The 71,724-nt window shown below is 34.8% G+C and overlaps 6 protein-coding genes, 2 long non-coding RNA genes and 2 other non-coding genes across 17 annotated transcripts; 7 read left to right on the forward strand and 3 right to left on the reverse strand.

Moving 5' to 3' along the window:
- Positions 1 to 7,469: 7,469 nt before the first annotated feature.
- LOC107940513 (mitogen-activated protein kinase kinase kinase 20-like) lies at positions 7,470 to 8,707 on the reverse strand. The gene has a single exon (XM_016873946.2). The coding sequence runs from the start codon at positions 8,654 to 8,656 to the stop codon at positions 7,649 to 7,651; it is 1,008 nt and encodes a 335-aa protein (XP_016729435.1). The 5' UTR covers positions 8,657 to 8,707; the 3' UTR covers positions 7,470 to 7,648.
- A 7,454-nt stretch (positions 8,708 to 16,161) lies between these two features.
- On the reverse strand, positions 16,162 to 16,323 carry LOC121210373 (U1 spliceosomal RNA). The gene has a single exon (XR_005905486.1). It is a non-coding gene; the product is annotated as a U1 spliceosomal RNA (small nuclear RNA).
- A 1,859-nt stretch (positions 16,324 to 18,182) lies between these two features.
- On the forward strand, positions 18,183 to 21,469 carry LOC107940514 (putative disease resistance protein At3g14460). The gene is made up of 3 exons (XM_016873947.2): positions 18,183 to 18,291; positions 20,136 to 20,799; positions 21,367 to 21,469. Exons 1-3 carry the CDS (start codon positions 18,183 to 18,185, stop codon positions 21,467 to 21,469), a joined length of 876 nt encoding a protein of 291 aa, XP_016729436.2.
- A 1,915-nt stretch (positions 21,470 to 23,384) lies between these two features.
- Positions 23,385 to 30,805, forward strand: LOC107940515 (putative disease resistance RPP13-like protein 1). The gene is made up of 2 exons (XM_041082218.1): positions 23,385 to 27,931; positions 30,802 to 30,805. The coding sequence occupies exons 1-2, from the start codon at positions 23,769 to 23,771 to the stop codon at positions 30,803 to 30,805; spliced, it is 4,167 nt and encodes a 1,388-aa protein (XP_040938152.1). The 5' UTR covers positions 23,385 to 23,768.
- Positions 30,806 to 32,552: 1,747 nt separating this feature from the next.
- Positions 32,553 to 34,346, forward strand: LOC107940521 (uncharacterized). Its single transcript, XR_001695460.2, has 3 exons — positions 32,553 to 32,906; positions 33,034 to 33,469; positions 33,591 to 34,346. It is a non-coding gene; the product is annotated as an uncharacterized lncRNA (long non-coding RNA).
- TRNAV-UAC (transfer RNA valine (anticodon UAC)) lies at positions 34,038 to 34,110 on the forward strand. Its single transcript has one exon. It is a non-coding gene; the product is annotated as a tRNA-Val (tRNA).
- A 4,366-nt stretch (positions 34,347 to 38,712) lies between the features above and the next one.
- On the forward strand, positions 38,713 to 40,148 carry LOC107940526 (uncharacterized). Its single transcript, XR_005904617.1, has 2 exons — positions 38,713 to 39,219; positions 39,314 to 40,148. It is a non-coding gene; the product is annotated as an uncharacterized lncRNA (long non-coding RNA).
- On the reverse strand, positions 38,851 to 44,925 carry LOC107940524 (vacuolar protein sorting-associated protein 36). 8 transcript variants are annotated; one of them, XR_005904616.1, is made up of 12 exons: positions 44,853 to 44,925; positions 44,699 to 44,735; positions 43,444 to 44,198; positions 42,891 to 43,094; positions 42,366 to 42,459; positions 41,407 to 41,464; positions 41,235 to 41,304; positions 40,568 to 40,703; positions 40,409 to 40,493; positions 40,217 to 40,306; positions 39,891 to 39,943; positions 38,851 to 39,754 (listed from the first exon to the last, which is right to left on the reverse strand). XR_005904616.1 is itself a non-coding variant. In XM_041080230.1 (11 exons), exons 1-11 carry the CDS (start codon positions 44,853 to 44,855, stop codon positions 39,723 to 39,725), a joined length of 1,542 nt encoding a protein of 513 aa, XP_040936164.1. In that variant the 5' UTR covers positions 44,856 to 44,925; the 3' UTR covers positions 38,851 to 39,722. The 8 variants fall into 8 exon arrangements, 5 of the variants coding, with proteins under 5 accessions (XP_040936164.1, XP_016729452.1, XP_016729451.1 ...); XR_005904615.1 differs by having other exon boundaries at positions 38,851 to 39,760; XR_005904614.1 differs by having other exon boundaries at positions 38,851 to 39,943.
- Positions 44,926 to 51,029: 6,104 nt separating this feature from the next.
- Positions 51,030 to 52,838, forward strand: LOC107940516 (putative disease resistance RPP13-like protein 1). Its single transcript, XM_041080233.1, has one exon. It carries the CDS (start codon positions 51,048 to 51,050, stop codon positions 52,836 to 52,838), a length of 1,791 nt encoding a protein of 596 aa, XP_040936167.1. The 5' UTR covers positions 51,030 to 51,047.
- Positions 52,839 to 53,025: 187 nt separating this feature from the next.
- Positions 53,026 to 55,338, forward strand: LOC107940506 (putative disease resistance protein RGA3). Its single transcript, XM_041082219.1, has 3 exons — positions 53,026 to 54,856; positions 55,124 to 55,180; positions 55,250 to 55,338. The coding sequence occupies exons 1-3, from the start codon at positions 53,026 to 53,028 to the stop codon at positions 55,336 to 55,338; spliced, it is 1,977 nt and encodes a 658-aa protein (XP_040938153.1).
- Positions 55,339 to 71,724: the final 16,386 nt, after the last annotated feature.

Here is a 71,724-nt window from a genome sequence, read left to right on the forward strand (position 1 = left end):
CAACCTGTTTCAGTCTCAGCAGCAGTCTTGAACTTCCAAAACACTGAGGCCGCCTCTGATTTCTGTTTTAGGAAGTAAAGCCAGCAATATCTTGAAAAATCATCAATGAACAGTATGAAGTACCTGTTTCCACTTAATGACTCAGTCCTCATAGGGCCACACATATCAGTGTGCACCAGTTGGAGTTTTTCAGAGGCTCTCCAGGCTTGATTCGAGGGAAATGGGAGTCTGGCCTGCTTTCCTAGCTGACACACTTCACACACATCATCATGATCCACTGAGTTGATGAAGTTTTCAGCCAAGTCCTCTCTGACCATTCGAGCCATCGATCTGAAGTTGGCATGTCCCAGTCTTTGATGCCAAAGCTTGGATTCATCTGATGTGACTGTGTAGGCAATGTCTGACTCCCTGGTCCAGTCAACTACAAAGCTCTTATTAGCCATAGGAACTGCCATCAGCTTGGATCCACTTGGATCATTGATTTGGCATTGGTTGTCTTTGAACACAACAGAATAACCTTTCTCCAGCAACTGAGCTATGCTGAGCAAGTTTCTGTCAATTTCAGGCACCAAAAGCACATTTGAAATCATTTTGGCACCTGTGGAGGTGCATATCAGCACATCACCCTTGCCTTCAGCTTGAATAAAATGTCCATTTCCTATCTTGACTTTAGTTCTGCAGCTTCTGTCTAAAGATTTGAAGATTGCAGCATCAGGTGTCATGTGGTTGGTGCATCCACTGTCTAGAAGCCAACCAGATGAGAACCTTTCTTGAGCAGCTGAGCATAACACAGCAAAGACTTGTTCCTCTTGGTCACTGTCCTCCTTAGCTACTCGAGCCTCAACTTTCTTCTGTTGAAACTGACTCTGCCTTGATTTGGCCTTGCTCTTGCAGACTCTCTCAACATGACCCTTCTTTTTACAATGCTGACATACAGCATCTGGATTGAACCAGCATTTTTCTTTTGGATGACCAGCCCTTCTGCAGTGCTTGCAAGTCTGACCCTCTTTTCTTGCAACATCGGTCCTTGGCTTGTCTCTCCAGGCCTTCTTGCCTTTGTAGGCAGTGTTTGTTCTTGCCTGAAAGGCACCTTCTTGATGCTCCTCCAGTCTGCTTGCTCTTCTTTACTCTTGAGCATATAAAGCATTGATCAACTCTGTCAGGGAGATGGTGTACAGGTCCCTTGAGTCCTCGAGAGATGAGATTTTTGCCTCATACCTCTCGGGCAGAGTTGCAATAACCTTCTCCACTATCCTAGCTTCCTTGAGCTGCTCTCCAAGGAGCCTTATGCTGTTAACCACAGCCATAATCCTGTCAGAGTACTGCTTGATAGTTTCTTCTTCCTTCATCTTCAAATTCTCGAAATCTCTCCTTAAGTTCAGCAACTGTTGCTGCCTTGTCCTCTCTATCCCTTGAAACTCCTCTTGCAACTTGTCCCAGGCTTGTTTTGGTGATTCACAGGCCATAATCCTTGTGAAAATCACATCTGACACTGAGTTCTGGATGCAAGACATGGCTTTGTGCCTCTTGGTCCTCTCATCAGCATGCTGCCTGATTTGAGCCACTGTTGGATTGCCTCTAAGTGGCTCTGGTTCAACATCTGAGTTGACTACCTCCCACAGATCGAAAGCTTGTAGGTAGGTCTTCATTTTAACCACCCATATGTGGTAGCCTTCTCCATTGAAGACTTGAGGTGCAGCTGGTGAAAAGCTTGATGAAGCCATGAATTTGTATAACAGATCCCTTAAGAAATAGGCTCTTGATACCAATTGTTGGAGCTAAGTGCAACAAATAGCAAGGTTTAACAAAAAGCTTGCCGAGTAAGAATCGAGACTTGCGGCAGAAACAAAGAAGAAAAATGAAATAAATTTTAAGCAAAGCTAAAATAGAGAGTATATGGATGAAATCTTGATTGAATTCATTCATTTTTTTAAAATGGCATAAAGCCTATTTATACAAGCTTACAACTTGACAACTTAGTTGGAATACAACTAAGTTTCATCATTACATCCACTTAAAATAAATCACCACCTACTACCACTAACAAACTTAGTTGGAATACAACTAAGTTTCATCATTACATCCACTCAAAATAAATCACCACCTACTACCACTAACAAACTTAGTTGGAATACAACTAAGTTTCATCATTACATCCACTTAAAATAAATCACCACCTACTACCACTAACAAACTTAGTTGGAATACAACTAAGTTACATCATTACATCCAAATAATAATAATAATAATAATAATAAAACATGTGATTGCTACATGCTAACCATTGCTTCAATAAATTCATATGCTTAAACTATATGCTGTTTTGCAGCTGAGGATGCGAAGAAAGAGAATGTTCCTTCAGCTTCCGACAGTTAGCTATGAATGGTACTCATATAGAAATCTGCACACTCTAATGGAGGACCTTTTAAGGATGCTACCATTAGTTCCTTGAAAGTTGATGTTTTGGATGAGACATCAAATGGAACCCAAAGTTCCAGAAGCAACAATAAGCTTGTGGATGTTGAAGATGAACTTCAAGTTTAAGATGAGGTAGCTTTAGGTGAAAAGATAGAAGAGATGGGGGCAAGAATCGAGCAACTCGAAGCCGAGCTGAGGGAAGTGACTGCCTTGGAGATTTCTCTTTATTCTGTAATTCTGGAGCAGGTTAGTTCAGCGAATAAAGTGCATACACATGCTTAGCGCCTTTCTAGACTCTATATACATGCTTGCAAGCATTGGAGTGGAGACAAGCAAGCCATGATTACTAAGAATACTGTCTTAGGGCTCATTTTGATTACAAAATCCTGCTGTAATGATGCTTCAAGGTATGTAAACTACAAACAGATTGATAAATTTTGTAATGATGTTAACCTTCTGATGATAGTCTAATTGATAAATTTTTGTTTTCTTGTCACTAAATTACAAAAAAGATAATCAATTTGGTGTTTTTCCCTTGTTCCAGGCTCTTTCTCTGTATATGCAACCTCAGGTTGAGGGTTCATGTTCCTATAAAACATTAGGAAAGTTGTTGGAGCCGGCCTCAGGCAACAAACAACCAGGAAGCTTCTTGATTGATCTACGAAAAATGGCTTTCGAAGATGCTTTTCAACTAACTTTCCTTGTTAGAGCCGGAGCCACGAATGTAGTTGCTTACCAGTTATTACAAGTATGGTATGTAGTTATATATATACACTATATTGGGATGAGCTAATTGATGTATCTTCTTCCGGTAATGGAACAGTGTGTTGCAAGGTTAAATGTAGCAATGTTTTATGCTATTCTTTGGGAGTCGAAGAACAAGATTCCAATTGATCCCATATCCAATTCTATCGTAGATTCTAAGGTTCTCCCGAGTTTCAGCCAGAGATCTTAGCTTCCGATCTGAAGCTCAACTAAAAGATTCTGTATGTATTATTGCCAAAAGAGATCATTGTTGTGAATCTCAATAATTCATGCACTTGTTATATTAAATGGAAAACATTTATATGCAACTCTTAAAGAGGGATGCTTATTTTTGCAGGTTGGAAATTGGTCTAAGATGGCTGACTGATATGTACGAGGCTTTAAAAGAAAACTGACATAACAATCAAGACGATTCCGAAAATCATGAATCCTTCGTTTTTCTTAATGCCCTTAGTGATCTTCTAATGCTTCCAAAGGACGTGCTAATGGACCATTCGATCATAAAGGAGGTTGATAACCTATTAGAACATTACTTATTTGGTCTCTTTGATGACAGAGGAAAGCATATACAAGTGACGAGGAATTGGATTCTCCATTAACATCAACAATTGAGAAATTGTTATTATCTCCAACAATTGTTGCCAAAGGAAGTATGAATGGATAACATAAGCTTGATGGCTATAGCGGTCTCATTGCACCACACAAACTCCTTCGTGAGGTACGGTTAAATCAGTTTGTTAGTGTTGGTTTTTTCTCCCAGCTACAACGCAAGTTGCTGTTGGGTGTGGATCCCACTATGTGGGAAACCCATAATTTCTGTCACATTTTATTGTCTTTTTTTTGGATTTGTCAAGAGCCATTCTTTTTGGCTTTTTACGGGTGGTGTGGGCAGCATTCTTTAGAGAACCAAAAAATCAATTTTAAAGATAGAAAGATTGAAGCTCATCCAGAGAAAAGAGAAGAGAAAAATCAGTTTTTCAAGTTTGGTGCAGCAGTGATAAACTCTTCGATCGAAGGTCCATCCGTGGTTCGATTGAGATGATTTTTGGACAGCAGCTAGACAATAAGGTGTTCTTGACTTTGTACGGTCGGATTTTTCATCCGAGTCTTGTAGCTTCGGAAATACCCGTTTTTCAGCAGCTGCATTTTTGGTGATGTTCTCTCATTTTTCTCTCTTTTGCTAAAGATTACATATTATTGGCCTTGTTGAAGTTGAATGCTTGTTGTAGGCTTGATATTGTGATCTTGTAGTTTAACATTTGATGATAATGGAGCTTTTGATCGGACTCTAAAGTCCCGTGGTTTTTACCCTTGATTTAGAGAGGTTTTCCACGTAAAAATATCAGTGTCTCTATTTATTTTTGTCGTGGTTGCATTAGTTGATTTGTGGTTGATTAAGGTTGCTAAAGAACATATTTTGTGCTATTGTGCTTGCCATAATTTTTGACAGGAGTTATAGGGAGAGAAAGAACACCGGTTGTGCTTTGCTTTGTTTCGGTTGTTCGGTTTCTTCCCAACAGTTGCAACTTGAGGCATAGCTGGCTACTTGATGTGGCTACTATTCTGAAGGTAATTGAAGACCTTTTGATGTGGCTACTTGTGATGAGAAAGTGATTGTTATTTGACAAGCGATGCGCAACTTATTTTAGATAAAATATACGAGATTAAAGAGCACTTTATTTGTTCATATAGGAACTGTTTAATTGAATGCAAAATTGTAAGTAAATAGAATGTGAGACACTTAGTTATATAAGAGCTTGTACTCATTGAAGTATAGTGGATTAACTATTTGGGCAAGGCCCCGATGTAGGAAATTTCCGAACTGTGTGAACAAAGTTTTTGGTGTCCATAGAAGAACTGTTTAATTGAATGCAAAATTGTAAGTAAACTGAACGTGAGACACTTAGTTACATCTAAGCTTTCATGGGAAAGTTTTAGAAGGAGGATGATTCGGTTTAAAATATAAGAGTGAAGTTACTATTTGGTGAGTGTGCAAGACTTATATATCAAAGCTTGTACTCATTGAAGTATAGTGGATTAAACTATCTGGACAAAGCCTCGCAAACGTATGAAGTTTTTGTACTGTGTGAACAAAGTTTTTGGACCATATATCTAGATTTACATATCTTTACCAAACAAAAATAAACAAACTTTAAGAGTCATTGGAACAATAAAATATTAATACTTTCCTCCATTTTTGTATACTCATGCTCAACTTGAAATTCAAGAATTGTATCATTATTTCATGAAATGAAATTACCCAAGATAGAATTCGACAGTAACAAACATGATAAAAGCTTCAAATATCATGTTCTCAGTTCATTTCTTTTATTTTAAGCTTTAACCATGCCATTATTTGGCACTGCAATTGCATGAGATAAAACCCAGCAGTTATTTGAATTTCATTATTAGGTTCAACCATACCATAACCATTACCAGATTTAATTCCATTATTAGGTTCAACCATACCATAAACAATACCAGATTTACAAGCACAATGGTCCAAGTTCATTAAGTAGCCCAAAGCACCTTGAAAGATTGTCTTCACATAAATTCACATAAATTCCACCATGGCTGCTTCATTTTCTTAAATTTTTTGCTTTATGTATTGAAGGATCAATTATGGCGGATAAGATTTTCAATGTATTTAGTAGATATAATAAATACAGAGAATGATTTTGAAAATTTAATCATTTTATAAATTTTACTTAGTTATTGTGTAAGAGTAAATAGAAAAAGTCTAATTACCTTGATATGTATTTCCTCGCATATCTAATAATGCTACAATTGGTCTTTCCTTTCTCTTTTCTTCAAGTAATTCACCTTCAATTTCTGCTAAGCTTTCCCACAACATTACTATTAGCACTAGGGGTTTCATCCTAAAATTATATAAAAAAATATATAATTTGAGCAAAAGTACATAATTACCATAAACTATCTTCTTATATTAGGAAAATATTAATATAAAATGTATACTTGTTGTTCATAATTGTAATTTGACGCCTACCTTTAATGCAAGGTTTGACATCAATAACAAAACCCAATTTATCTATATATAACAAATTGAAATGTTAGTAATTAAATAACAAAATTCATATAAAATCAAATAAACATACCAATGTTTTATTCTTTCGGAGTTTCCATTACTTAATCCACTGAATGATATTGAAGTAATATCTTTTCCAAACTGATGGAGGTTTCTGCTTCTTTTACATTAGTATAATCAATCTTTTGATTATGTGGAAAGTAAACTAAGTTAAATGTCAAGTCCTTTTACTTAGAGAAACACAAAATTATGTTTCTTGGCAAAACAAATCGTGAATGTGCTATTAGTCCTCCAGCCTCCAGGTAATACTGCTGCAGCTGCACCAGATGTTGTCGTAGCTAATATCGATGCAGTTACGCCAACTCCATGGAATCTTAAGGTGCTTAGACTGGGGTCTTCCAAAGCATTCAAATTATTCCCAAGTTTGTTCCCACGTGTTTGAGCGTTGATAATTTACCTTCACTTTTAGTATAAAAATCAGCTCAATCAATAGGCTACCAACCGAACCTGCTTATCGACCCTAGTCAAGCTTCGTAGAAGAAATAAAAAGAAAAAAAAAATCAAACTACAGTTTGCCTATGTTGGCATATGTTATATGCCCAATTTTCATATTTATTGTGCTTAATTAAAATAAATATTCTAGTGAGATGTGACTAATTTTGGGTTTATTATTTCATTTTCAATTAGGAACAAAAGTAAAACCGAAAAATAAAAAAGAGTGGAAAATGGGGACAAAGAATAAAGTTGATGTACAATGATCTATTTTGGATAACTTTTATTTTGGATCATTTCTCCAAGAACCTGTTTGTACATTACTCTTGAAATACACCCTTTATATCATATCAATTGGAAATTAGAAGTAAACTTACAACATATATTACCATTTTTTTTGTTTTGTTGGAATATTTTGGCTGATAATTCATGCAATCTCCTTTTATCAGAAAAATAGAAGAAAAGAAAAGAGTGGTATGAATAAATTGTCATTCCATGTTGGTGTAACTATTTTAATTAGTATTGGGTATAAGCTGCAATTTCAAGAGGAATTCAAATTTATAGTCTATATAAAAGGAATAATATTTCGGTAAGGAAATCATCATACTACAATGAATATTTATGTATATAAACAAATGCTTTGAGCTCGTAGTTGGTAAGTATAATAGAGGGACTCTGCTTCAGTGACAGAATTGGACTCAAATTCTGAAAAAAAATCGATAAAATTTATTGTTTTTGGTTTCTCTCCAACTTATCAGAATCATTGAACTTTTTATTTGCAATGCGAAACATTTGTTTTACCCGAGATATTAGAAGCATGTCCACGGACATTTTACTCTTACAATCCAACTTGACATTTTCCCTTGAAAGTTGAAAACATAACACATGAAGCCATGCTGATTTTCAAATAGAAAGAAATCATAGATACTAGACGCACAAGTATCCCATAGCTTTTCGTTGCTGGTAGGAACTAATCATCCTTCTTGCCCTTTGTTCCTCTAAATTTTTTCTCCTTTCCAACAAGACACTATTAGGAATATTAAAACCAGGTGGTGGTGGAATATTTCGAGACCGTAATACTTTTTTCTGTTGAAAACATGGTAAAGATTGTCGGTCATCCCTGGGAAGCATGTGCTCTGGTAGAAGAAGATAGGGATGACATAGTAGCTTACTAGCATTCCACCTTTTGTTTGGATCAAAAACAAAGCATTCCTTCAAGAAACTCTTCCCTAGTTCCGACATGTCTTCCGGGATGTTGGGTGATTCTCCTCTCAAAAGCTTGTCGTTTAATTTATCTCCATCACAAGTGTTCCATGGCAATCTTCCCGTAATCATTTGAACTACAATGCAGCCCAACGACCATATATCCAATGCACCACTAATTTCTCCGACAATCGATTCAGGAGACATGTAATACTTTGTACCTCGAAACCCAATCCATGTATCTTGTACCCCTTCTCGTTTAGCTAATCCGAAATCTGCAATCTTTAAAGTAGATAAACGAGTACAATGTTGAGGAGGGAAAACCAAAATATTACCTGGTTTTAGATCCGAATGAATGTACCCTTTCTCATGAATGTCCAGAAGCCCTTCGAGTATCATTTGGGTATAGCAATTAACATCCCTTTCTGGGATTTTACCACCATACTTTTTCATCAAGTCTAGCAAGCTCCCTCCTGGAGCATATTCAAGGAATATATTGTAAACCATTCTTTGTTCTCGTTCAACACTTGTGAAACCACCATAGCATTGAATAATATTTGAACAATTAACAAACTTTAGAAGGATTTCCTCTTCCTTACGTAAAAAAAAAGAGTATTCTTCATTAGCAGACTTTAACGCATAAATTTGATTATAAGCTGGAGCTACAGTTTTGACCAAATATACAACTCCATAAGAACCCTTTCCAAGAACCTTGATCTTAAGAACCTCCATTTTTTTTTCTTCACACAAAAAAGAGTTTAGAATATTAGGAGTGATGTAGCTCAATTTATATATATTTTTTTCTTCACACGACCAAGAGCTTAGAATATTATGGGTGAGTAGCTCAATTTATACATATACAAGGAAGCTAATTTTCCCAACTTTATTCGGAAAAGGATTACTTGTTAGAGTACAGTTTTTCAATTCCATTTGAAAAAGAATTCCTTCTCGATTTTTATATTTGTTTAGTGCAGATAATTTTCTTTTTTTTTTTTGTAATTTTAGAGGCAAAGACGATTTAAATTTTTTATTATATTATAATGTAATTAAATTTATGGTAAAATTATGCTTAGGTCTTCTTAAAATTATATTTCCCTAAAAATAAAATTCTGATATTCTCGGTTTCTTGTGCTCTTGCTATCTCAACATCCATCCAAGCCATTACCTTAGAAGGAGAGATGACTACAACTGGTACAATTACAAATAAGAGACCCAATTTAGGGAGGCGGCCACCAGAAAAACAGGGGTCCAATTGGTCGGATCTCCCTTACGATATCATGGAATGTACGAATTGGACATTTACGAAGGAAAGATCGAATCCAGATACGAGCAGATTTCAAGGCTTGGTCTTTTCCTAACCACGGTATTCCCAGCATTCATAAAGAAACCCCCTGGCCATTGACAAATTTCAGTTGGGTTCCAACCAACGACGGCCGTGTAGAGGGTGAGTGCCGGCTGCTCGACCTTCTTTCCCGAGCGTACGTCGTGGAAGATTGGTGCAAGCGATTTGAAAATGATTCGACTGTGTATAGGGTTACATTGGGTTGATGAAAGGAGTTGAATGAGCATGCGTTGTTTATTGGGTGCACATCCTTCTCTGTTCCAGCAATGGGGGAAGCAAGCCAATTAGCAAATAGCAATTCGATATCTCTGGTTGGGAGGAGTTGGGATCTTTATCGCAAATTGGGTTAAGATTAGTCGGGCATCGTTTCATTACAATTACATATTGTCCCCAATTGGTCTCTTTGGAAACAGAGGAGAGGTTGCAACTTGACAAGATTCCAGGTGTTGAATCTCTGGAAATAAGGGACTGTGAGAGGCTCAACAGGCTACCAGAAACCTTACATGCTTTCTCATTCATTACAAGAATAGAACTTGAAAATTATCCAGGCTTGGTTTGTTCTGGAAAGAGGAACTTTCCCCCTGCTTTAGAAGAGAAATTATTGTATTCAAATTTTGCAGGCATTGAAGGCTAAATTGGCGAAAAGTAGTGAAGACCTTCAACTGATCTGCTTCAGCTTTTTAATTTAGTAAAGCGCTTAGTTAACTCACTGCAACAATTTAAACCAATTTTCCCTTTGTTTGAGGTTCACAAAATCAAACTTATAATTGGACGAGTTGTTTGGCTTGAGGTTAGTTTCTTGATGGCTATAATTTGTGATGCTGATGTTACATGACAAGGAGGATTGTAATTGTCTCTTTCAATTCACATCATACGCGTTTTGGACTTCAAAAGAAACTATTGTCAAATGAATTGGATGCCTGTGCCAATTTTTATCGATTCCCTCTGTGTCAAATGAATTGCAAGTACGGTGTGTAGTTATATATACACTATATTGGGATGAGCTAATTGATTTATCTTCTTCAGGTAATGGAACAGTGCGTGGCAAGGTTAGATGTAGCAATGTTCTATGTTATTCTTTGGGAGCCGAAGAACGAGATCACTGTTGTGAATCTCAATAGTTCATGCACTTGTTATATTAAATGGAAAACATTTATATGTAAGTCTTAAAGAGGGATGCTTATTTTTACAGGTTGGAAATTGGTCTAAGATGGCTGACTGATATGTATGAGGCTTTAAAAGAAAACTGACATAACAATCAAGATGATTCTAAAAAATCACGAACCCTTCATTTTTCTTAATGCCCTTAGTGATCTTCTAATGCTTCCAAAGGACGTGTTAATGGACCATTCGATCATAACGGAGGTTGATAACCTTTTAGAACATTACTTATTTGGTTTCTTTGATGGCAGAGGAAAGCATATACAAGTTACGAGGATTTTAATTCTCCATTAACATCAACAATTGTTGCAAGCATGAATGGAGAACATAAGCTTGATGGCTATGGCGGTCTCATTGCACTAAACAAACTCCTTCGTGAGGAATGGTTAATTCAGTTTGTTAGTGTTGGTTTTATCTACCAGCTACAACACACGTTGCAACTTGAGGTATAGCTGGCCAAAGGATAAAACTTGCCATATCTTTTATCTTTACCCAAACTTTATGGACTTTTATTTGATGCATCTCGAAGAGTATCTACGGCTCCTTTGTGAAGCTTAAACGTGTAGGAACCAAACTAAGCAAGGATCGAATTGAAGAATTTCAATACAACCCAAGTTCCCATGTTTAGAAGATTGAATCATGATGAATATTTAATATTGATGAAAGCTCTGCTATTCTGAAGGTATTTGAAGACCTTTTGATGTGGCCACTTGTGAGGAGAAAGTGATTGTAATTTGACAAGCCATGCACAACATTTTTTAGGAAAAATGTACGAGATTAGAGAACACTTTTTTTTTTCATACAAAAAAAAAAAACTTTGGAGGAAAATTGCAGATACATTCAACTGAGCAAGTTAGCACCTAGTTTAATCATGAATAATTTTTCTCTATTTTAGGCGAATAATTTTGGATTAATGGAGTAAATATTTAGTAGCGTTATTTTTATTTAGCGGTTTAGCGCGATTGATTGCAATGTTTCTAGAACTAGATCAGCGCTCGAACTAATTAGGCCACTAATTTTCAATCCAACTAGCTCGATCAGTTCGAATTAAATAAATTATTAAAATTTCATATAAAATCCAATTCAACTAGTTTATATGGGTTCACAGGTCAATCGATTTTTCGCCTTGCTCTAAACTAGTGTATCGGTCAATTTCCCGTTTGATCCTGTTTCAACAACCTTGATTGATTGATTGATTAATCAGAAGGATTAAAACACTAGAAGAATTTAGGCCATTTTAATTATTATAAATTATCTTCGAAAATATTAAAATAAAATGTATACTTGTTCATTATTGTAATTTGACGCCTACCTTTAATGCAAGGTTTAATGTCAATAACAAAACCCAATGTATCTATATATAACAAATTGAAATGTTAGTAATTAAATAACAAAATTCATATAAAATAAAATAAATATATCAATGTTTTATTCTTTCGGAATGTCCATTATTTTATCAACTAAATGATATTGAAGTAATATCTTTTCCAAATTGATGGAAGTTTAAATAAAAACTTGAAAAATTTATTTCTTTAATAAAAATAAAGGGGTTTAAATTTCAAAACTAAAATTAAAATTAAAACAAAATAAAAGGAGATCATAAAAGAAAAGAAAGGAAAATTAATGGGGAAAATCTCTAGCCAAATGTAAAACCTCTGTTTGATTTGTGGATTCGATCATCAATGCAAAGATATATTCAAAAATATATTCAATGAGATTAATAAATTAGTTTTAGTTGCTAACTCAAAGTTAGACAATCAATTTTTTTTTTTACTTATCTGATAACCAAGAGGCAACTTGTTTCAGAGCATGGTGGCTTAGCACATAAAATGCATACACATGCTCGACTCCTTTCTAGACTCTATATATGCATACTTCCATGCATTGGACTCAAGACAACCATGTCATGATAGCTAAAAACGCCTTCTCCAGGCTCGATTTGATTGTGAAATGTTGCAGTAATGATGTTTGGAGGCATGCAAATGTAAATTCTATGCAAATAATGTATATATGCTTGATAGCATATTTATTTTGTATATTTTACGTGCTCAAATTAATTTGTTCTTGAATTAATTTTTGCTCATTGGTGAATTTTATGTTTAAATCATGTCAGGAATAAAATTCGGATGCTCTAATGCAAAAAACAAGCAGAAAAGGTTGCAATTGGAGCATGAATAATAGAAGAGGGGCCAAATTAGAAATTTGGAAACATTTAAGGGCTGGTCATATTTTTGACCTTGTAAAAATGAAATTTAGAAAATAAAATATGATATTTTTCATGTAATTAGTGGGTAAGTGAGATTAGCCTAATTTTAGTATATGGTGTATGTATAAATAGGTGGTATGGTGGACTTGAGAAGACACCTTAAATTCACTTGGAATTGAATAAAATTATTTTTTTTTCTCTTCTAATTTCATGCGTCAGTCCATTCCATTTCCATTTTCTTGTTTCTTTTCAAATTTGTTTAATTGCTTTCCAAGTCCCTTCCCTTTTCATCTACCACCATTTCCATAAACCAACAAAAGCATGATTAATTTCATGCTTCACTAAATCTCTACTTAGCTTTAGGCCAGTATTCTTTCTGGTCAAGAATCGTGAGAAATGTATCTGCACTAAAAATCTTTTATAACGGTATTCATCATCTCTCCAAAAGATCAGGATTGACAAATTTATCCCTTAAAGTTGACTTAATTTTAACACAAAGTGCACGTTGGGTTGGAGTCGTTTTAGCATACAGTTGGGAAGACAAGTCGACCGTGCTGTACTCAGATTCTCACGAACAAATTGACGTATCCTGGCGGGATCATACTAGTAGGATTTTCGTGAAGGGAGACAATGATCAGATTAAAACATCCTGTGAGGTTGAGGCCGTTAATCCGATTTGGGTTCTTCAGAACGCAAGGCTATCGAAGTCTTGAATCGCAAACGCGTGTATCGCAATTAGATAATTGATAAGGGTTGGTTTGTAGGGCATACCAAGATCAACTATGAGAGGCAAAATTGGTGGTTAGGACGTTCTTAGCTGCTATAACCAGCTTATTGTTTGGAGGAGAAAACTCATTTTTGAGGATCGATTCAAAGATCAGACTTCACCGAGTCTAGGGGTAAGACTTTATAATTTTGTTTGCAAAATCTAAATTTATTTTCTAATTTAATTTTACTTTAGATTTCTTTAATTGTTTATTCCTACTATCTCAATTATTTTATTTTTAGACATTTCCAACTTCCTTAATTTATTTTTCAACAGATCCGTTTGGAGTCGTCGGGACGATTATCGACTCGACCGAAATATTATTCACAAGAAAAACACGGAAGTTGATCATAATATCCAATCTTTGTGGACTCGACCCTGCTACTATTGACAACTATTTAGAGTTATTTTATTGTAGGAATTATTTTTTGTGGTTTTGACGCCAATCAATGCCCTTTGCTATTGAAACATGAATGATTTTCTGCTTATTCATTTTTAAGGTTAATCTTCTAGCTATATCGAACGCCATAGTGCTGAGGGAGATCGTTTTTCAAGCGCTTAGCGATGCATCCAACTCGAATTGACTTAGACGTCTTAATGAGTTCAACGGTTGTAACCAACTTATATAAATGACTAACATGTTAAGATTTTAAACTGTATAAGTCCTTGTACTCTTCTAAGATTCAAATTTTAGTCCTTGTATTTTTATTTCTAGGAATTTAGTCACTCTACTTTTTAGATTTTAGAATTTAGATCTAATTGTTAACGCTGCTTTATGTTGTTGTTAAATTCAGGTTAATTACATCGTCATTTGTTAAAATTACATGACTACCAAGTGAGCTTTTCTTTTATTTCAAAATGTCACACTAACAATTTTAACAACAAAAAGTTAACATTGTTAACAATTGAATTTAAATTTTGAAATTTGTGAAGTAGGAGACTAAATTCCTAGAAATAAAAATAGAGGGACTAAAGCCAAATTTTGAAAAGTACAGGGACTTATGACAGATTTTAACCAATTCAAAGATTATAATTTTTTTTCTTAAATTGAATAAGAAGCGTATTTCTTAAATTTTTTAATCCGATTTTTAACAAAAAAGATATGAAATATTATAAAACATCACTAATAATTTTAACAAAAAAAAATGAAGCTAGAGAATTTGTTGTGCATAATACTAGCATTGAAAGGTAATTTATTAGTAATGGAATCGGAAGCATTGAAAGCTAAGTTGGGGTGTCAATCAAGCTCATTCTGCACTACTCACCAACCTCTATCGCATTGTAGTCGCAAAGGGCTTTGTATTGATCAAGCTAATTGTTACGTATATGGGAATGGGATTTTATTTAAAAATATTTGACATTTCACTGTGCAACAATCTCGTACACTTGCCTGTATCAATACGGATTTGGTTTGGATTTTAAAAATATTTATTTTGTGAAACTCATCTCTTGCTAATTCCAAATATTTCCATAGGAGAGCCATTAATAATACAAGTACGTATCAAAACATGTATGAAATCAATCAAGCCTTTACTAATACGCACTGAAGGTATCCGAAGTTGAAATACAACCACTAAAATGTCCATAAGAAAAATTAGACTGAATTAATGAAAACGAAAAATTATCATAAAGCATATAGTTGAAATACAACCACTAACATTTTCTTTCACTTGAGCTGCTCAATCTCCTAATCAAAGTGATGATGCTCATCCGCATGATGCAAAATGGGTTACAATAATAAGTCCATTAACAGCATGCGTTCAACTCGGGTTGAATTCTAATTCAAGTGATTGGATTAACAATTTACAAGTTTAGATATGCCAAATAAGATGAAATTTTGTGATTAAAAAAAAAAAAAGGCCTTCCAACTGTACGCCTATCAATGACGGTATCTATCTTCAATGACTCTTTCCCAGATTGACTATCGACCTAAAGCTAGATGGGAAGTTTAGCTACTCATGAAATTATGGATACTTGTATAAAGGGTTCAACAAAAATTAGATAAAAGAAATGAACAAATAAAAGAAAGGAAAAAAATGGGAGGGTGGCGTGGCGGCGAAATATTGTGCAAGAGAAAAAGAAAGAAGAGAATTAGAAATAGAGAAGGAAAGAAATTCCATTTGCAATTGAATTCTGCCCAAAACGAAACGAGTGTTGTATATTATGTTTAAACATGAGATGTTCAATACACATACTGCATTCATGTTTATAATTTTGACAATAACTTCTTGTTGAACCGATGAATTTGAATTGTAGTTACATACAGTTGAATCAATTACCAGTTGTCTTGTTTTTTTATATGGACAATAACATGTTGAAAATAAACATGATTGCAACAGTAACCTGCCATCGTTATGGAGGTTAAGGAAAAGAAGGATCTCGAAACGATAGACATGATTGGGAAGGAGCAGTTAAGCTTCATGGAGGGGTTTAATGGTCTATACCAGACAATTCAAGCACCGACTTTCCATCGACTGCAACATTTATTAAGTAGTGGTCAATAATGCTGCAGTGTAGCTTTTATTGCTAGATGGTACACTTTGTCCCTATTTCAATCCTGGTAATATTTTAGGTGCAGGTGCTCAACACGGATATTTTAGATTTGGAACATTGGTGGATCTTTTCAGCTTTTACTGCGAACTCATGCGGATCCAGCACATTCGGGACATCATTCCACAATCCCAGACCGAACTTCTTAAAACAAAAACCCTCAAATGACATTAAGCAGAGCTATCAATGAAAACTTTATACTTAGAAATTGGGTAAGGGCCGCGCGAACGCAGGCCCCCACTGCCACAAATTATGACGTAGGCTCTCCCAACTTGGGGAGACCTTAAGGTAGCACCCCTCCCAAGTGCAATGGAGGTCACTACCCTAGGCCATGGATCTTTCTGATCATCCATCGACCCCGTCCAGGTAAGTATGTAGTAAGTAGCAGCTTGCCTTTTATTTATACTCCAGCGTTTTGCTCCACTACCATCACTTAGCGATGTGGGAGTTAACAGAAGTCAGCAGCCCTCTTTTTAAGGCATCTCTAATAAGAAAGATTTGGTTTTTCGATTATTATTTTTCGCTTTTTTTTTTTGGTGAAAAGAAAAGATGAACTACATCAATTACATAAAAGTAGCATTGACTTTATCTTTTTGTAAAAATTCTAAGATTTCCTTAGGTGCTTCATCAAAGACTTGTAAGGTTGATTTCCAATTCAAGCTAAGTTTAGCAAGTCAATCTGCTACAAAGTTCTGCTCTCTCGGTATGTGATTGATCCTCCACTATCCTTCAGACTTCATGATACGTTAAGTCCTTCTAAGCATAATAATCCCTGGATCCTCCAATCCCAAATCGGTCAAGACTTGGGCTACATTCAAGGTTATCAGTCTGAATTATAGTCCTTCTGTATACTTTATTAAGTAAAATAAGGATCCCATCTAGGATAATCCAAACTTCGACCTTAAACGGTGAACAAACACCTAAATAGAGACTGAATCCCATAATCCAATTTCCATCCCTGTCCCGTACCACGTCTCCTATTGCAGCATAACTAGTTTCTCTCGCCACAACACCATCAGTGGACAAAAGTACCCATGTATTATCAGATATATTAATAGGGCTCAAGTTGGAAACATTGCTTTTGTATCCACTTAAGTATGATTCAAATTGGCAAGTCCAACTAATAGAGACTTTCACCACAACAGTTGCCGACCAAGAAATATTCTAAAAGATAAAAAGATTCCTATTCTTCCAGATACGCCAAGCAATTAATCCAAAGAGGCACGACCAAGTGACTCCACTATCCTTCAATCTCACATGGCAACGATGAAAGCCAAACCTGGAATGAGTCAGAAAAGAACCTTTACTTTAGATTATTTGGAAGCACATGCATCCACACATCTTTCGTTGCCAGACAATCGCGAAGAACATGGACCATATCCTCAAACTCATGTCCATACACAATGCAAGAATTACTTTGACCGATCCCCCGCCTTGTATGCTCTGAATTAGTAAGAAGTCTCTACTTAAAAGCAAGCCAAAGAAAAAAATCTCACTCTCTGCGGACCCTGATATTTCCAAATAGTTTTCCAATTCTCCTCTCGAGAACTCCAAGTGTCTTCTTTTAAAGTCCAGAAAGCACTACGAACTGAAAAGGCGCCTAATGTCGATCGAGTCTATATCACCTTGTCTGATCCTGAATCTAGATGAGGAGGAGGGACACTGATAATTATATTAATCACATCTTCAGACAGCCAGACATGAAACAAATCCAAGTTCCAGCTTCCATCAGAGTTGACCAACTCCCTAACAAAACAATCCAAATCAAAGTTAGTAGAAGATGTAATTTTTCAGAGTAAAGGGCCCATACCTGGGATCCAAGAATCTTTCCAATAATGAACACTTGCGTCATCTCCAATAGCCCAAGCTAAGTTTTCACGGAATAGCGGCCATATCTTAGAAAGAAACTGCCATAAATGTGAGCACTGACTCCTATTAATAGTCTCTAGGATTTACTCTTTCCATCCATACTTAGATCGAAGGACGCGACCCTATAAGGCATTACTCTTCGAGACTAAATTGAATCCAATCTTCATGAGAAAAGACATGTTTTAATCACTCAAGTGCCGAAACCCACCCACCTCGAGACTGTGGCTGGCATATAGAGTCCCAACCCACTAACGACATTTTTGGGTGACCATCAGCACAACCCCAAATAAACTAACTGATCAATCTTTCAATTTCTGCACAGACTCCTTTTGGTATCAACATCGACTGCATAAAATAAGTAAGAATGGAAAGTAGTACTAATTGGGCCAAGGTGATTCTTCCCGCTATGGACAACTTCCTCGCAATCCCAATTGTGAAGCTTACGCCTTACCTTATCAACCACAAAACTCAAGGTACTTTTAGTTACTTATTATGAAAAAGAGGGACACTGAAATAAGTGCCAAGATTCTGAACCTTCTGAAAGCCGAGCATTTGAACAATTTGGTTGCGAACATCATTATTAATACCTTTAGAAAAGTAAATGTTACTTTTCCTAGTATTAATTCTGTGACCCAAAATCTCGCAAAACTGATTTAGAATATTCTTCAATAAACACGCTTGATCAAATTGAGCTTTGCAAAAGATCATCAAATCATCGGCAAAGAATAGGTGGGAGATTGCTGGACCTGTTCTTGAAAGCTGAATAGGTTCTCACCTACCAATATTAATATCTGACTGAATAATATGCCCCAACCCATCCATGCACAGCACAAAAAGATAAGGCGAGGACACCCCTGGCGGAGTCCTCTAGCTGGCTTAAACTTCTGGGTTGGCATGCCATTCCAAAGTATTTGCATAGAAGAGGAAGATATAGCCAAAATTATCACTTTCCGCAAGAATATAGGTATCCCAACAACCATCAAAGAAGCACATATAAAGTCCCAACTAACTCTGTCATGTGCTTTCTCAAATCCAACTTAATAGCCATCCAATTTTTCCCATTTCACTTGCAACGCATAGAATGTATGACTTCTTGTGCTAAAATGGTATTATCAGATATGTTCCGACCAGCTATGAATCCAGCTTGTTCCTGGGAAATAAGGTTGGGGAAAACCAACTTAAATCGGTTAGCAATCACTTTCATCACCAATTTATACAGCACATAACACAAACTAATATGACGAAACTGACTGAAATTATTCAAATCCTACTCAATCGGCTGTCCAGCAAAAACTCCCTTAACCCAATTGCAAATATTATTATCAAGCATATCCCACTAGCTTTGAAAGAAATGAGCATGATAGCCATCACTTTCAGGAACTTTTAAAGGCGCCATGTCAAATAAAGCCCTTTTTGATCTCTTCATTTGTGATTGACTCCTCCAAGAAAGCAATCTCTAAACGGTTCAAACGTGGAAAACTAATATTTTCTGCTTTTAAAAGGTAAAAAGAACTGGTTAACACAGCAGGTATATATATAATAAGCATATTTAATAAAAAATTATATAAGAAAATAATAAAGTTTTAATTGAAATGATTAAAATTCCTTGTATCTTATGTTCAAGTCTCCTTATAAATTTTAATATAATAGAGCTATTAATACAATATATTTAATTAACATGTTGTTTAAACATGAGATGATTTATACACATATTGCATTTAAGTTTGTAATTATAACACATTCAATTACGGGATCTAAATCAACTCAAGTTTCCAGTTATGATTATTCCATTTGGATTACAAGATTTATTTCGTGAGGATGAATGTTGGATTTGAATATATATTTAACCTGTTTAATTTTTTTCTCATACTAATTTAGGCCTCTATAACATTGTTTTTGTACCAATTTTTAGGTAGAAAAATGTTGTATGTTTTCACCTAAGAACACTATATTAGACAAGTAAAGAGAGTCAAATAAACAGAGATATTATTTGTTTTTAATTAATATTGAGAAATATCTAATCGAACTTGACTCAAACTTGAATCAGCTCAAGCAATTCAAAATTTCACACAATATTTGGTTGATGAAAAAGAAAACAATAATAAGAGTATGAGTAGTAACACTTGTCTACTCGAGCACATGGAAATAAGCGACTGTCCATCTCTAATATGGTTATCATCAAGGGGCGATATATGCAATCAACTTCAACATCTCAAAATTGAAAGGTTTTCAAAGCTAAGTAGCTTATTTTTAAATGCCAAAACCAGTAATGCTTAACATCTAGTTATTTCGGGTTTTCCGGTGTTGGAATGCATAGCCCAAGATTTCCATGAAACAGTTTATCTCAAAAGTATTAGAATATCAAATGCTGAAAATATTAAATCATTACCAAGAGGATTGGACAAGCTCAGCCATCTTCAAGAGATTGAAGTTAATGGGTGCCCAAGTCTGGTTTCATTTGAAGAAAGTGGGTTGCCCACCACAAATCTCAAAGTTCTCTCAATCCAGTATTGTGAAAATTTTAGAGCCCTTCCCAAGTGCATCAACAACTTCACCTCCCTTGCAGAATTGAAGGTGGTTTATTGTTCGGATGACGTATCCTTTCCAGAAGAGGGTTTCCCTACCAACCTCACATTACTTGAAATCTCAAACGCACCCAAAATTTATACATCACTTGTTGAATGGGGATTTAACAGACTCACCTCTCTTCAACAACTGGATATCAGCGGTGAAGGATGCTCAAACGTGGTGTCATTTCCAGAAGAATGGATAGGAATGACGCTGCCTCCTCCTCTCACATCTATCCGCATTCGAAATTTTAATAATTTGGAATTCATGTGCTCCAAGGGCTTTCAACACCTCACCTCTCTTCAAGAATTAGCGTTCATTAATTGTCCTAAGCTCACATCTCTTCCAGAAAAAGATATGCTTCTCTCGCTTGAGCGTCTATGTATTTGGGGTTGCCCGTTGCTAGAAGAAGGGTGCCCACATACCTTATATTAAAATTGATTTTAAAGTAGTCATCCCAAGGGATTGAAATTTAAGCAGCAAAATCTGGCATCGATGTCTCCACACTCAAGCCACAGGTATGGAACCGTTTTAAACATTTATCAAATTTATAGTTTTTTTGTTCGATAATAGCAATCAGTCTTATATATTTTGTATTCAATTTTGCAGGCATTGAAAGCTAATTGAGGGAAAATAGTGGAGAAATTCAATTTATTTAATAGAGCGGTTAGTTAATTCGCTGCAACATTTATTCAGCAAACTGAGTGTTCTGTTTTCACTTGCATCTTCTAATTTCTAAGTTTCTATATGTTTGCTCTCGTCCTCATCCTTAAGGATTTTAAACTTGGAGCAATTGTTCAACTGCAATTGTATATGGGAATGGGATTTTATTTAAAACTATTTGACATTTCATTGTACTATTGAAGGATGTTAGGATGGCTTTCCTCTGTTTTCCTTCGTAAAAGGAAGTGGAGGAGCCAAATATGTTATTTATCCAGCCTTCTATATTCATTCAGCTTTGAGAACCATGAAATCTGCAGGGTCTTGGTTAAGGAGGCGCACCTTCGAGTGGCAAAATTCCATGGTGCCGGTGGACATCTAACGAGGACAATACCAACTTATGGGCACGATACAGGGTGGTGACAAAAGGAATGGAGTGTTAAGTTAATTTTATATTGCTTTTAGTATCATTTGTTACTATCTACAATACAAGATGTTTCCAATTTCATCAGTGTCTCCACACTTTGTCTACATTTCATGACAGTGCATCACAAATAAAAAGTTCAGCCTCTCATAAGTCTCCATTGATGATTTATAGTATGCTAGGATATTAATGCAGTATTGTTTTTGACATTTTAAGATTGAAAAAAAATGTTCGTCATTGATGACCATTTAGAACCTTCCTCAAAGTTTGTGGATAATTATTGTGGCGAGATATTTTATTTTATGATGTAAGCCCATTGAAATATCCATTCTTTAATAATGAATTTCATTTTTGGTTTTACTTGTGGATGTAGGGAATATCCCCGAACCACAATCACATATATCATTGTGTTCTCTTTTTCTACTTACTTTTCTTGTTTAAATTTTCTTTATTTTTTTTGCTAAATCCAAAACTTCTATACTTGTATGTTAAAGTAAGGTCTAAAGGATCTTCCTCATGCTAGGGATGTCAATTGGGCAGGGCGGGTGCGACATCCCCGTCCCGCAACCCGTTACGGGTACAAAGCCCAAAACTATCCCCGCCATGCGACCCGCAAGACTAAAACTATCTCAGTCCCACCACCCACGCGGGTTTCTAGACCCACCTAATCCCTACTATACCCACCCCACAACCCTCTTCATATAATATATATATAAGTATCAATTAAATAAATATAAACCAAATTTTTTCTAAAAAATGTATGAAATACCTATCCTCTGGACTCCCACAACAAATGTGGCATTATTCCAATTTGGTACGAAAGTGGGACGGGACCCAACGAAACCCGTCCCACTGATGCTCCTACTGACACATGACACATATCCACCATGTTTTTTCTTTTTACATTTGATAAAAGTGATTAATTTCCAGTTTTAATCTTTATAATATATTTAAATTTGAGATTTAATTCTTATACTTTAACTTCTAACACAATTTGATCTTTATATTTTTATAATGTTATTAATTAGTTTAATATTTTTATAATGTAATTAATTAATTCAAATAGTTAATAACTTAGGGTGGGTTTGGATGGGCGATTGGGTGCGGTGCGGTGCGTTTAGCTTACTTTTTATCTCACGCTACAGTATCGCTACAGTATCTAATCTCACCGCCACCGCTGTTTTTACACTAACCGCAGGTAAACGCACCGCCCATCCAAACTCACCCTTAATGTCGTTAACTTTTCAATTAAAATAATACGTGATTATATATAATTTGAAAATAGATTTATAAATCTAAATGTACGAAGTGTAGAGACATAGAGTCATAATTGTTTGAGCCGGACTGATTGAGGCATCTGGCTAGTTGACCCGCAAACCAATATGAATCAGTTGAACCAAGAAAAAAATCAATTGAGCTGGTTTTCTTTTTTTTTTTAATATATTTCTTTTTTTTAATGATTTATTCAATCGGACAATACAAATTCCAATGACTTGACCAGTTCAACCACCGGTCCGATTCTGAAAATCTTGCTTAGAATGTATCTTAATTTTTAAAATTTTACTCTGCAATTTGATATTAATAAATAATCAATTTAATGCGAAGCTTACACAAACCATACTAGTAATTTTATTAATAAAAGGACCACAATTAGTGCATAACAAATCATAGCAAACTCATTCTCCTTCGTAATTAGATGAAAATTTGTAATTAAAAAAATCTGTCAAAAACCCTTAAATGGATAGATATTACACGTTTTAATGGATGATTCTTTTATATAAATAATTATTATATCATAAAAGTGTTCAAAATCATTTTAAAATATTTTTGTGACTATAATTACAATTATTATGAGGTGCAGCATTAAAAAAATCATTAGCAGAAAGATTAGATAATTATTATGTTTAGCTTGTGATGAAGACCATAAACAGAAGATTCATACTCGTACATTATTAACATAAAAGCTACATAAATTATGAACAAAATAAAATAAAATAAAATAAAAGCTACACGTATAAATGCAGGCAGATAAGAAATGAGTGGCCGCTATAATTTCGTCATCAATACGATGCTAGCTCCAACCACCACTTGGGGTCCATCTTCTTCATCAATATTCATTGACTTCCAACTCATTGTCTCATAGTCTGAATTATTAGATGCTTAAAAGACATTGTACCAAGTTCTTCAACTTTCACTGTTTATACAGTATTCCCATCTCCATTTCTTTCAGCTTTTTAGGCCCTGAATTCCATTTTGCTTGATCGTTTCTCTCTTTAGCTTCTTTCACATAATTCCCCCATGTCTGCCATTGGGGAGGCTGCCCTTTCAGGGTTTTTGGAGCTGTTGTGGGGCAGGTTGCTCGACTCTGCACTCAACTTTGTTGCTGATCACAAGCAACTCCGCCAGCAGCTGAGCCAGTGGAAGTCCATATTGCCAGATATCCAGGCAGTGCTGGATGATGCCGAGGAGAAGCAGATCAAGAACAGGGGTGTGAAGAATTGGTTGGAGGATCTCCAAGACTTGGCTTACGATGTGGATGACATCTTGGATGACTTCGCTTATGAAGAGTTATCTCTCAAGCTCCAAAAAACTCAAGCTCAAGCCAGCACTAGTAAGATACAGAAACTCATTCCTACCTGTTTTACTGGTACTAGTTTCAATCCCAAGGCGACTTCTTTTCTGTTCAAGAATACCATGATTCCCAAGGTGAAGGACATCACTGATAGACTGAATAGTTTGGCTACTCGAAGAAGTAATTTGGGGTTGAGTGAGATCCTGTCTCAAGCTGCAACCTCCAAGGGAAAGCAAACCGGGCTGCAACCAACTTCCGTAATGGATGAAGCCGTGGAGTATGTAGGTAGAAACAAGGAGAAGCAAGAAATGATTGAGTTGCTCAAAGGTAATAACTCTGACGGAGTTTCAGTCCTTTCCATTGTCGGCATGGGAGGGGTGGGTAAAACAACTCTTGCTCAACTTGTTTACAATGATACCACCATCAACGAGTTTTTTGATCACAAAGCCTGGGTATGCGTTTCTGATGACTTTGATGCAATTAAAATAACAAAGGAAATTTTACAGTCCATCACTTCTGAGCCATGTGCTTACAGTGACTTAAATTTACTTCAAGTTAAGCTGAAGGAGAAGTTGTTCCGGAAAAAGTTCTTGCTTGTTCTAGATGACATTTGGAACGATAGTTACAATGATTGGACCATCTTACGGTCTCCGTTTGGAGTAGGGACCAGGATCATTGTAACCACTCGGCTTCAAAATGTTTCATCCAATGTGAATCCAGTGAAAGCCTTTTTCTTGGATAAATTACCGCATGATGATTGCTTATCCATATTAACACAACATGCTCTAAATGCAATAAATTTTAGTGGACATCTCCAACTTAAAGAAGTTGGGGAGAAAATAGTGATAAGGTGCAATGGCTTACCTTTGGCCGCAAAAGCCATCGGAAGCTTACTACGCACGGCTAAAGATCACGGAGAATGGGAAAGAATATATGAGAGCGAGATATGGGACTTACTAGAAGATCAGTGTGGCATAATTCCAGCTTTGCGATTAAGCTACCATCACCTTCCATCGCATTTGAAACGATGCTTTGCATATTGCTCTTTACTTCCGAAAGATTATGAATTTGAGGAAGAAGAAATGATCTTGCTATGGAGAGCAGAGGGTTTCTTGCTACAAGAAGTTAAACTTCGAACTAAAGATCTTGGAAATCAATATTTTCAAGATCTAGTGTCGAGGTCATTTTTTCAGATATCTAATAAAGATAAATCCCGATTTGTAATGCATGACCTTATCAATGATTTAGCTCAACTAGTTGCAGGAGAGATATGCTCCAAATTGGAAGGTGACAAGAAACAGAAGTTCTCAATTCGCACTCGACATTCTTCTTATGTTGCCAGCGAGTACGAGACAGTGAAAAAGTTTGAAGTATTTGATAAAGCGAATTCTTTACGCACTTTTCTACCTTTTGTGTTTCCAAGTTATTATCAGGAGTTTTATATAACTAATGTTATGCTGGTTGATTTGTTGCCAAGACTTGGCTACTTAAGAGTGCTGTCGTTGTGTGGGTATCACATCACTGAATTGCCTGATGTTTTAGAAAAATTAAAGCAGCTTCACTACTTAAAATTTTCTTACACCAAAATCAAATGTCTACCTGATTCTTTGTGTACTCTTTACCATTTGGAAACTTTATTGTTAAAAAGTTGTTACAAGCTTCAAAAGCTACCCTCGAAGATGGAAAATGTTGTCAACCTGCAATATCTTGATATCAGCGGTGCTAGCTTAATAGAAAGGATGCCTGTTGGAATTGGTTCGCTAATTAATCTTCAAAGGTTATCCGATTTCATTATAGGGGAAGGTGATGGACATCATATCAGAGAATTAAAATATTTGCTAAGCCTCGGAGGTAGTTTTCGTCTTTCTGGATTGGAGAACGTTAATGGTGAAGATGCAGTGGATGCCAAGTTAAATGAGAAACAAGGGATTGATCGGTTGGTATTGCAATGGGGTACAGACTTTAAGAAAGATACAAGGAACAATGAAATTGAAGAATGGGTGTTAAACTCTCTTTGTCCTTCGAAAAAGCTTGAGCATCTTGTAATTCAGAATTATGGTGGTGCAAAATTCTGTACTTGGATAACAGATTCTTCCTTCAAGAATATGTTGTCATTGGAGCTTCGCAACTGTAAAAATTGCAAATCAGTACCATCAATTGGAAGGTTGCCATTCTTGAAAGATCTTTTAATTGGTGGTTTGGATGAGGTAAACAATATTGGAGTTGAGTTGTTCGGAGAAAATCAATCGAATGCATTTCCATCATTAGAGACTTTGTGTTTTGAGGGTATGCCAAACCTGGAGGAGTGGGACCCATGTGAAGGTGATGAGCAAGCTTCGAAATTCCCCAACCTTCATAAGCTTTCAATCAGAGAATGTCCTCAATTGTTGGGAAGGCTGCCAACCATTCTTCAATCCTTGCAGAAACTTGAAATCCGTAAGTGCAGGAGATTGATTGTTTCGATTTCAAATTTTCCTTTGCTGCTTGAATTAAGAGTTGAAGGGTGTGGAGAATTAGTTGATGAAGGCTCTTCTACAGAGGAGGTTACCTCTTTAAAAAGTGTGTCTCTTTCAGACATTTCAATGTTTAATATTTCAACAGAGTGGATGATGTTGAGATTTGCAAACTCAGAAGACTTTAACATCTTTGGTTGGAAGAAGTTGGAATCTTTATCACAAAATGGGTTAGGATTAGTAGGGCATCGTTTCATTGAAATTTATGATTGTCCCCAACTGGTCTGTCTGGAAACAGAGGATGAGAGATTGCAACTTGACAAGATACCGGATGTTGAATATCTGAGAATAAGAAAATGTAGAAGGCTCAAGAGACTACCAAAAGTCTTGCATTCTTTCACATATCTTACAAGAATGAGACTTGAGAGGTGTTCAAACTTTGTTTCTTTTGGAGAGAGTAACTTCCCCCCTGCTTTAAAAAAGCTAGAGATTTGGGGGTGCATGAATTTGCAATATTTAGTTGATAAAAAAGAAAATAATAAGAGTATGAGCAGTGACACTTGTCTTCTTGAGCACTTAGACATACTATTATGCCCATCTCTAATATGGTTATCATCAAGGGGTGATATATGCAATCCGCTTCAACATCTGGAAGTTAGCAGTTGTTCAAAGCTAGGTAGCTTATTTTTGAATGCCAAGTTACCCGTAATGCTTAAACATCTACATATTTGGAAGTGTCCAATGTTAGAATGCATAGCCCAAGACTTCCATGAAACTACTTATCTCGAAAGCATTTTTATCTGGGGTGGTCAAAATATTAAATCATTACCCCAAGGATTAGACAAGCTCACCCATCTTGAGAAGATTCAACTTGATGGTTTTTCAAGTCTGGTTTCATTTGAAGAAAGTGGGTTGCCCACCACAAATCTCAAAGCTTTCTCGATTTCCAATTGTGAAAATTTTGTAGCACTTCCCGACTGCATCAACAATTTCCCCTTCCTTCAGAAATTAAAGGTTTGTGAGTGTTCGGCTGCCATACCTTTTCCAGAAAAGGGTTTCCCTACTAACCTCACATCACTTGAAATCTCAAACGTACCCAAAATTTATACATCACTTGTTGAATGGGGATTAAACAGACTCTCTTCTCTTCAACAACTCACCATCAGCGGTGCTGGATGCTCAAATGTGGTGTCATTTCCAGAAGAAGGGATAGGAAAGGCGCTGCCTCTTTCTCTCACCTTTATCTGCATCCGCGAGTTTGAGAATCTGGAATTCACGTGCTCCAAGGGATTTCACCACCTCACCTCTCTTCAAGAATTACAGTTCAGTAATTGTCCTAAGCTCGCATCTCTTCCGGAAAAAGATAAGCTTCTATTGAAGCAATGGTTAGCATGTAGCAATCACATGTTTTATTATTATTATTATTATTATTATTATTATTATTATTATTATTATTTGGATGTAATGATGTAACTTAGTTGTATTCCAACTAAGTTTGTTAGTGGTAGTAGGTGGTGATTTATTTTAAGTGGATGTAATGATGAAACTTAGTTGTATTCCAACTAAGTTGTCAAGTTGTAAGCTTGTATAAATAGGCTTTATGCCATTTTAAAAAAATGAATGAATTCAATCAAGATTTCATCCATATACTCTCTATTTTAGCTTTGCTTAAAATTTATTTCATTTTTCTTCTTTGTTTCTGCCGCAAGTCTCGATTCTTGCTCGGCAAGCTTTTTGTTGAACCTTGCTATTTGTTGCACTTAGCTCCAACAATTGGTATCAAGAGCCTATTTCTTAAGGGATCTGTTATACAAATTCATGGCTTCATCAAGCTTTTCACCAGCTGCACCTCAAGTCTTCAATGGAGAAGGCTACCACATATGGGTGGTTAAAATGAAGACCTACCTACAAGCTTTCGATCTGTGGGAGGTAGTCAACTCAGATGTTGAACCAGAGCCACTTAGAGGCAATCCAACAGTGGCTCAAATCAGGCAGCATGCTGATGAGAGGACCAAGAGGCACAAAGCCATGTCTTGCATCCAGAACTCAGTGTCAGATGTGATTTTCACAAGGATTATGGCCTGTGAATCACCAAAACAAGCCTGGGACAAGTTGCAAGAGGAGTTTCAAGGGACAGAGAGGACAAGGCAGCAACAGTTGCTGAACTTAAGGAGAGATTTCGAGAATTTGAAGATGAAGGAAGAAGAAACTATCAAGCAGTACTCTGACAGAATTATGGCTGTGGTTAACAGCATAAGGCTCCTTGGAGAGTAGCTCAAGGAAGCTAGGATAGTGGAGAAGGTTATTGCAACTCTACCCGAGAGGTATGAGGCAAAAATCTCATCTCTCGAGGACTCAAGGGACCTGTACACCATCTCCCTGACAGAGTTGATCAATGCTTTATATGCTCAAGAGCAAAGAAGAGCAAGCAGACTGGAGGAGCATCAAGAAGGTGCCTTTCAGGCAAGAACAAACACTGCCTACAAAGGCAAGAAGGCCTGGAGAGACAAGCCAAGGATTGATGTTGCAAGAAAAGAGGGTCAGACTTGCAAGCACTGCAGAAGGGCTGGTCATCCAAAAGAAAAATACTGGTTCAATCCAGATGCTGTATGTCAGCATTGTAAAAAGAAGGGTCATGTTGAGAGAGTCTGCAAGAGCAAGGCCAAATCAAGGCAGAGTCAGTTTCAACAGAAGAAAGCTGAGGCTCGAGTAGCTAAGGAGGACAGTGACCAAGAGGAGCAAGTCTTTGCTGTGTTATGCTCAGCTGCTCAAGAAAGGTTCTCATCTGGTTGGCTTCTAGACAGTGGATGCACCAACCACATGACACCTGATGCTGCAATCTTCAAGTCTTTAGACAGAAGCTGCAGAACTAAAGTCAAGATAGGAAATGGACATTTTATTCAAGCTGAAGGCAAGGGTGATGTGCTGATATGCACCCCCACAGGTGCCAAAGTGATTTCAAATGTGCTTTTGGTGCCTGAAATTGACAGAAACCTGCTCAGCATAGCTCAGTTGCTGGAGAAAGGTTATTCTGTTGTGTTCAAAGACAACCAATGCCAAATCAATGATCCAAGTGGATCCAAGCTGATGGCAGTTCCTATGGCTAATAAGAGCTTTGTAGTTGACTGGACCAGGGAGTCAGACATTGCCTACACAGTCACATCAGATGAATCCAAGCTTTGGCATCAAAGACTGGGACATGCCAACTTCAGATCGATGGCTCGAATGGTCAGAGAGGACTTGGCTGAAAACTTCATCAACTCAGTGGATCATGATGATGTGTGTGAAGTGTGTCAGCTAGGAAAGCAGGCCAGACTCCCATTTCCCTCGAATCAAGCCTGGAGAGCCTCTGAAAAACTCCAACTGGTGCACACTGATGTGTGTGGCCCTATGAGGACTGAGTCATTAAGTGGAAACAGGTACTTCATACTGTTCATTGATGATTTTTCAAGATATTGCTGGCTTTACTTCCTAAAACAGAAATCAGAGGCGGCCTCAGTGTTTTGGAAGTTCAAGACTGCTGCTGAGACTGAAACAGGTTGCAAGCTGAAGTCTATAAGGTCTGATAATGGGACTGAGTACACCTCAGCTCAGTTCCAAGCCTTCTGTGATAAGGCAGGCATCAAACATCAACTTACCAACACATATACACCTCAGCAAAATGGTGTAAGTGAAAGGAAGAATAGGAGTTTGATGGATATGGCCAGGTGCTTGATGATTCAGAAGAATCTGCCTAAAACACTATGGGCAGAGGCAGTTAACACTGCAAACTACATTCAAAATAGGCTTCCAACCAAGGCTTTAGATCAGAAGACTCCATTCGAAGCCTGGTTTGGATTCAAGCCATCACTAGCTCATCTGAAGGTCTTTGGATGCATCTGTTATGCTCATGTACCTGCTGTCAAAAGGGACAAATTGTCTGAAAGGGCTCGACCTGGTATTTTGGTGGGCTACAGCACTGTTAAGAAGGGCTATAGGATCTTGGATCCTTCAACAAAGAAAGTGTCAGTCAGTAGGGATGTGGTATTTGATGAAAAGTCATGTTGGAACTGGGAAAAACATGAACCTGAGGAAGTTTCAGAAGGACTTGCAGCAGATCAAGCTGAGCCAGATCAAAATGTTCCTGAAATGGACATTGATGATGAACCAGTTAGAGGAACAAGACCATTGACTGAGATTTATGAAAGAGCTCATGTAGCCATAGCTGAACCAAGCAATTTTGAAGAGGCTGAAGCTCAGCAAGAGTGGAAGCAGGCAATGGCTGAGGAGATTAGCATGATTGAGAATAACCAGACCTGGTAATTAGTTGAAAGGCCAGTCAAAAGGAAGATAATTGGGGTGAAATGGGTGTACAAAGCCAAGCAAAATGCTGATGGTACCTTGAACAAACTGAAAGCAAGGCTAGTTGTCAAGGGGTTCAGTCAGAGGTATGGCCTGGACTACTTGGAGACCTTTGCACCAGTGGCCAGGCTAGACACCATCAGATTACTGATTGCCTTAGCAGCACAGCTCGAGTGGAAGATCCATCAACTCGATGTGAAATCAGCCTTTCTGAATGGTTTCTTAGATGAAGAGATCCATGTTGAACAACCACAAGGGTTTCAGATAGCTGGCAGAGAGCATATGGTCTACAAACTGAAGAAGGCCCTATATGGCTTAAAACAGGCTCCAAGGGCCTGGTACAGCAGAATCGATGGCTACTTGACTAATTTGGGATTTGATCGAAGCAAGAGTGAGCCAACACTGTATGTCAAGAAGCAAGGGACACAAACACAGCTCATTGTATCCCTATATGTTGATGACCTGCTGGTGACAGGAGGAGATCGAGCAGTGCTGGTCGATTTCAAGACCAAGATGCAAGAAGTATTTGAAATGTCTGATCTAGGGGAAATGTCTTATTTCCTTGGAATGGAGGTGACTCAAGCACAAAATGGGATATTTCTAAGTCAGAGAAACTTTGCCACAAAGATTCTGACCAAGTTCTCCATGCAAAATAGTAAAGCAACTAAAACACCTGTTGCTATTGGAGAAAAACTATCGAGCCAAGGTGATTTTGAGAAGGTTTGTGAAACAACCTACAGAAGTCTAGTTGGTTGTCTGTTATATTTAACTGCCACTAGACCAGACATAATGTATGCTGTAGGATTGCTCTCAAGGTTCTTGCATTGTTGCAATAAAAAGCATTTACAAGCTGCTAAGAGAGTGCTTAGATATGTCAAAGGCACTTTGAGCTATGGTTTAAGGTACAGCAAGGAAGGAAATCTGAAGCTGGTTGGCTACACTGATAGTGACTGGGCTGGCTCGATAGATGACATGAAAAGCACCTCAGGGTATGCTTTCAACCTTGGTTCAGCCATGTTTTGCTGGAGCTCGAAGAAGCAAAGTCTGGTGGCTCAATCTACTGCTGAAGCAGAATATGTGGCAGCTGCAAGTGCTGTCAACCAAGCCATTTGGCTAAGGAAAATCTTAGCTGATTTGAAAGTGCATCAAAAGGAAGCTACTGAGATCTTCTGTGACAACCAATCTTCAGTTGCAATTGCTAAAAATCCAGTGTTCCATGGAAGAACAAAGCATTTCAGCATCAAGTTGCATGTTGTTCGAGAAATGGAGCAAGCTCAGGAAGTGAAGCTGATCCATTGTAATTCTGAGGATCAACTTGCAGACATTTTGACTAAAGCCCTTAATGTCACAAGGTTCGAATGTCTAAGAAGGAAGCTAGGTGTTTGCTCCATGCAAACCAAGGAGGAGTATTGAAGCAATGGTTAGCATGTAGCAATCACATGTTTTATTATTATTATTATTATTATTATTATTATTATTATTTGGATGTAATGATGTAACTTAGTTGTATTCCAACTAAGTTTGTTAGTGGTAGTAGGTGGTGATTTATTTTAAGTGGATGTAATGATGAAACTTAGTTGTATTCCAACTAAGTTTGTTAGTGGTAGTAGGTGGTGATTTATTTTAAGTGGATGTAATGATGAAACTTAGTTGTATTCCAACTAAGTTGTCAAGTTGTAAGCTTGTATAAATAGGCTTTATGCCATTTTAAAAAATGAATGAATTCAATCAAGATTTCATCCATATACTCTCTATTTTAGCTTTGCTTAAAATTTATTTCATTTTTCTTCTTTGTTTCTGCCGCAAGTCTCGATTCTTGCTCGGCAAGCTTTTTGTTGAACCTTGCTATTTGTTGCACTTAGCTCCAACAGCTTCTCTCGCTTGAGCGGCTATATATTTGGGGTTGCCCGTTGCTAGAAGAAGGGTGCGGTAGGGGCAAAGGACGAGAGTGGTCCAAGATTTCCCACATACCTTTTGTGTTTATTCAGTATAAAACAGTCATCCCAAGGCGATTAGATTGAAACTTCAGCAGCAAAATCCGGCACTGATTTCTCCACTTTCATACAAAAGGTGTGGAACCATTTTAAACGTTGATCAATATCATAGCTTTTTTAGTTTGATTTATGTGATTGTCCTCAGGTGCAAGATGATAAAAGCAACCAGACTTATATATATAATTTGTATTCAATTTTTGCAGGCATTTAAAGCTAAATTGGCGAAAAATAGTGGATAAATGCAACTGATATGCTTTAGCAACCATTATTCAGCAAATTGAATGTTCTGTTTTCATCCGCATGTTCTAATTTCTAAGTTTCCTTTGTAAACTTGTTTGAATGGGTCTGCGCAGATTATATATATTCAATTTTTTCATCTCTTAATTATGCAATGCTATCCCCATGCATGAGATACCAATATAACGAAGGAAGTTCCATCTTATTTACTGCATCGTACAAAGAAAGTATGCTGTTTTTCTATCACTATGAAGTTCCACTAATTTGAAAAGCTTCACCTTCCCACTTCTTCTGCACTTACAGTGATGTTATCAATGTTTATGATAGATCAATACATAAAAGGACTATAGGTTGTAAGGAGAATTTGTTCTTCTGGTATTCCTTTCCACACTCAAACCACAGGTATGAATCCATTGTAAACATTGAGCAATTTCATAGCTTTTTAGTTTGATATATGTGATTGTCTTTAGGAACGTGATGACAATAGCTATCAATATGATAAATTTTGTATTGATTTTTGTAGGCGTTGGAAGCAAAATTGGTGACACAGTCTTCTCTTCAAAAGATTCTTTCATGAAAATAAGTGAACAGATTAGATTTAGTATACATTTAACAAAAGGTGAGGTGAATTAATCGTAAGTATTTTGAGCATTGTTTTGTTTTGGGGTGGGGGGGGGGACATGAATGAATGGTGAAGGAGGGTCCTGAAGTTTGTTGCTCCATCACTTTGGATCATTATTATTATTTACATTCATATTCGGCAATTAATCGGTACAGTTGCATGGTGAAATATGTAAGGCTTTGGGCAAATATTGGAAGCTTATTCTTAAAGGCTTTGCCATGGTTGGTGTCTTATCATGGGCCCATAAAGAATGAGACCTCGGCCTGCAAATTTGCAAGCAATAGCTTCAAGGGAAGCTCTAAACTCTTTTTATTTCAATAGAGTTCTTCGGCAAGATGGGCAGCAGGGGTTGCTATGGTGTAGTGGTTATCACGTTAGTCTTACACACTAAAGGTCCCCAGTTCGATCCTGGGCAGCAACAGTTAGTAGTAGACAATACTTCCCATAAATTCTTTTTATGTTTTTGCTGTAAAAAAACAAAAAAAAAAAAAAAATTGCTTATTTCGAATATCTAAAAAGACCGTTTTGTATACTAATAGAGGAATATCAGCCTTATTATATAAAGTTGTATTTCAATTTTCAACCATCAGTGTCAGTTAAGTTCAAGTGGTGTATGTCTGAGGTGCAATGAGAACGTTTTGTATACTAATAGAGGAATATCAGCCTTATTATATAAAGTTGCATTTCAATTTTCAGCCATCAGTGTCAGTTAAGTTCAAATGGTGTATGTATGAGGTGCAATGAGAAATGGTATTATGGTGTGACTAATGCAAAGGTGGACTAGAGATTGACTTTTAATAAATAAAAAATTTTACTGGAGTAGCTTGTAACTTAATCCAATCCCGTTTAAGTTGTTCGAGACTTAAAATTTAATTTTAATTGGATTTAGATACGAAATTGGTCGAACTAGTTTGATATTTAGCGTGAAAAATAACTTCAAGTTTCATGCTTAATTTATACGTTCAAATAGCTAGAATAGATATCCTTCAATTGATGGAGTGGATAGCAGTAAGATTTGATTTTACCCAATCAAATAATTTTATCATGATTCACACTTTGGATTTACATGTTTCATCATAATTACAACTTTTTGTACATTGTTGATTTGTCTAAATCTTCAATGGTCACATCGTTGATATTTAGATCAATGTAACTATCTTTCATTAGATCAGTTTTATATATATTGAAAAGTTAAGTAAATCTCTCCAGTTTTATTTTTATTGATTTTTACTTTTAACTTTAAATTTGTTGAAATTTTAATTAAACTTACTAAAATTTTAAAACAATTTTATTAAATCCTCCTAACTTTTTGAAAGTTTCTAATAGCATCAAAAAATCTTAATGCTAGAATTCATCTCTCTTTCTTAGGGTAGAAAAGATATGTTATTTACATCCTCTATCCTAGTGTTGTGGTTCATCTTCTAACCTTCCAAACTAGAGGCCTAATGAGGCTAATACAAGGTTTTTATTTTTATTTTTTCTAGATAGCTCGTGTAATGTTATTAAATATTGTATAGCTCACTTAAAAGTGATTTTTTGTGATTATATTTCATATTTATATTTATATAAATGTAATTGAGGTGCAATATAATACTTAAAATTTGTAAAATAAAAAATAAAAAAATAGATATTTGTAAGAATATAATTGTTTGGGTTGATATGAATAAAATATTAGTCAAAGTTGTAATTTGGAAACAAGTGGATTTATGGGAATTAGGTGTTATTGCTTTCTGTTGTTTCAATTATATACATATAATTACTTCTAAACAATCATAATGATGCAATTTTATATCATCTCGAATTCTTTATATGGAATATATATATATGTCTTATATTTTATTTACCTAAATCAACAAAAATAATTATTATGTTTAGGGGTTCAAAATTTAAAAAAAAATTAAAATAAATAGATATAATTGTATAATAGTTCAGTGTCTTAAATGAAATTTTATAATTATTTTGTAACTTGTTAAAATTAATTCATCTAATAATTTAGTTACTCTTAAAAGAGATAGGTAAATTACACTAATAGTCACGCAATTTTCAAAAAAAATAATAAATCAATCACTAACGTTATCAAAATGTAACAAATCGGTCATCCATTAACATTTTCCATTACAGGCCTAGCGGCACAGGTGATGTGACCAATTAACTTGTCACATTAGATGAAGAGCGGAATGGTCTAAGGTTTGGACGGGTTTAGAGAAAAGAAAAGGAAAGATGGATTGGGATTAAGGGGGAAAAAATGAGAAAGGATTGATTACCAAAATTGCATTGAATATATGTTTAAACTTCTTTTTCTCCATCCCAACGATCTTGCTGTCACCGCCTTCGCCATAATCATCTTTGGCATCACCATCGTTGACCTCTAAACCACCTCTTTATCATTTTTTTTCCTTTTTCAACCCCCTAATAGAAGAGCCACCACAGTTCGGATTCGACTGTCTTTTGCTACTGCCCAAAGCCATTAACTCTAAACAGATTGAAATAGGATTGAAGACAATTTGGAGTCAAACTATCAGTACCCACAACCAAACTTGTGGGGAGAAAATCCTCCAAAGGAACATTCAAGTAATTCAAGAACTAAAACGACTCGGATTTGTCGAGATCTTCACGGGATATGATGATATAAACAAAAGGGTCGTTGATTAAGCTAAACAACACTAACTTCATAGCCAACATATGAAGATGCATAAAATAAAATCAGAAGCAAAACAAGGGGAACATCCAAGCAAACCAAACAATCGATTGAACACATGATTTTCGGGAAAAAAAGGAAACAGATCCTCCAAAAGGATAGCCAAATGTCGACAAGTGAAATTCTGGGTTGGGTCAGTGATTAGCAAGATCCCAATATCAAAATTAGATTGGGTATTGTAGCAAGGATAAGAGATGGATCAGAAGAAGAGCGACGGAGATGGTTGGCGACAAAAGTTAAGGTCTAGGTGAGGACGCTAAAAATGATATTTTGGGGTAATGACAATGAAGAAGCCATGGTTAAAAGACAGGAAGGACTCCAATGTGGTGGTCAGTTAAATGGCAGGTCACTTTACCCGTTATGTCTGTAATAGAAAATGGTTAGTATGACTAATTTGTTGTTTTTTGAAAGTTAAGTGACTATTTTGTCATTGTGATCAACAGGGGCGAAGCCAGGGAGCTGGCATGGGCCCCAGCCCCCCTAAAATGTAAATTTACTATTTAGGCTAGTAAAAGTGTTTAAAAAATTTAAATTAGTAAAGGTAAATTTGTATTTTAGTCCCTAAAAATTATAGAAATTTAATTCAATCCTTTACAAATTATAAAAATATAAACTATAAAAAGTTAAAATTTTATTTGGCCCCTCTTAAAAAATAGTTCTAGCTTCACCCCTCGTGATCAAAGTTAAGTGATTGTTGTAATTGACAAAAAAAAAATTGTATGACGATGGTTAGAACCTTAGGAAAGTCGAAAACAGAAACATACTACGTAAAATGTGTCTAGTAATCATGAAGTAAGGGCCACAATTTACGGTATCTCTTTTTCACCAAACATTTTTATTTTTTTCCTCATTAATTATACCATTAATTATACTAACTTAATTAAGCCCTTTTTTTCAAAAAAAAAAGAAAAGAAAAGAAAAGAAAATTGGTTTTAATTAAGATTTTCTCATTGTAACTTATTACATGCCAAAATTTAGTTATAGATAATATACTAATTTTATAAGCAATTTGTATATTTATCATGATATTATTTAAAAAATATAAAATATTTTGTATAAGTTTTTCTATAAAGTTATTAAGTTTATTGTCTATTGAAGGACTCCCTTTATGATGATTAGGTATATTCGCGAATTAAAAATGAAAAGGAGAATTGTTTTAGAAAAATAAAAAATTTCAAGTTTTAAAAAATAAAATATTTTTTACTTATGCTTATTTTATTTATTTTGTTGTACTTTTTACCAACTGAGTTGACATAAATTTTATTAATTTTTGTCCTATACTTGATACCTTTTTATTTAAATAACTATAACAAAAATTATATCATTACAAATAATTAAAATATATCTAAACTTAAAAAATAAATCAAAATAAAAGGCATCCATTTTAAAACTTAAATTAAATTAAATTAAATTAGAATAAAAACCTAACATAACTTATGTATTCTTACTCCAAAGGTTTGTTAGTTAAAAAGTAAACTAAGCTATAATTATGTTTTTGTCATTTATTTTAATATGTTATAAAATAGTCACTGAATAATTTGAATATTTTCATTTAAGTCACTCGATTTGATATGGCTTATTTGTTCATATTGTCCACGTCAATTAAAAACACTCATATAGTTAAATTTTTTTTCATGAAACAAGTTTTAATATTACAAATCTACAGATTAAATCCAAACAACATTCTTCTCAAATTGTTAAATTGTTGCCTTAAAAAAAAACCTTAACATCCCAATAACTTAAATTAAAATTTCAAATAGTTCCAGTAAATTAAGTAAAATATTTAAAAATTATTTTATAATTTTTTCAACTGAAATGATGAAAATATAAATTTACCAATAATTTTGTGATAGAAGTTAACAATTTAAGGGCATTTACAACAAGATTTGACCCTTTTTTTCAATTCAAAGCTGAATTAATAACCTCTTGTTAGTGTAGCGTGTGTTTGTTGGTGTTGGACCAATATAAGAGATCTGGCATATTGCATGGGTGCCACGTAATGCAAAGACAGCTCAATCTAACGGCTATTGTGAGAAAATTAGATAATTACAGTTTGGTGAATCCTAATCCAAGGTTAGGGATAGGGTTGGCTTGCATTTATGGGCTTTAAAATCTAATTAATTGTAGCGTTAAACAACAAGTACCAATAAGATAATCCTAATCCTATAAGGTAAGTTGCATGCTAACAGCTAGGTTCAATAAACTTGTCTTTGGAATAGTATTTCGAGTTTTATTTTCTACCAAAAAAGTTGGTTTAATCTGTGTTTTGAATTATTATCTTAATAATAAATATATTTTTTTATTTTAATATTTTATGATTAATGATCAAGAAACTCAAAGAATAACCATATTGCTATCTGACTTTAATTAATTAGTGGTAATTAAAAAATGTTATAATTAATATAAAATTGAGTTTTTATTTTAGTGAAAGTAACGTATAAAAATTAAAATACGAGAAAAACAAAAGAAAACAGTAAGTATTTTCATAATAATAATAAACAAACTTAAATCTGCACAACCTTATTTTAATAAATTTATCATGAAAATCGTAAATAATGATTTTCCCAAAGTGCCAATATCAGCAAGCCTGTACGAACCAGTCAGCCACTATTTGTCTGAATCTCATCCCCCTTCTCCCAAGCACGTGCCCCCTTACAAAATGCCACGTCATGTTATCATGACTAATGAATGATGATGATGGTGATAAAATCCCCGCTTCCTCTTCTTCATTAGCTTCAGATCTTAATGCTGTCCTAACAAAAAACCGAAGCATCCAGAAGAAAAAAAAATCTCCATTCTTTGAAACCCAGTTTCACTAATCCAATGGGGGAGGTGATTTTATCATTTAATTACTTAAAAAAACTATTATTTTTCCTAATTTGTTTATAATTTGTTCATCGGTCTTCTTTTTTTGTTTGATTTGCAGGAAGAGAAGAAAACAGTAGAGACGACGGAAATGGAAGAGAAAAAGGTTGAAGATGAAAAGAAAGGGGAGGAAAAGGCAGCAAAGAGGAGAAGAAAGAAGAAAAGAAAGCTGAAGAAACGAAAGAAGAATCTCCTTTGTTTACTCAATAGATTGTTTTGAAGGTTTACATGCATTGCGAAGGCTGTGCTCGTAAAGTCCGTAGATGTCTCAGTGGATTTCCAGGTTTCTAAAAAGCACCCAACTTTTTTTTTTTGAAGGAATGGATTGGAATGAATGAATGAGATGATTTCTTTTAATGGGATTTTGTAGGGGTTGAAGATGTAATGATGGATTGCAAGACTCACAAATAGGTGGTGAAAGGGGAGAAAGCGGATCCTTTGAAAGTTCTTGAAAGAGTTCAAAGGAAGAGTCACCGGAAAGTTGAGCTTCTCTCGCCGATACCTAAGCCTCCGGCACCGGAGGAAGAGAAAACAGAGGATAAAGAGAAGTCTAAGCCATTCTGACTATAGTATAAGGACTGCCTGAATACTTCAATCTGTAAATATCGATATGAATTGATTTAGAAAGGCATTCTTACCGGTAGTAGAAACTGCCTTGATCCAAGTACTGCAGATCCCATAATCCTTCACACTACAAAATTTAAAAGCCATGTACATAAGATGGGTGAATTTAATTTTCACTGTTTATAAGGTAAAAGTACCATAGAGCCCTGTATTAGGAGTCATATTATATTTTACCCTCTAGTCCAAAAATAGACAAACTAGTCTCAATACATTAGTTAAAGAGAAAACTAGTCATTTCTAATAAAAATTTAATCCATTTCTACTGTTAAAAACTGAGGTGATTGATACAATAACCACATATATCTGATGTTGATGTGCTGGGACCAGTTTGCTCTTTGACCTGTACAGGGATTAATTTGCTCTTTTCTTTAATAGAGGGGGCAAAATGCAATTAGACTTCTAGAACAATAACTTCCATGGTACTTTTACCCTGTTTATGATAAAAAGTAAAAACCAACCGATTCTGATATAAATATGGGAATTACATACAATAAAGGGAGGTCTTTAAATTAATTAGAAGCATAAGACTTACAAATACATATTACATGGGTCGATTTCAGGAAACAGGTTAATATAAAACCGAAAGCCATCGGGGCTTATATCTCTGCATAGCAAACCTGCCAATACACAAGTAAATTATAAATATTTGCTACTTAGACATATTTAAAGAGAAAGCAAAGCAGAGTTGTACCTTTGCTCTCTGCAGTTAGAAGATGCTCCTTGGCCATAGCCGGAGCAATCCCTAATGTCATTGCAGCATCAGTTGGGCTTATACCAGTTCGAAGCGCTTCAGGCTTAGTCACAAGGCTTTTGATTCTAGCAAAAACCTACGGATAAACAAACAAGTTATGTTTCAGGTTAAAGTTAAAGTAGTGAACAAAATATGCTTCTACCTTTTTCCAGCAAAGTATATCAATCATGCATATGTGTTTAACTTAAAATCTATTTGCAAATGACAGAATGGCCCAACATCAATATGATAGACCTCTACCATCCCATCAACTGTGACTCCTACAGATTTCAACCTTAGACCTTCAAGTTGAAAGTTTAAACTTCTAATAATTGGCGTGTCTCGTTGGAGACAAACGCAGCAGTAATCTATCACCTTCCAGGCTATCATATTTTTACAATAAAGTGATTTAGCATTGTTCAAGTTCCATACAAGATTCTCCCCTTGAGAAAGATTCAAGGAAACTATTACGAAAAAGACAGGTAAGTTCTTTCTTTAGCAAACAGCTTTCAAAAGCATTGAATTCGTTTCAATTAGGGAAAAGAGGGCTAATAGAAAAAAGGAAAGGAAATTCTTTAATATAAAACTGAAAAAGAATTTTATCAAGACAGAAATCGAAAGGGATTACCTCCTCATCACTATGGGACTTGTTTTGGATCACCATAACTCCGCTATCAAACTTTCTAAGCATCACTGGACTGTTAAACAACGCATAACATGATCAAAGAGTTCGAACGCCAAGTATGACTTCTTAATATCATTATGTAAACTTAAGAAAACGACAATAGTATCATACATACACATCAAATTTCTCCCACAAAGAACACGCTTGCAACATATCATCTGGAGAGATCAATTCTGAGAACAAAAAGAGATACAAAGAAGCCAGTTATTTTCATAAAGCTTTCAAAATACTGAAAGTACATGAAACAATGGCATACTTCGGAAATTTAAGCGAATTAGAAAAAAGAAAAGAACTGGTACTGAGTGGGATGAAATACATTCAGGGACAGAAACATTTAAATTATTTTACACCAGAATAATAGCTTCATTAATTTGAATGTCCTCTTTGCTTACAAAAAGCATAAAAAAACATAATTAAAAAAAATCAATGTTACAGGACTCAAAAGAACAGGCTTTAGTCAGTTCTAGAAAGGAATGTTTAGCATCAACCACAAGATAAGACTGTGAGGTCAAAGAAATCTTCACAATTGAGTTATGCGTGCAACATGAATTTAGAACAACAAAAGGAAGGCTTAATTAAGCAAAGTTGAAAATGCCCACGGTTATTAAAAATATATTGATGGAGATATGCCACAATCTGGGACTGATGATGAAGAAGAAGAATATGTTAATGGAGATAATACATCTTTCTCTTTACCGCAACTTCGAAAGAATTAAACATTGTTGGCCACTGGAAATCCGAAGTTTTGGACTGATTTATTTGGAAAAGATATAAAAAAAAATTTAGCATCCGTGAAATATAAAGAGAACTTCAAACAACTCTAACTACTTTCAAGCCTCCTTTAAATGTTGTAGCTTTAGATATTAAATACATAAAGATCTACTACTACAATATTTTGAAAGTTTCCTTTTTCCTTTGAAAAAGAAGGAAGAACTATGTTGGCCAAAACACTTATTTTGTAGGTTATAATATTTTCAACAACACAAATTAGATTAAGAAATTCCAAGTTCACAATGTAACTAAACCAACCTAAATACAATGACCACAAGAGATGAAGTTAGTGTTAAACCAAACCTGTGCCACGAGCACGATTGAAGAGACAATAGGCATCTATAAGGTTAATCATTCCACCTGCACTCTCCAGTGGAATTCTCACAAAATCTGCTAGCTGAGGTGCCAAGAAATAAAATCAAAACTAGCTCTCAAAAGAAAATCAAGTAAAAGCCAAAATCCAAAAGCCAATCTACTATACATAGCAAGTCATTTACCGACTCAATAATAAAATTTTGGATGACTAATATTATATTTTCAATGAAGAATCATTGGGATATGCAAGCATAAAGCAAAATAAAAAGAAAAATATCTTCTGGGAGTATTTTGTCATCAAAGTCTTGAATCACAAAACTGTAATAAACTAATCCCAAACTGCAAAACCATCATACTCTAAGGATTTCTTTAGAGCCAAATAAACCATAAAAGAATTCCTGAATTCTATAAACATTGATTGTATTAACAGAATGATAAACTGAACTCTATTGAGAAAAATTAGTGAACGAATAAATTAAAACTAACAAGGGGGAAAAGAGCAGAGACGAGAACCTGACGGGACAATTGTTGATGGTACAGGGCACCTGCAGACTCTTTAGTGACTGGGGATATTATGCCAACACTCAACAACCAATCTTGCATCTCTTCCTTTGAACCCATATCCTCATCATTTGTTCCACTTGTTTGAGAACTCGTTCCGGACAAAAGCTTTTGTCTCATTTTTTCTGCTAGCATCACCATCTCTTTAGCTTTACTCTGAAAACCCGAAAGGATTCTAAAACTTTAATGATTGGAATGTAAGAAAACAAGCAAAAGAGAGAGACTACTAACATCATATTCATTAACTACAGCTCAGAACCTATCTTTGCGATAAAACAACAGAACTAAACTAAGCTTAATCAAATCATTTTATACATGGCATTGAAACAAAAGTTTAATTTTTTTATATCCTAAATCATGATATGGTCCACTTGCATTCACCAATGTCAATCATAGCAGGAACTGAATCAAGTAGATGCTATATTCTTCAATGCAATTTGTTGATACAAAATTTACATAAAAACTAAATTCAAATCATCAGAATTGAACAAATTATTTGCATTACCATGAGAGCATTTAAGTCCTGAAAAGCATCCTGCAAACTTTTATCAGTACTCTCCCACATTTCTTGCTCCTTCCTTAAAATACCCGCCACCCCAACCATCCTCACCGACCCATCACTCGAGTACAACCCTCCACCGATTCCTGTGGCTGCCCCTGAACCCGAAGCAGAACCTGAGCCGGAACTTGAAGTCTTAGTAGTCTCCCAAGCTCTCGCCCGCCAACTGTCCCAAAACTTCACCAAAAACCCATCACAATCCCCCTTCCCTCTAATCACTGCCGTTACTACGACTGATCTCGAGCCCGAACCTGAACTGGAACCAGACCCGGAACTTGGATCGAAGACCCGACCATCGGACGAGACGAGGACTTGGAAGCGGATCCTAGGGGAGTGGAAGACGGACTTGAGAGATTTTTTGGAAGAGAAGATGTGGGAAATGGCAGCAAGAGGGATGGCTGAGGCAGAAGTAGGGGTGGAGGCGGAAGAAGAAGGTAGCCAGATGAGGCGATGGGTGGTGAGGATGAGGAGACCCGATTTTAAGAGGGAGAAGTGACGGTGGTCTTCAGGTTCGAGGTCGACGGCGGAGAGAAGGTGGCATTCGACTTCGTTGTGGAGGAGGACAGGGCGGCCGCTGCTTGTCACCTCCGCCTTGGAGAAAAAGTTGGACATCCCAGCGGCGATTAATTTTGGATACTTTTTTCTACTGATCAAAAATGACTTTTTTTGCTCCAAATTCTGTAACATACTTAAATAACTCCCTTAAAAAAAAATAGTACATGGCTCAACTCCCGGTAAATTTATTTTGTGATTTAAAAAATTAATTAATAATGTGAAAAATAAATTTAAACTACTCTATTAAAAAGATTTTTTAAAATTATTTTTAATTTTTAAATAATATTTTTACATATATAAATATAATTCTAATAATGTACATTATAAAAATTTTAAAATATTATACGAATAGAGTATAAATTTTTAAAAAGTTTATAGCCTTAACCTTATTTTAAGATAATTTTCATTTATTTATTTTGTTTTAAAAAAGTTAATAATTTGAGTATGCATTTGAGTTTCCTACAAATTTCCCAGAAAATCCAACTGAGTATGCATTTAAGCAAACAGTAATACACAGTTAAAAAAGAGCCCAGAAAATCCAACTGAGTATGCATTTGAGTTTCCTACATTTTTCCCAGATATCAAGCAGAAGATAAGACTTGATCTTAAGTGATAATGATAATAAAAAGCAAAATTAAAAACTTACATTTAGTAGGGTTGTCCGGTTCTCTTGAATACTTCACCTAAGAAAAAGAATACCAACAAAAATAATGAAAAATAAAGTAAATTAGAATTAAACTTGAATGTTTCTCGAAGAAAAACATGGGAAGAGAACTTCGAAGTGAGGAAGATTGACGAACCATGGTTGCCGATGCTGTGTGTAACAGAGAAGAGGCGAGTAGCTAGGATTTCTTTAGCAAATAACAGGGATGGTTTTCAGGGTAAACGATTTTCTATTGGGCTTGCTTATTTTCCTGCCCAAGGTCCTTTTTGGGTTTATTGGGCAATTTTCAATTAGGCCTCACCGTTAAATTGAAGTGGCCTTTTATTTGTTTACTAGATTTTCAATTTTACATGCACGCTCTTGATTTTATTGGTATTATTCACATTTTCATAAAAAAAATTTTAAAAAATTTAAATTGACAATGAAATACAAATAAATTACCATAAGAGTTAATTATATCAATAACATTAAAATTTTAATAGTTTAATTTGCTTTTTTATTCTAAAAATTGAGTTGAGAATCAAAACAATAAATTTTGCCTTATGGTTAAAAAATCTACAACATAAATTATAAATTTTTTTAACAATATCATTATAAATTTTGACCATATCTATTTTTTTTGACACAATGCCTAGAATTATCGAGCATTGGCAACAATAGCCATACCAGTCGAGCTAAGATTTAATCCACTCCATAAATTATAAATTTGTTTTAATTTATAAATTACAAATTTTGATTGAAATTTTATTATAAAATTTAATTTTTTTTCATATATCTATTTTTATTATAATTTTTTACAGAGATAATATAACGGGTTAATTAAATACCAGCTCAATTAAAAAAAAACTTGTTTACCCATAATCAGTACTATTATGATCATACTTTTAAACGATTCTTAAATAAAGCAATTAAAAACAACAAATTTAATAATCCAACATATTTAATAAATTTAAACATAAATTATTTACCACTCCACTAGTCATTAAATAAAAATTTAAAATTTTTACATAAAATATTATGGTGTACCATGATGTAGTATATGTTATAAAATTAACACGAATTCAACTTAATTTTGTGCTTCAACTTGAGGTAATCTTTTATTCTTGGTTGCTTATTCTTGGCTTTGAAATCGATTTCCTTTTCTTTTGAATTTTTCTAAAAAAAAATACATATTTATTATATATTTCAAATCTCATAATATTAATTACTTAATAACTTATTTTTATATTTTTATTATAATTCAAATTTATGCATTTTGTATATTATTATAAGATGGATTTACACATAATTTAAATATATATTTTCTACTTTATAATACCATAATTTTAAATACTTTTTTTACAGTAATAGTAAACACTTGCAATTTTGACTATATTTACTTTCAAATCCTTTAGCATTTAACAGCTTTTATATTTATGTCCTCTTCAAAATTGCAATCTTTCGTATCTTACTTTTTTCTCATTCATTTTAGTATATATATTAGATACATTAATATTAGTTTTTTACTTTCCATTTCAGTATATTTTAACCCAGTTTGCTATTAATTTTGTATTATTTTTTAATAAAATAATGCATTTTAAAAAAAATATTTATTGATTAAATAAATTTAATTTTGATTACATACAAAATATTCCAAAATTAATTATATATCTTTTTTTTCTCTTTTGAATATCATTAAAATGTTAATTTAAAAATTTTCAAAATAAGTTCGGAACTCCTTTTACATTTTATAGCTTTTATATTTAAGTATTATTCATAATTTTGATATTTTATAATTTAATCCTTCCTCATTCATCTCAGTATATAAGTCACACCATGAGAAAAATATATAAATTACTTATATTAATATTAATTTTTTGAAATTTTCATTTCGATATTTGTTTATTTAGTTTGATTAAAAATATATATATATATATATTTGTTGATTCACTTTGCAATTTGCATTTCGGTATTTATTAACTCACAGTGGGAATAAAAAATTAACAACTAATTATTGAGCTCAATTTCTACGTGCATTTATGTTTTTTTTAGGAAAAGATAACGCTAAATTAATTATAAAACGATGTTTGAGCAAAAGAAACACCTGTAGACTTGTTCATATCAATAAAGGTGTGAGCCATAATAGGAGTGACGTCAAAGACTTGCAAATTGTCTTTCTCGATCAAGGCTTACTTAGCTAAGCAATCTGCAATTTGATTTTGTTCCCTTGAGATATAACGAGCATTTATACTTTGAACATTGCTTAATATGATGAATTTGTCAATCTAGAAACAAATGAGTTAATAAAGCTAAAAAAAATTCTCCAAAAATATGATTATTATTATTTATGTAATAAAATATAATTATACAATATTATCTATTTATGTACTTTTCTTTTCTTTATCAATTTAATAAAAGAAAAGAATCCTATATTTGTATGGTATAACCAAGTTTCTATATTAAATTTTGTTGAAATTATTACTAATTAATTTTAATAATTTCATTAAAAATATAATCTTTTTATTTTTTAATGTTATTTATAAAAATCACAAAAAAAACTTTAAAAATTAATACATACAATCAATTTGTACATCGCATTGGATAAAAAAACTAATCATATTATATAATACATTAGTCCAAGAAAGTATTCAATAATTAGGATGAATTTGTTCAATAATCATTGTTGGATAACATGGACATCATTTATTATCCTAAAAGGTTCGTCCAAATTAAAAGTGATTTAATATGATTAAATCTTATTGAGCTTTAGTTATTAAAATATGTGTAGATATTCTAATAACTAATTTTTAATTGATAATGTACTGATTAGAAATTCAAGTTGATGTGCAAAAGTTATATATTAGGGTTCTGGTCTTCAAATTACACATACATAACTTTTCTGACATTTCTAAAGAAATAGTCACATTCTCTAAATTACTTGTGTGTTATTTTGAAAGATAAATAACTCAAAAATTAAATATTCCAACATATTAATGGATTTAGTTATACTTCTACATCTAATTTTTATTTTTGATTATCTAACATGACAAATCATGATTTATTAAATTTTATATTAAAGTTTTTAACAGCAAACAAAATTTATGTATATATATATATATTAATAATGCCTTTATTTTATTTTTCATATGTTATGTAAGGGTCATATATCCATTCCTTCAATATTTTGCAGTGTATTATTCTTGTGATTCATTTTAGAAAAAAAATAGTTCACGTTTGTGCTCCTTAAGTATTTGACTTTAAATTATTTTATACAATTTGTTATATTGGTTCAAATCTTTTTAAAAAAAATTATTTTAATTCTTAACTTTTTTTTTATTTTTTTAAAATAGTGTAACGTAAACATTGACTTTTAAGAAAACTTGGCATTAATCACTAAGTTAATTGTAACGAATACCTTAAAAAATAAATATAAAATAAAATAAATAGTTGATAATGTCAGTTTGCTGTGCACTCTTCAACTCCTTAATTTTGTTTGTCTTTATATTTTGACTTTTTTTAAGTTTGTTTCGATTGTCTCGCAGAACTATGTACTTAATTTGTTCCGTAGCTTTGAAGTCACCATGTGCTTTGAAGCAAACCTTTTTTAAGGGTAAATTACTTTTTTAATTATTGTAAATAGTGATGATCACTAATCATTTTAATTTTTTATTAATTTGATCATTATAAAAAAAATTTGATCAAATTGGTAATTGGATAACTAACGATACATTTTTACGTATTGTTTTTTGTGAACAAAATAGGAACAACTCCTATTTAGAGTAATTATAAATAGTTTACCCTATTTTTTTGAATGACTAATGTAGAAATACACCATCAACATTATGCTACCATTTAATAGTGGAGTGGACTAGTTTGCTCAATTTCTTTTTATTGACCAAATTAATAAAAAAATTTGAGATAGACCAAAATAAAAATAACCCCTATTTAAAATGAGTAATGGGGATAATTTACCCGTTTTCTACTTTCCTCATTATAATAATGAATTCCAACAATTAATTGAGCTTTAACTCAATTGGTACCATTGCTATTATGACAATCAAAAGAATGTATTCTAGCTTACTCTTTTTCTATCCCGTTATTTAGAGTGATCAGTTGGTACCTATGCCTATAGAAACAATAAACCTTCAATTTTGTCATGCAATCAAAGCTTTATTTTGATTTGTTTTGTCCATTTTAATATTAACTATGGTTTTTTTTTTTATCTTTGTTACCTTTTTTAATTTGTATTATCATATCCATTTTATAGTTTATATTCTAGGTTCATGATTGTCCCTTCTAACAATATCATCTTCAATGTTTAAAACTGCCTATCCGCTTCGGAGTGCAATATGCCTAAACCTTTTAACTAAAAAGAAATTTACTTAAAAAATCCATATAATTTTTAATCACTTTTTTAACCACCAAATAAATCATTAATTTCTTTCCTATTTTTGATAGTTGTCATTTTTTTACCACCGGTTTATATTATTTATTAAAATAAATGATACATTAAATTGAGGATATATTATCGAATTTTTCTTTTTCAAATTATTCAGGTCTAACGCATATTCGGATTTAATTAGTATAAGATTATAATATTGATATCCTAGAAAAAAGAAAATCTTGAAAGATTTTTGTGAAATATTGTTGCGCGGAAGCGTGTGAAAGAGTAAAATTATTGTACTAAAAAATCACACTAAGTTCAATTCCCAGGAAAGAGAGGTGAATCACGAGGATCACTTAAGTACCAAGTCTTTCCTAGTCAGAATATCCCTCTATCGTAATTTAATAGCACAATAAATCACTACAATCACATTCACAAAATATGAAAAATAAATAGTAAAGAACACCAGAATTTAACGAGGTTCGGTAAATCTTGCCTACGTCCTTGAGCATTATCAAATATATTTCACTCCAAAATATAAGTGAAACTTTACAAATAGGGAGAGAACCATGCCTTAAGTAGAGAATCGCAAATGTGGGATGATTAGAATGAGCAAAGGTTAGGCTTATTTATAGTTGAGGTTCAAGGGCCACCTAGCAAAGTCCCTATACAATTTGGGACCAAAAATTGCTATTATCCCATGCCCAACACTAAATAAACATTTGGTGCCCTTAACTATGACCTTTCCAAAATATGGACAAGGAATGGGGTATATTCTAATAAATATATATGTATGTATATATATACACCCCTATATATCTGGTATTTTTCTTGGAGATGAAAATTTATGATTAAAAAAATTGTTTAAAATAAGACTATTATTTTCTATATTACTGTCAAATGATATTGAATGGGAACACTAAATTGAACCAAAACCTCAATAAATTAATTTAGACAATAATGTTGGTAATTTGAATTCGAGTCGCAATATTGCTGTTAATTTATTAAAAGAAGTACTATGAAAACTTCTTTCAACTGTCACTAAATATACAGATTCCCCATCTCCATTTCTTGGTATTCATATCCTCCAAAATTATGAAATCTATAGATTCTTTCATTTGAGTTGAAAGCACAAAGCTGAATGATAAAGATAAGATGAAATTTTGTTATTAAAAGAATTGTTTAAAATCCCACAAACAAGGCCATTGCCATGGAGCTCAACGTTAATATTTTATTTATCAGAATTGGTTGACTTCCAGCTAATGGCCTCGTAGTCAGAATTATTAGATGATAAAAAAATAATGTGCCAGCTTCTTTAAAATTCACTAATTATACAGATTCATAAACACTGTCGGTGGATGGCTCCGCCATTTTCTGTTTTTTTTATCAGAATTCGTTGACTTCCACCTCATTCCCTCGTTGTCTGAATTATTAGATGCTCAAAAAAATTATTGAGCTGACTTCTTCAACTTTCACTAATTATACAGAATCCATCTCCATTTCTTTCTTCTTTCTTCCCTGGATTTCCTTTTTTGGCTTCTTCAATCCTCTCTTCACCTTCTTTATCATTATTTCATCATGTCTGTCATTGGAGATGCTGCTCTGTCTTTGTTTGTGGAGCTGTTGGGGGGCAAGTTGGTCAACTCTGCACTCAACTTTGTTGCTGATCATAAGCAACTCCGCCAGCAGCTCAAGCAGTGGCAGTCCAAATTGCCCGATATCCAAGCAGTGTTGGACGATGCAGAGGAGAAGCAGATCAAGAACGAGGGTGTGAAGAAATGGTTGGACGACCTCCAGGACTTGGCTTACGATGTGGATGACATCTTGGACGAGTTCGCTTAAGAAGAGTTACGTCTCAAGCTCCAAAAAACTCAATCTCAAGCCAGCACTAGCAAGGTACGGAAACTCATTCCTACCTGCTGTACCGGTAGTAATTTCAGTCCCACTTCTTTTCTGTTTAAGAATTCCATGATTCCAAAGGAGAAAGAGATCACTGATAGACTGAATAATTTGACCACTCGAAGAAGTAGTTTGGGGTTGAGTAAGATCTTGTCTCAAGCTCCAACCTCCAAGGGAAAGCAACCCAGGCTGCAACCAACTTCCGTGGTGGATGGAGCTGTGGAGTATGTCGGTAGACACGAGGAGAAGACAGAAATGATTGAGTTGCTCAAAGGTGATAACTCCAATGGATTTTCAGTCCTTTCCATCGTCGGCATGGGAGGGATGGGTAAAACAACTCTTGCTCAGCTTGTTTACAATGATGCCACCATCAACGAGTCTTTTGACCACAAGGCCTGGGTATGCGTTTCTGATAATTTTGATGCAGTTAATATAACCAGGACAATTTTAAAACCCATCGGTTCTAACCCTGGTGAAGAGAATGACTTGAATTTACTTCAAGTTAAGTTGAAGGAGAAGTTGTCTGGGAAAAGATTTTTGCTTGTTTTAGATGACATTTGGAACGAGAATAATAGTGCTTGGCCCATCTTACGGTCTCCATTCGGAGCAGGGACCAGTATCATTGTAACCACTCGTCTTCAAATTGTTTCATCTATTGTGGATCCACTCAAAGCTTTTCATTTGGATAAACTATCCAATGATGATTGTTTAACCATATTTACACAGCATGCATTAAAAGCAAGAAATTTCGATGGACATCTCCAGTTTAAAGAAATTGGAGAGAAAATTGTTAGAAGATGCAATGGCTTACCTTTGGCTGCAAAAGCCATCGGAAGCTTGCTACGCACAGTTAAAGACTTTGCAGGATGGGAAAGAATATATGAGAGTGAGATATGGAAATCATCAGAGCAGTGTGACATAATTCCAGCTTTGCGATTAAGCTACTATCATCTTCCATCATACTTGAAACGATGTTTTGCGTATTGCTCCATACTTCCTAAAGATTATGAATTTGAGGAAGAAGAAATTATCTTGTTATGGAGAGCAGAAGGTCTCTTGCAACAAAAAGTCATGCCTCAAATTAAAGATCTTGGAAATCAATATTTTCAAGATCTAGTGTCGAGGTCATTTTTTCAGATATCCAGTAATGATAAGTCCCGATTCGTAATGCATGACCTTATCAATGATTTAGCTCGAATAGTTGCAGGAAATACATGCTCCAAACTGGAGGGCGATATGCATCAGTTCTCAAAACGTACTCGGCATTCTTCCTATATTGTTACCATGTTTGACACAGTGAAGAAGTTTAAAGCATTTGATGAAACGAATTCTTTACGTACTTTTCTACCCTTCATTTTTACAAATTATTGTTTGGAGTTCTATTTAACCAAGGTTGTCTTGGTTGATTTGTTGCCAAGACTTGGCTACTTAAGGGTGCTTTCTTTGAGTGGGTATAGGATCACTGAGTTGCCTGATGTTTTTGAAAATTTAAAGCATCTTCGTTACTTCAATTTTTCTCACACCCAAATCAATAACCTACCCGATTCTTTGTGTACTCTTTACCATTTGGAAACTTTATTATTAAAAGATTGTTTTGATCTTCAAAACTTACCCTCGAAGATGGAAAAGCTTGTTAATTTGCAGTATCTTGATATTAGAGGTGCTCGCTCAATAGAAAGGATGCCTTTTGGAATCGATAAGCTAACTAATCTTGAAAAGCTATCTGATTTTATCATAGGGGAAGGTGATGGACATCATATCAGCGAATTGAAATATTTGTCAAACCTCAAAGGTGATTTTCGTCTTTCTGGGTTGGAGAATGTTAATGGTCAAGATGCAGGGGAAGCCAAAGTTAAATGAGAAGCAGGGGATTCATCGATTGGTATTGGAATGGAGTTGGGACTTTATAGAAGATACAAGGAAAAAAGAAGATCAAGAATGGGTGTTAGACTCTCTTCATCCTTCGAAAAGGCTTGAGCAACTCGTCATTGAGAATTATGGTGGTGCAAAATTCCCTACTTGGATTGCAGACTCTTCCTTCAAGAATATGCTGTCATTGAAGCTTAGCGACTGTAAAAATTGTAAATCCCTACCATCAATTGCAAGGTTGTTATTGTTAAAAGACCTTTTAATTGGTGGTTTGGATGAGGTACATAAGATTGGCGCTGAGTTGTTTGGACCAAATCAATCGAGTGCATTTACATCATTAGAGACTCTATGTTTTGAGAGCATGCCAAACTGGGAGGTGTGGGACCCATGTGAAGGCGATGAGCAAGCTTCGAAATTCCCCAGTCTTCGTGAGCTTTCAATTAGAAACTGTCCTCAATTGTTGGGAAGGTTGCCAACCCTTCTTCGATCCTTGCACAAACTTGAAATCATTGAATGTAAGAGACTCGTAGTTTCAATTTCAAGTTTTTCGTCATTATGTGAATTAAAAAATTTTGGGTGCGAAGAATTGGTGGATGAAGGCACGTCTTCTGCAGAGGAGGTTACCTCTTTGAAAAGTGCGTCTCTTACAAACATTTCAAAGTTTGGTATTTCAGCAGAGAAGGCATTGTTGAGATTTGCAAACTCAGAATATTTTAACATCTCTGGTTGGAAAGAGTTGGAATCTTTATCGCAAAATGGGTTAAGTTTAGTTGGGCATCGTTTTTTCACAATTTGGAATTGTCCCCAATTGGTCTCTTTGGAAACAGAGGAGGGGATATTGCAACCTGACAAGATTTCAGGTGTTGAATTTCTGTTCATAAGTTATTGTGAAATGCTCAATAGACTACCAAAAGTCTTACATGCTTTCCCATTCATTACAAGAATAAAACTTGAAAAGTGTCCAGGCTTGGTTTGTTTTGTAGAGAGTAACTTTCCCCCTGCTTTAAAAGAGTTGGAGATTTGGAGTTGCGAGAATTTGCAATATTTGTTTGATGAAAAAGAAAATAATAAGAGTACGAGTAGTAGCAGATGTCTTCTTGAGAACTTGGAAATAGTGGATTGTCCATCTCTAATATTTTTGTCATCAAGGGCCGATATATGCAATCAGCTTCAACATCTCAAGATTCATATTTGTTCAAAGCTAAGTAGCTTATTTTTAAACGCCAAGTTACCCGTACTGCTTAAACAACTAGATATTTGGGGGTGTCCAATGTTGGAATGCATAGTCCAAGACTTCCATGAAACAACTGATCTTGAAAGTATTAGAATTGGGGGTGATGGCAATATTAAATCTTTACCCAGAGGACTAGACAAGCTTAGCCATCTTCAGGAGATTAGGATTAATGGGTGTCCAAGTTTTGTTTCATTTGAAGAAAGTGGGTTGCCCACCACAAATCTCAAAGTTCTCTCAATCCAGTATTGTGAAAATTTTAGAGCCCTTCCCAAGTGCATCAACAACTTCACCTCCCTTGGAAAATTGAAGGTGGTTTATTGTTCGGATGACATATCCTTTCCAGAAGAGGGTTTCCCTACCAACCTCACATCACTTGAAATCTCAAACGCACCCCAAATTTATACATCACTTGTTGAATGGGGATTTAACAGACTCAGCTCTCTTCAACAACTGAATATCAGCGGTGAAGGATGCTCACATGTGGTGTCATTTCCAGAAGAAGGGATAGGAAGAATGCTGCCTTCTTCTCTCACATCTATCTCCATTCGAAGTTTCGAGAACTTGGAATACATGTGCTCCAAGGGCTTTCAGCACCTCACCTCTCTTCAACAATTGTCCATCAATAATTGTCCTAAGCTCACATCTCTTCCAGATAAGGATATGCTTCTCTCGCTTGAGCGTCTATTTATTTCGTATTGCTCGTCGCTAGAAGAAGGACGAGAGTGGTCCAAGATTGCCCACATACCTAAATTAGATCTAAATTTAGTCAGCACAGGTGTGAAACATTTTTCACATTTATAGCTTTATTTTGTTGGATATATCTGATTATCCTCCTGATCGACATGATAATAGAAATCAGTCTTATTGTATTAAAATTTTGCAGGCTAAAATGGCGAAAAATAGTAGAGAACTTCAACTGATCTGCTTCAGCTTATTTGATTTAGTAAAGCGGTTAGTTAATTCACTGCAACTTTTACATTTCAGGGTTCTATTGGTGAGGCTATGTTGAATTCATATGCTTAAACTGTATGCTATTTTGCAGCCGAGGATGCAAAAGAAGAGACTGTTCCCGGAGTTTCTCACAGTTTAGCAATGAATGGTACTCATAAAGAAATCTGCACACTCTAAGGAGGGCCTTTTAATGATGCTACCATTAGTTCCTTGAAAGTTGATGTTTTGGATGAGACATCAAATGGAAACCAAAGCTCCGGAAGTGATGATAAGCTTGTCGATAATGAAGATGAACTTCAAGGTTAAGATGAGGTAGATTTAGGTGAAAAGATAGAAGAAATGGAGGCCAGAATCGAGAAACTCGAAGCCAAGATGAGGGAAGTGGCTGCCTTGGAGATTTCTCTTTATTCTGTAATTCTGGAGCAGGATAGTTCAGCGAATAAAGTGCATACACATGCTTGACGCCTTTCTAGACTCTATATACAAGCTTGCAAGCATTGGACTCAAGACAGGCAAGCCATGATTGCTAAGAATACTGTCACAGGGCTCATTTTGATTACGAAATCCTGCTGTAATGAAGTTTCAAGGTATGTAAACTACAACAGATAACGTTGCCATTAGCTGTTGACACGAGTAATTTTCTATTTGTAAATTTATAGGTTAACCTTCTGGTGATGGTCTAATTGATAAATTTTGGTTTTCTTGTCACTAAATTACAAAAACGGTAATCAATTTGGTGTTTTTCCCTTGTTCCAGGCTCTTTCTCTGTATATGCAACCTCCGGTTGAGGGTTCATGTGCCGATAAAACAATAGGAAAGTTGTTGGATCCAGCCTCAGGTGACAAACAACCAGGAAGCTTCTTGATCAACCTGCAGAAAATGGCTCTCGAAGATGCTTTTCAACTAATTTGCCCTGTTAGAGCCGGACCCATATGTGTAGTTGCTTGCCAGTTATTGTAAGTATGGCATGTGGTTATATATATACACTATATTTGGATGAGCTAATTGATGTATCTTCTTCAGGTAATGGAACAGTGTGTTGCAAGGTTAGATATAGCAATGTTCAATGCTATTCTTTGGGAGTCGAGTTACGAACTGATCCCATATCCAATCCTATTGTAGATTCCAAGGTTCTCCTGAGTTCCAGCCGGAGATCTTAGCTTTCGATCCAAAGCTCAACTAAAAGTTTCTGCATGTATTGTAGCGACGTAAAAACTTTCGCTTTCGATCGCTAATTGTGGCGATTTATTAAACATTTGAAAACCAATTTTCGATTAAAAAAAAAAGGAGTCGCCACCGATCTTTTTTCGAGGTGTGACCGGACACCTAATAAATCCTCATTTTTTAGAAAAGAAAACTTATTCTTGCACAAAAATGAAGGCCGAATTTAGGTGTATGTCAAAAGCCAGAGTAAAGTTGGGTTCGGGAGTCAGTTACGTGCGAGGAAGGTGTTAGCACCCTCGCGACACCCAAAATTGATATCTTGTTAAACAAGCGTTGTCTTAATTTTCAAAATTGCAAGTTCAAAGTAAGATTTAATCGTGATCCGATTGAAAAGACGAGAAATTTCAATTCTTTTGATTTTTGAGAAGGACATACCGTTTTAACACGAGTCGATTAATTTTCACCCAACATAGCGATGAAATCGATGGCTTAATGTTAAATCGGTACGTTGCATTGATTATTGAAATTAATTAGAAAACAAGAATATGGTTTTCGAAGTAATGCAAAGCAAATTAATAAATAAAAAATAAATAAAAGACAAATCTAGGGGTACATTGAAGCGAATATAAAGGTGACAATAATATTATAAACAATAAAGATATATATGATACTAGAATTAAATATGAAATGGAAATAATGAATGTAGATACATGATATTAAGAGTATGTATGTAAACTATATATAATGTTTGATAGTAAGAATATAACTAATAATGTTAAAATATATACATAATATATACATATATACATATGAAAAATGTGTGCACATGACGTATATGAAAAATATATACATAGTAATAGAAAATAATAAGTGATAATAGTGAAAATAATGGGTATAATAATTATAATGATATACGAAAATAATACTATATATAAAATATGCATACAAGTATAATAAAATATATGTCTTGATATTAATAACAAATATAGTAGGAATAAAATAAATGTAATAATGATATATACACAATATGGTATTAAGAATATATATATATACACAATATAGTATTTAAAAATATATACATAAGATGGTATAAAAACATGTACATGGAAATGTATAAGAAATATACATAATTAGTAATATTAAAAATATATACATAACATACATAAAACATGTACAATATATACATACCTTAGAAATGATAATAATAATAAAAAACTACTTTGTACACTACACAAATATATACACACACATATATATACATATATAAATAATAATATTAGAAATATACAATATAATATTATAAATATACATATAATAGTATAAAAAATATATAACTAATAATATTAAAATATATAATAATATATAAAAAATATAATATTGAAAACATATATATATAACATATATGAAGAATATATAATATAATATTTAAACATTTACATAATATATACATATTAGAAATAAATAACAACTAATAATAATAATAATATTAGAAATAATAATGAAATATATAAAAAGAAAATATAATATAATAGTAATATTAAAATAAAGTAATTAAAATAGTACTATATATAAACATATATACATACATATACAATATACATACACTAATATTAATAATAATAATAAAACTAGAAATAATAATAATTAATAATTATAATACGTTAGAAAATAATTAATATGTTAATAAAAATAATAGTAATGAAAATAATACTAACAGTAATAATAAAGATAATAATAGAAATAAAATAATAGTAATAATATTAATAATATGTAAAAAAAGAAATGAAAATAAACGAAAAAAGGACTAAATCGAACTAAGAACAGAATTTTGGGGTAAATTTTAAAAGAAATAAAGGGCAAAGAGCCAAAATGAACACGCGGGCAACTCTGAGGGACCAAAAGCGCAATATTCCCTCCTCCTAAAACGCCACGCATGGCAGAGGACTAGATCACAAAGCGCGACAAACTTCGGGGCCTAATTAGGAAATATTAAAAACTCAATGGCGAAAACATGAAAAGGCGGAAGGGCCAATCACGCAATTAGACTATCAAACAAAAAACACGCGGATCCTAGGGTAAGATGGGTCGGGTCGGATTGGGTTAGGCCAAAACGACGTCGTTTTGGGGCTTAAGTATGGCCCCCAAAACGACGTCATTTTGGAGGGCTATAAATAGGCCCAATTTCAGAAAAAAAAATCATTTGTGAAGGGAAGAAAGAAAAAAAAAAGAGAAAATGAGAGAAGAAGAGAGGGGAGGGATTCCGGCGGTCCGATCGTCAGACCACCGTGCGTCGCCGGCGCCGGCCACCGCGCGCGGTGGCTGGAAGTTCAAAAGGTAATTTTTTTTTGAAAATTTTCTTTTTTTATGTTAATATGTTCTATATATATATAGGTAAAAAAAAGGGTCTGAAAACGAAATTAAAAATAGAAAAAAAAAATAAAAAATCACCTTAATGTTTGATGCCCGTGTTTTGATTACTGGATTAATGCTATTCTTGTGTTTTCCTTGTATATTTTTTTGAATCTGATTGTATATTAGAATCCTTGGTATTGAGACCAAAATCCCCCCTTTGTTTTGATTTCTTCTCGGCTTTATAGCCGATTACAATAGTAGAAAAATATTGTTTTTCTTTGTCATTCTCTATTTGTCTGTTTTTGTCTTGGTGCTTGCTTCACTTTGCAGGTGTCAGATGACCCTTAGAGGCCTGGTGGCGTGCGTGGTGGCTCAGCATGCGAGGGGCGTGGTGGCCGACATGGTGGCATGGAGAGCTGGGGCCCCAGGGTATGGGGCTGATGGCTGGTGTCAGAACAAGTGGAAGCCGAAAATGGGGCTAGGGTTTCGGTTGTAAATGGGCTAGTTTAGGGTTTGTGAATTGGGTATGGGTAGTTTGGTTTTGGGCTTGCCGGGCCATTGTAAAAAAGGATTATTTATTTTGGTTTATTTGTAAATGGACTGGGCCAAAATTGGCTTATAACATGTATTATTGCCAAAAAAGATCATTGTTGTGAATCTCAATAATTCATGCAGTTGTTATATTAAATGGAAAACATTTATAAGCAAGTCTAATAGAGGGATGCTTATTTTTGCAGGTTGGAAATTGGTCTGAGATGGCTGATTGATATGTACGAGGCTTTAAAAGAAAACTGGCATAACAATCAAGACGATTCCGGAAAAAATAACAATGAGTGTAAACTCTTCGATTTTCTTAATGCCTTTAATGATCTTATAATGCTTCCCACAGACATGTTAATGTACCATTCGATCATAAAAGAGGTTGATAACCTATTAGAACATTACTTATTTACTCTTTGATGGCAGAAGAAAGCATATACAAGTGATGAGGAATTGAATTCTCCATTAACATCAACAATTGAGAAACTGTTATTATCTCCAAAGGAAGCATGAATAGAGAACATAAGCTTGATGGCTATGGCAGTCTCATTGCTCCATACAAACTCTTTCGTGAGGTATGGTTAATTCATTTTGTTAATGTTGGTTTTATCTCCCAGCTACAATGCAAGTTGCAACTTGAGGCATAGCTGGCTAAAGGGTAAAACTTGTTATATATTTTATCTTTTACCCAAACTTTATGAACCTCTATTTGATGGATCTCGAAGAGTATCTACGGCTCATTTGGGAAGATTAAACATGTAGGAACCAAACTAAGCAAGAATCAAATTGAAAACTTTCAATACAATCCAAGTTCCCATGTTTAGAAGATGGGATCATGATGGCTATAATATGAAAGAAAGCTCTGCCATTCTGAACATAATTGAAGACCATTTGATGTTGCTACTTGTGAGGAGAAAGTGATTGTAATTTGACAAGCCATGCACAACCTATTTGAGGTGAAATGTACAAGATTAGAGAGCACTTTATTTGTTCATATAGGAATTGTTTAATTGAGTGCAAAATTGTAAGTAAATTGAATATGAGACACTTAGTTACAACTAAGCTTTTAGGGAAAAGTTTTAGAGGGAGGGTGATTCGATTTAAAATATAAGAGCGAGGTTACTATTTGGTTAGTGAATTTAGTGTGTGAGACTTATATCAGAGCTTGTACTTATTGAAGTATAATGGATTAACTATCAGGGCAAGGCCTCGCAGACTTAGGAAATTTCCGAACTGCGTGAACAAAGGGTGATTCGATTTAAAATATAAGAGCAAGGTTACTATTTGGTTAGTGAATTTAGTGTGTGAGACTTATATCAGAGCTTGTACTTATTGAAGTATAGTGGATAAACTATCAGGGCAAGGCCTCACAGACTTAGGAAATTTCCGAACTGCGTGAACAAAGTTTTTGGTATCCATCTATTTTTTTTTTGCTAAAGATATAAATCTAGATATATGGTAAGTTGCAAATTGACTAACTGATAAATATACATATTATTAATACTTTCCTCCATTTTTTCTAAGGTCAACTTAAAATTTGAGAATTGTATAATTATTTCATGAAATTGCCGAAGACAGAATTCAACAGTAATAAATATGATAAAAGCATTGATCTCTTCTTCTACAAAGGAGGTTACATCTTTGAAAACTGTCTCTTAAATGCATTTCTAAGCTTAATGTTTCAACAGAAAGAGTAATGTTGAGATTTGCAAACTCGGAAGATTTTAAGATCTCTATTGGAAGGAGTTGAAATATTTATCGCAAAATGGGATAAGATTAGTCAGGCATTGATTCATTAAGATTGTCAATTGCCCCCAATTGGGCTCTTTGGAAACAGAGGAAACATTGCAACTTGACAAGATTTCATGTCTTACATGCTTTCACATTCCTTACAAGAATGAAACTTGAAAGGTACCCAAGCTTGGTTTGTTTTGCAGAGAGTAACTTTCCCCTTTCTTTAAATGAGTTTGAGTAGTAACACTTGTCTTCTTGAGCACTTGGAAATAAAAGAATGTCCATGTTTAATATGGTTATTCACAAGGGGTGATATGTGCAATCGACTTCAACACCTCATACTTCACGGTTGTCCAGAGTTGGAATGCTTAGCCCAAGACTTTGATGAAACCATGGATGTGGAAAAAATTAAAATTTGGGGTGCTCAAAACATTAAATGTTTACCGCAAGGATTAGACAGGCTTAGTCATCTTCAAGAGATTGAACTTGGTCACTTTTCAAATATGTTTTCTTTTGAAGAAAGTGGGTTGCCCACCACAAATCTCAGAGCTCTCTCAATTTACGGATGTGAAAATATTCTTGGACTCCTTCCTAAGTGCATCCACAACTTCACCTCCCTTCAAAAATTAGAGGTGCCCTATTGTTTGGCTAACATATTCTTTCCAGAAGAGGGCTTCCCTACCAACCTCACATCACTTGTAATTTCACACTCGCCCAAAATTTATACTTCACTTGTTGAATGGGAATTTTTTAGAACTAAGAAAACAGAATGAGATATTTGACAGAAACTTGAGCTAGAAGGCTCGATGACTTGCTGAGCAAAACATTCAAAATCAGCTTAAGAACTTGAGAAAAAACCAGAGAATGAAGAAGAATTTGTGAAAGATTTTATTACAAAATGAATTGAGGCATAAAGCCGTTATGTATACCAGTCACTAAGCTGGTCAAAATAAGCAAATGTCACCTAAACATTTACCTAACACCACTAAGTAACCTAGTAAATTGATAAACATAACTTGCACACATAGTAAAGCTGTGTTAAAGTTAGCTTCCATGCCAGACAAGGAGTAGCACAAGGAGCAGATCATGCAGCCCAAGCCATGCATGTTGCAGCTAGAGCCTATGCTGCTGATTTTGTTACTTCAAGGAAATATTTTGTTAATTAGTTAAATTTGAACTAAGTTGGTAAAATATTTGATGTAATTAGGTGCTGATGGATTGATAAAACAGCTTCACTATGTGAATTAAGCATTGAAGGGTGTGAAGAATTGGTGGATGAAGGCTCTTCCTCTGCAGTGGAGGTTACCTCTTTGAAAAGTGTGTCTCTTTAAAACATTTCAAAGTTTGATATTTCTGCAGAGAAGGCATTGTTGAGATTTGCAAACTCGGAAAATTTTGACGTATCTGATTGGAAAGATGTTGGTTTTTTTTCACACAGGTAGAAAACAGAACCAAGTTATCTGGATGAAATATGAAGCTCTTGTTGAAGCTAGAGCAACAAAGCAATAATTCCGGATAAAGTATGTGTTAAGTTTCAATCAAATGATCAATGAAACAAAACAAAGAAATTTTTGTGTTTGAAAGCTCAAAACAGAAACAAAATCGGATGAACAAATTGAGAGAACAAGTTGGCAACTCTCATTACTTAGAAAAGTTCAAATTACATGTACATAAGTAGAAGGATTACATGGAAAGAAAACAAAGCTTGCTTGTGCAAGTGTTTAAGCTGTAGAATCAGCATAATTACAACCTAAAAGGTACTAAATCAGCTAAGTATCTAACTAATCCTTATCAAATACAAAAACTACCTTGAAACAACAAAAGTCAAATATCACATGGACTCATTGATCGAATTACTCGTTGGACAATAGCATGCTGCAGCTTGATGCTCGGGCACTTGCTTGCTTGTGCATGGATGCATGGATACAATGCATGCTGCTGTAGTTTCCACCTTTTGAACAAAAGAGTTGGAATCTTTATTGCAAAATGGGTTAAGCCTAATTGGGCATAGTTCTATTACGATTATGGATTGTCTCCAATTGGTCTTTTTCGAAACAGAGAAGGAGAGATTGCAACTTGACAAGATTCCAGGTGTTGAATCTCTGTTAATAAAGGATTGTGAAAGGCTCAATAGATTACCAGAAATCTTACATGCTTTCACATTCCTTTCAAGAATGCGACTTAAAGGGTGCCCAAGCTTCGTTTGTTTTGCAGAGAGTAACTTTCCCCCTGCTTTAAAAGAGTTGGAGATTTGCACATGTGAGAATTTGCAATATTTGGTTGATGAAAAAGAGAATAATAACGAGAGTATGAGTAGCAACACTTGTGTACTCGAGCATTTGGCAATAATGGATTGTCCATCACTAATATGGTTATCATTAAGGGGTGATATGTACAATCGACTTCAATGTCTCATAGTTTACAGTTGTCCAAAGCTAAGTAGCTTATTTTTAAACGCTAAGTTTGTTAGGTGTGGGTCCCACTATGTGGGAAACCCATATTTTCTGCCACATATTTAGTGTCTTTGTCTTCTTGGATTTGTTAAAAAAAAAGGAGAGCCATTTATTTTGGCTTTTACAGGTGGTGTGGGCAGAAAGTGTGAGAGCCTTTCTATTATTATTGAGTGTCAAATTTTCAATTTAAAAAGAAGAGAAAAACAGAGAGTGAGATTGAAGCTCGTTGGAGAAAAAGAGAGAATAGAAAAATCAGTTTTTCATGCTTGGTGCAGCAGTGATCAACTCTTCGATCGAAGGTCAATCCGTGGTTCGATTGAGCTGATTTTTGGACAGCAGCTAGGCGATAAGGTGTTCTTGACTTTGTATGGTCGGATTTTTCATCCGAGTCTTGTAGCGTCGGAAATACCCGTTTTTCAGCAGCTACGTTTTTGGTGATGTTCTCTCAATTTTCTCTCTTTTGCTAAAGATTACATATTGTTAGCCTTGTCGGAGTTGAATGCTTGTTGTAGGCTTGATATTGTAATCTTGTAGTCGAACATTTGATGATAGTGGAGCTCTTTATCAGACTCTAAAGTCCCGTGGTTTTTACCTTTGATTTAGAGGGGTTTTCCACGTAAAAATATCGGTGTTTCTATTTATTTTTGTTGTGGTTGCATTAGTTGATTTGTGGTTGATTAAGGTTCCTAGAGAACATATTTTGTGCTATTGTGCTTGCCATAATTTTTGACAGGAGTTATAAGGAGAGAAAGAACACCGGTTGTGCTTTCGCTTTGTTTCGGTTGTTCGTTTTCTTCCCAACAAACTGGTACCAGAGCTTGGTTATTGTGTCAGATAATTATAGAAATTAATACGAGCAAGATGATTATGTTGAATGGCACAAATTATCAACTTTGGCGGAATAAAATGAAGGACTTGTTGTTTGTGAAGGCTTTGCATCTTCCGGTCTTTACTACTCAAAAACTCGATTCGAAAAGTGATGAAGAATGGGAATTTGAGCATCAACAAGTGTGTGGCTTTATTCGGCAATTTGTTGAAGAAAATGTTTACAACCACATTGATCAGGAGACACATGCTCGAACATTGTGGGAGAAGCTTGAAAGCTTGTATGCTTCGAGGTCAGGCAATAACAAGTTGTTTTTGCTGAAGAAAATGATGGCGCTGAAATATAAAGAAGGAATGTCTATAGCTGACCATGTTAATGAATTTTAGAGTGTGATGAATCAGTTGCTTGGTATGGGTGTCAAATTTGATGACGAAATTTTAGGACTTTGGTTGCTTGCTACTCTACCAGACTCTTGGGAGACCTTTCGAGTCTCACTCATTAATTCTGCCCCACAGGGTATTATTACTTTGGATTTGGCTAAGAGTGGTCTGTTGAATGAAGAGGTTAGAAGAAGATCTCAGGGTTCTACATCACAGTCCGAGGTGTTGGTTATCGAGAACAGAGAGAGAAACAGAGACAAAGATGGAAAGGGTAGAGATAAAAGCCGAAGCAAGTCAAGATCGAGATACAAGAATCTTGAGTGTCATCATTGTGGTAAGAAAGGTCATATCAAGAAATATTGCTTCAAGTGGAAGAAAGAGAACAAAGGTGGTGGTGATAAACACGATCGGAATGACGATGAAAAATCCGAGCGTGTTGCTACTATTACTCGTGAAGATCTGTTAGTTATTTGTGATGAGAATTTGGTCAACCTAGCATGCGACGAGACTAGTTGGGTGATTGATACTGGTGCATCACTTCATGTCACGTCGAGGAAGGAATTCTTCACATCTTATACTCCTGGTGATTTTGGGGTATTGAAGATGGGTAATGATGGTTTGGTTTCGGTTATTGGTATGGGAGATGTTAGCTTGGTGAGTAACAATGGAACAAAGTTAACTCTCAAGGATGTCAGACATGCACCGGATGTCCGTTTGAATTTGATTTCTGCAGGAAAGCTTGATGATGAGGGATTCTGTAACACCTTCAGTGAAGGGCAGTGGAAGCTGACTAAAGGCTCCTTGGTTGTGGCTCGAGGAAAGAAGAGCTCAAATTTGTACTTGATGCAAGCTTTAACTTCTCAAGAGATGGTGAATGTGACACTGAATGATAGCTCAACTGAGTTGTGGCATAAACGACTCAGTCACATGAGTGAGAAGGGGCTTAGCTGTTTAGCGAAGAAGAATCAACTTTCGGGTTTAAAGAATGCTACACTGAAGAATTGTGCTCATTGTCTAGCAGGAAAGCAGAGAATAGTTTCATTTAGAAGCCATCCTCCTCATAGGAAATCAAAGTTGCTAGAGTTGGTCCATTCAGATGTTTGTGGTCCGATAAAAGTAAGATCACATGGTGGTGCACTTTACTTTGTAACTTTCATTGATGATTGTTCAAGAAAGCTATGGGTTTACACTTTGAAGTCTAAAAATCAAGTCTTTGAGGTGTTTAAACAGTTTCAAGCATCAGTTGAAAGGGAAACTAGGAAGAAGTTGAAGTGCATTCGTACTGATAATGGTGGCGAGTACATAGGGTCGTTTCATGAGTATTGTTTGGGACAAGGAATCAGACATCAGAGAACACCACCAAAGACTCCACAGTTAAATGGGTTAGCTGAAAGAATGAACCGAACATTGATTGAGAGAGTCATATGTTTGTTGTCAGATGCAAAGTTGCCAAGATCGTTTTGGGCTGAAGCTTTGAATACAGTGACACATGTGATAAATCTGTCTCCTAGTGTTCATTTGAAAGGTGATGTGCCAGATAGAGTTTGGTTTGGTAAAGACGTGTCATATGATCACCTACGTGTGTTCGGTTGTAAAGCATTTGTTCATGTTCCAAAGGATGAAAGATCCAAGTTGGATGCCAAGGCTCGACAATGCATTTTTATTGGTTATGGTCTAGATGGTGAGTTTGGTTATAGACTCTATGATCCAGTTCAGAAGAAACTCATGAGAAGCAGAGATGTTGTCTTCATTGAGGATCAGACCATTGATGACATTGATAAGACGGAGAAAGTGGATTCACAAGGTAGTGGTGACTTGATCGATGTGAATCCGGTTCCCCTAGACTCTTCACCAGATCCTATCCAGGATGATGTGCATGGTGATGTTAGTGGTGACCATCAGACTATAGGTGACTTTGATACTCCCATGGATGATGTTGTGAATGATCAACAACAAGCACCTGTAGCTCCACCAGCAGTTCCACTTCGAAGGTCTTCCAGAGATCGACGATCTTCTGTCAAGTATTCTCCTGATGAATATGTTCTTTTGACTAGCGGGGGAGAACCTGAATGTTATGAAGAGGCTATGGAGAGTGAATGCAAAGATCAGTGGGTTGAAGCGATGAAAGACGAACTTCAATCCTTGCATGAGAACCATACTTTTGAATTGGTGAAACTGCCTAAGGGCAAAAGAGCTTTGAATAATCGGTGGGTTTACAGGTTGAAGCAAGAAGAGAAGTCTTCATCTCCACGATACAAAGCTAGATTGGTCGTCAAGGGTTATACTCAGAAAAAGGGGTTGATTTTGAAGAAATATTTTCTCCGGTTGTGAAGATGTCCTCTATCAGAACTATACTGAGTTTGGCAGCTTGTTATGACCTAGAGGTTGAACAAATGGATGTGAAAACTGCTTTTCTTCATGGTGACTTGGAAGAAGAGCTTTACATGGAACAGCCAGAGGGTATTGTTGCACAAGGGAAAGAGGACTATGTGTGCAGATTGAAGAAGAGCTTGTATGGTTTGAAGCAAGCTCCGAGGCAATGGTACAAGAAGTTTGAGTCTGTTATGGGGGAGCAAGGCTACAAGAAGACTACTTCTGATCATTGTGTGTTTGTTAAGAGATTCTCTGGTGATGATTTTATTATTCTTTTGCTCTATGTTGATGATATGCTTATTGTTGGTCAGAATGCTTCTAGAATTGAGAAGTTGAAACAAGAGTTGAGTAAATCCTTTGCAATGAAGGATTTGGGGCCAGCAAAGCAAATTCTTGGCATAAGATTGACACGTGATAGAAAGGCCAAGAAATTATGGTTATCACAAGAGAGGTACATTGAGAAAGTACTTCAAAGGTTTAGTATGGACAAAGCTAAAGCGGTGAATACTCTGTAACACCCCGTACCCGAGACCGTTACCGGAGTCGAACACGAGGTATTTACGGACTTATTTCATTGACCTACACGGTTCATTTTTAAATTTCCAGACATACTGATTACTGCGTCACTATCACCTTAAAAAAATCATATCTTGAGTTCCAAAACTCGAAAATCAGTTTCGTAATTTTTCCCTGAAACTAGACTCATATTTGCATCTACAGGTTTTTTTCTAGAATTTTTGGTCAAGCCGATTAGTACAGTTTATTAGTTAAAGTCTCCCCTGTTACAGGGTGCGACTACACTGACCTTCATGCATTACAATTTGGATATCTCCCTGTACAGGGATTCAACACTGATTCCGTTTGTTTCTAATGAAACTAGACTCAAAAATGAATCTATACATATAAGGCATGACTTCTAATTATCTCTGGTTAATTTATAATAAATTTTCAAAGTCGGAACAGGGAATCCAGAAACCGTTCTGGCCCTGTTTCGCGAAAACCTAAATATCTCATAACATACAACTCATATGACCGTTTTGTTTCTTCCATATGAAAGTAGATTCATCAAGGTTCGATTACATAATTTATTCACTATTTAAATCCATTCCTACTATTTTAGTGATTTTTTAAATCTACATCACTGCTGCTGTCAGCATCTGCCTTTAGGGTAGACTTTACCTATTTCATAGTTTCCATGATTCAACTAGCCCTTTAGCATATATAGCACAAATTATGATAGTGATTAACCATTCCAATGGCCAATCCTTGCCAAGCATATCCACACCTCTCAATAACCATATCCATACCAAATGATTATAACATTATGCTCAAAACATATATAAGCCATTTTCGCATGGCTATCCAAAATTATACAAATCCAAAGGGTCCATGACCCGCAACCAAAAAGGGTAGTCCTATACATGCCATTTTCAGAGTTCAACCAAAAGTGTACCAAAAGGGCTTTGATAGTGTGGGCGACTTCGACTTCAATAATCCCGAGTCCGATAGCTGACGAACCAAAATCTATAAAACAGAGATTCAAAGAACGGAGTAAGCATTTAATGCTTAGTAAGTTTTAAGCCAAACAAAGTGTTCTCAATCACTATCATTGGTCATTCATTTCAACTGTTCGATGAAGCTAATCTAGAGCTTCATCTCGAACTATAATATCATTAAACGCAACACTTGGCTGTCACATATATTCTTTCGAATAATAATGACCTAGATGGTCAAATATTTCCAAAGCACATTCTTCATCAATTTTCAACTTTCAATAATCCTTTCCACTTGTTCATAATCACATCCATATTTTTTAGTATTTCAACATGACAAGTACTAAATTACCATAGACACATAAAGAACCAAACATTTTCCTTATCACATATACGTAAGCTTACAAATCATAATCCTTACCTTGTTCTGGCACATCTAGCTCAACCCAACCCATACTCAAATCATAAGGCTTTTGGGCAGAATATGCACTAATACATAAGGATATTTCATCACATACTTTATTATACAAACATACTATTACCAATTAGATCATTCTCATATTTGGAGTTATAATATTAATCACATTTACCTACCTCTTTGATACTGATAATTCACCTCGAAATCACTCCACCGATGAGTAAGTAATACGTACCTGAACATCTTAAATACATAATACTTATTTGATGGTAACTTAATGCAAATACTCAATATCAAAGTCTTACTTGAATCCTAGCATTTAGCCGTCGGGTCTTTAAAGCTCGGATATAGTACGAGCACGAAGCCTACGGACATTAATCAGGATAATATTCTCGCATAAAGCCTACGGGGTTTTAACCCGGATATAGTACTGACACAAATGCCCTTCGGGACTTATCACATTTATACACTTTCACATCCATCACATTGACCATTCGGCCTTATCACATACATACACTTTCACATTCATCACATTGGCCATTAGGTCTTATCTCATATATACACTTTCACATTCATCACATTGGCCATTAGGTCTTATCTCATATATACACTTTCACATTCATCACATTGGCCATTCGGCCTTATCACATATATACACTTTCACATTCATCATGTTGGCCACTCAGCCTTATCACATATATATATTTTCACATTCATCGCATAAAATCCTAAATCAAAATATAAATTTTCATGTATTCACATCACAATTATCCAAATATACTTCACGTACCACATATACTATCATGTATACACTTTGTCTTGGCCGAATCTACATCAATCATTTTCCAATGAATAATTCAATTTCACGCCATACTATCATTTCATATTCGAATACTCATAAACTTACAATTTCACAAATTTTAATATCAAAGATCCATCTAACACTCATATATCATTTTACAATATCACGATTTAGAATTCACGTATGGGTTTAATCAATAGCTTATGAGCAACTAAAACAAGTTTTATCCATGTTTACAACAAAATCACATATTCACTACGAGCTGTTTTCCTGAGCAATGGTCACTAAATTATTTATAACTGGAGCTACAAAACTCCAAATCACTTTCCGTTAATTTTCCCTGAATATAGACTCGTATATCTTCCATCCATAAAATTTTCAGAATTTTAGGTTTGGCCAATCAATACCAGATTTTTCTTAAAGTTTCCCCTATTTTACTGTTTGACTAATCTGACTAGTCTTCACTACGAATCAAAATTCTCATTGTACAGAATTCAAAATATGTTCTATTTGATTTCATTTGAAACTAGACTCATTAAGGAGTCTAAGCATATAAATTTTATCTTGTAACCATTTTTGTACAAATTATAGTGATTTTCTTAAAACAGAACAGGAGATTTCGGAGTCATTCTGACACAGTCCCACACAACTTTAAATATCTCTTTATAGGCAATTTCTTTGCTTACACGATCTCTTTTATAAGAAACTAGACTAACTAAGCTTTGATTACATATTTTATTAAGCCTATAATTCCACACCAACAATTTATAGTGATTTTCTAAAATCACATTACTGCTGCTGTCCAAAGCAAATTATTACAATTTGCTCTTAAATTTCCAAGTCCAAACACTTATGAACTTACCATTTGAGTTTAAGACATATCATGGCCACATCATATCTTATTAAATCAACTCATTATGTCCTATTATGATTGAATTTACTCAACGTTTAATCACTTAAAACTTACCTCGGAAGTGGTCGACGATTAGATATCCACGGCCATTCGTTACTTTCTCTTTTCCCCTATCCGACTTTGATCCTCTTTGCTCTTAAGCTTAAGTAAAACAATAGATTTGCTTAAGTACTTAACTAATATTATTCACTTAACAATCACATTTGGCAATCACATATCATTTAATCTATATCTAAAACAATAGATTTCAATATGTATCATATTTATGGTCAAACATAGCAAGAAAACTAAATAGGCTTTACTAGCCACACTTAGTTCTATTATAACATAACTTCACTTACTTATATGCATATTCGGCAACTTGATAAGAACAAATTTAACAAACCTTAAATTTAACTTATAATTGTACATATCTCATTCAAATCATCCACACCAATTTATTATCCAATCAACCATTCAAAGTTCACTTCAATTATTTTAACAAATAAAACTAATGTTTAATACTATCTCCCAATTTGGTATGAGTTACCGAATGAAATTAAACTCCTAATTCATGCACTAAAATCACATTCGGCACAAGCAAACTTCATTTCAATTTTGCCACTCTTGAACTTATCCATAATATCCTAATTTCATTTAGTAGCTAGGCAACAATTATACAAAACAACAAGCATTTAACAATAATGTACTTAACCAATTCCTCAAGCATACATTCGGCAATATATATATATGTTAATGACGAAAACACTTATGCCAATTCTAAAACATCCACAAATATTCAATTTTACCAAGCTCAACTCATCTATAATCAACCTTCAATACACTAAAACATCAAAAACAACATCAAAAATACAAACATCCATGACCGAATGTCATCTTCATAAATTTACAAAAACATTTGCCATGAGCTAGCTTCTATACTTGATGACCACTCCAAATATACAAAGATTTTCAATGAAAGAGCATTAACATACCTTAATCCCCTTAAAGGTGACCAAATGCCTTAACTTCAATTTCTTCCTTTTTCTCTCTTTAGGTACGGCAATGGAGGGGGGGACATGGATGAGACAACTTTTGTTTTCATCACCCCTCCATTTTCATTTCTTTATTACTAACCTTTTATTTTATTCTTTCTCCCATAAAACACTAACACCAAATGTTTTTAATAGGCTTTAACTTATAGCATGGCCGGCCACCTTCTTGTTCTTTGGTTAATTTGACATGCAAATACAATTATTTTGCAA

This window comes from Gossypium hirsutum, chromosome A11 (genome assembly GCF_007990345.1).
Source record: "Gossypium hirsutum isolate 1008001.06 chromosome A11, Gossypium_hirsutum_v2.1, whole genome shotgun sequence".
Classification (NCBI taxonomy): Eukaryota; Viridiplantae; Streptophyta; class Magnoliopsida; order Malvales; family Malvaceae; genus Gossypium; species Gossypium hirsutum.

Excerpts from the sequence above, each read along its gene's own strand:
- LOC107940513 (XM_016873946.2), bottom strand. The coding sequence starts at position 8,656 with ATGGAGGTTCTTAAGATCAAGGTTCTTGGAAAGGGTTCTTATGGAGTT.
- LOC107940514 (XM_016873947.2), top strand. The coding sequence starts at position 18,183 with ATGGAAAGTAGTACTAATTGGGCCAAGGTGATTCTTCCCGCTATGGAC. Across the intron at positions 18,292-20,135 it reads TATCAACCACAAAACTCAAG|CCCAAGATTTCCATGAAACA; the intron begins GTACTTTTAGTT and ends TGGAATGCATAG. Across the intron at positions 20,800-21,366 it reads TGCCCGTTGCTAGAAGAAGG|GGTCTTGGTTAAGGAGGCGC; the intron begins GTGCCCACATAC and ends TGAAATCTGCAG.
- LOC107940515 (XM_041082218.1), top strand. The coding sequence starts at position 23,769 with ATGTCTGCCATTGGGGAGGCTGCCCTTTCAGGGTTTTTGGAGCTGTTG.
- LOC107940524 (XM_041080230.1), bottom strand. Across the intron at positions 43,095-43,443 it reads AGGACTTAAATGCTCTCATG|AGTAAAGCTAAAGAGATGGT; the intron begins GTAATGCAAATA and ends TCGGGTTTTCAG. Across the intron at positions 40,494-40,567 it reads TCTAACTGCAGAGAGCAAAG|GTTTGCTATGCAGAGATATA; the intron begins GTACAACTCTGC and ends GTGTATTGGCAG.
- LOC107940516 (XM_041080233.1), top strand. The coding sequence starts at position 51,048 with ATGATTCCAAAGGAGAAAGAGATCACTGATAGACTGAATAATTTGACC.
- LOC107940506 (XM_041082219.1), top strand. The coding sequence starts at position 53,026 with ATGCTGTCATTGAAGCTTAGCGACTGTAAAAATTGTAAATCCCTACCA. Across the intron at positions 54,857-55,123 it reads TCTAAATTTAGTCAGCACAG|CCGAGGATGCAAAAGAAGAG; the intron begins GTGTGAAACATT and ends GCTATTTTGCAG. Across the intron at positions 55,181-55,249 it reads TCACAGTTTAGCAATGAATG|TTGATGTTTTGGATGAGACA; the intron begins GTACTCATAAAG and ends GTTCCTTGAAAG.